At 47.0% G+C, this 70,656-nt stretch overlaps 2 protein-coding genes and 2 non-coding genes across 4 annotated transcripts; 1 reads left to right on the top strand and 3 right to left on the bottom strand.

Annotated features, from left to right (window-relative positions):
• Positions 1-5,583: 5,583 nt before the first annotated feature.
• TRNASTOP-UCA (transfer RNA opal suppressor (anticodon UCA)) lies at positions 5,584-5,670 on the bottom strand. The gene has a single exon. It is a non-coding gene; the product is annotated as a tRNA-Sec (tRNA).
• Positions 5,671-11,931: 6,261 nt separating this feature from the next.
• On the bottom strand, positions 11,932-12,016 carry TRNASTOP-UCA (transfer RNA opal suppressor (anticodon UCA)). Its single transcript has one exon. It is a non-coding gene; the product is annotated as a tRNA-Sec (tRNA).
• Positions 12,017-17,028: 5,012 nt separating this feature from the next.
• LOC149330129 (uncharacterized) lies at positions 17,029-39,898 on the bottom strand. The gene is made up of 5 exons (XM_089560789.1): positions 39,757-39,898; positions 36,665-37,049; positions 31,501-31,717; positions 29,440-29,658; positions 17,029-20,660 (listed from the first exon to the last, which is right to left on the bottom strand). The coding sequence occupies exons 2-5, from the start codon at positions 36,994-36,996 to the stop codon at positions 19,956-19,958; spliced, it is 1,473 nt and encodes a 490-aa protein (XP_089416915.1). The 5' UTR covers positions 36,997-37,049; positions 39,757-39,898; the 3' UTR covers positions 17,029-19,955.
• Positions 39,899-40,191: 293 nt separating this feature from the next.
• On the top strand, positions 40,192-55,151 carry LOC149330128 (uncharacterized). Its single transcript, XM_089560788.1, has 3 exons — positions 40,192-40,335; positions 44,541-45,552; positions 49,550-55,151. Exons 1-3 carry the CDS (start codon positions 40,311-40,313, stop codon positions 53,595-53,597), a joined length of 5,085 nt encoding a protein of 1,694 aa, XP_089416914.1. The 5' UTR covers positions 40,192-40,310; the 3' UTR covers positions 53,598-55,151.
• The last annotated feature ends 15,505 nt before the right edge of the window (positions 55,152-70,656 follow it).

Genomic DNA, 70,656 nt, shown 5'->3' with positions numbered 1-70,656 from the left:
TTACAACCCAAACTGTAAACACTGTGGCCAACGAGCCACCTACGATCACATCCTGTGGGACTGCAAAATAGAGCCACCTCCGGGTGATCTAGTTACCGCTCGTTCTCTCGAGCGGTGGGAGACCGTGCTGGCTAGCTCTAACCCCAGAACGCAAGTTTTGGCGGTGGAGAGGGCTGACAAAGTCGTCGAGGGCTGCGTACTCTCGACCACTTAACGCGACCTCTTACCGAGCTCTTTCCGGCGAATAAAATGTTTTACAATCAACCCACTTCAGTTTTCGTAATAATATGACTGTTTTCGATGGTATTTACGCACTTACAGCTTATGACGCGCCGCAGGCACAGATTAATAAGAGAACACGGATTTTTTTCTTTATTCACCATGTTACGACAGACGCTATTTAGCACAAAACAACAGTGTAAGTTTTCTTCTTTATTTTTCAGTCTGCTGCATTATTCGGCCTGTTTCCACACATCATTCTCCTCCTACCATCACACTACTTTCTTAACGGCAGCGAACTACGTCAAAGAGCCGTGATCTTATTCTTAAAGTCAGCATATGCCGCCCTGTAAAGAACACGTTTGCACGCATTCTGTATTCAACTGATAACTTTGCTTGAGCTAGTTCAAAATAACGCTGCTCGTTTTATCCTGTTTAACCGTACCGCAAGTGTAACAAGCACGAAAGCTAATCTTTCTTTGCCTCTTTTAGCATCCCGCCGGCAGACAATTTGTTTGAGCCTCTTTCATAAACTATATACCATCATCCCATGCTGCATGATGCCCTCATTTCGTCCCCCAGATACGTGTCAAACCGCATTGATCATCGTCACAAAGTTGGCATTGAAACGTGTAACACTGTAACTGCATTTCAGTCTTTCTTGTCTCGTACATCACGCGAATGGAACCGCCTTCCCGCAGATATCGTCGACATAAGTGATAACCAGCATTTTCGTTCTGCACTAGCTAACATTGTATAACAGGAATATGATAATACTTTGTTTTGTATCATGCATTGCATATCTGTTTATGTATCTTCATGTTTTGTAACCGCTCCCCTCTTTAATGCCTTTGGCCTTGAGGGTTCAATAAATGAAATGAAATGAAATGAAAGTAACGACTGAAACAACCTGCGTTAAGCTTGCACGGGCACGAACGACAAAATATATTTCAAAAACACGGCAACTAATTTGTTTACCTTCCAATGCTTTGCGTTTATGAGTTCGATGTTATTGCCTGGCTTCGCTCCTTTGCATAGTGTCACGACTATCGCTCGTCAACCGGCCGCCTGGCGCAAACCGTTGAGGCACAGGAGCTGCTTTACGCTTGCGAGAGCGTTGTATTTGTTGAGGTCGGTCAGCCCGTGCGTGGTGCACGTGTCGGTGCGTCAGTCATCCAAAGGAACTCAAGGGGTTGATGCGTTAAAACAAGTATTTACAGGCAGGGAAACACAAAAATAGGTAAAAACGAAGAGAGGAGTAGCAGAAACTATACATAACACGAAACGCGACAAGGAGGAGACAGACAATACAAAAACACACAAATCCAACTACAGAAAACAACAAGAAGGCATACAGTGCATGAAAGAAAGGAATATACAAAATGTTACAGCTAGGAAAAGGAGAAAGTCCGGCGGACAATTCACATACGGGGGCCGCGGCGATGACTCCGGTTCGGGTGGCTGTCGATGGGGCTATGATGGGGCGATGGCTCGACGGCAGCGGGCCTTGCGCGATGGAACGCGCGTACCTCGGCGCGGTAATTCGGCCCTCCACGCCCACAGGCACACCACCCCCAACCTCTTTAGTTGCCTGTCTCCTCCCGACTGTGTTCCCTAGATTCCCTACAACCCGGACAGGCCGGCAGAGAGCACACTTTCTCCCTTCCCCTCACATCGGGCATCGGAGCGCTTTTTTTTTTTTTTCAACGCGGTGACGACGGGGCAGAGACCCGCGCAGCTCCCTCGGAGCGCCGCGCGGGAGAGCAGGAGGGGACGCAAAAGCTTCCGTGACAGTCGTCGCTGAGTCGGCCAGGCATGCACTCTCCACTTTCAAAAAAAAAAAGAAAAAGAACAGCGTACCCCTACCACCATCCTTGGAACATTCCACGCTTCCTGGAACTCCATTGTCGGCTTCGTCCGCCGATGGCCGAGCCCCGAGAGATACCTTGACGGACCCCCAGCAACAGCCGTGCTACGTGCACCTGCTGCTGCGCTATTCGAACGCCGCCTATGCTCTCTCCTGACGAGACACGTTCCACTGGTCTGTGACATATAGTATGAATGTTTAGTAAGCACCTTGTATAGTATGAATGTTTAGTCTTACTCATTTTCGAAAAAGTCGGCATCATGAGATTGGGTGGAGGAGCAACGGAGACAGCCAGGCCTAATTCAATGCTCGCTGCTGTTTAGATGTATTACTGTAAACTTTGCCCCTCCCGTCTGAAATGTGTATGTGTATGTGTAGGATGAAATATTTAATTCCTGCGTTGCTCTATTACAGGGCGAAATCCACTGTGTCTGCGAAAAAACTTCTAAAATTACTACGTCATGCGCATGCTTTCACAATGCGTGTGTTAATGCGCTCATGCGATAACTTGAAAGTTGGCAAAAGCATGATCGTTCAGTAAAAGCTTTTGCAAAACTGTAGAAATTCGGATATCTAATGTGTACTGGCATACCTGTGACAAGCACGCGGTTTGTGTAAAATTATGTACTTATGCGAAGATGTGACCTATATGTAATCGAGAAAGGAGAACCACAGTTAGTAAAAAAATAATGGTTTATGCCAAAAGGCACTATTTACAAAAAGAAACAAGCGGTTCACAAGAAAGAAACAAGAAAAAAAAAAAAACTTCAGTAAAAAAGACTACACCATCATTTCAGCCTTTTTAACACGACGTGTTCATCTCAAACAGTGAGGCTGTGCTATTCCACCGGTTTCAGGCTGCAGGACACTTCACTGGCAAACTTGGATGCAACTGGAAGGTCGGACACAGTTCTGAAAGAGAATCCGTAGACTTGCACGCGTTGACCCATTTGCGAGGGAATCGACATCATGAGATGGCGTGCCACAGTAACGGAGACAGCCAGGTCTCAGCCAGTTAATGCTCGCTGCAACGTCAATCACAGGATTCTGGGTGGCCACGGATGTTCACATTGCATCATACTTAAGAGACACATTTTCACCAGTTCGGTGTAGGAGGTATCATATAGTTCCACACTGGAAGGCTGGAATGAACTCAACCGCAAGTCGACGGAAGACACGGCAGAAGGTCCAGCGACAGTACTTGCCCTACAGGGAAGGGTCTGTCTTCTGAAGAGAATCGAGGAGTCGATGACGGCACTCAAACGACGTGGCAGAGGCGATCGTGGAACGCTGTTCATCGGACACCTGACTCATCCAGCTCTGGTTCTGCCTCGCAGCCGTTGGAGGAAGTCGTTGGACCGGTCGAAGATCAGAAGCACTGTGACGAGGCTGATAGCCCAGACGAGGATGCCAATCACGACGCCGTAGATGATGAGGCGAGTCTTCATCGTGGCAGAGCTGATCCTGATGATGGTGATGATCTCGGCGAGCTCAAGGCATGTGGCACGAGCCTTCTGCCAGAGAGAGCGGGCTTCGTTTTCTTCTTTTCCAGTTCGCTCTGTCGACGTCGTATTTGCATCTTTTACGCAGTGGAACCAAAATACCTGCAACAGTTCTGGGCGAAGTCGATAAACACAGTACATTGTATACGTGCAACAGCGCTGTTTTTATGTTGGAGTTTTACAAACCTTCCTTTGGTATCTTTGTTTATATATCTGGCATTGGTCAGTTCAGTGCTCGTTTTGTTATGCCGTTTTTTTTAAGCGAAGGTAATCCGGATTTTTTTTTTTTTTAGTAGGCTTTCTGAGATATCTAGAAGGCTTCTGCGGAGCTGTAATACCGGTCTTGGCGGATATCAGGTAAAGTGAAAATAATGTTCACTGGTAGAAGGCGCTTCACTGCAATTAGGGATTCGTAGCCGACCGTTAATAATAGCGATATCACTTTTTAGGATTTCGAAAGCGCGATTTCCCTGGGCGCTGTGGGCGCCCCAACCAATTTCAGCCGCCGAGAGCCCTTTCCGAAAAGCGCGCGTCTTCTGACGTGTGTCCCATCCACGCTGCGGTGCTCACCGCTGGTCACTGCTTCAGCTGCATTCGATTCAGCCGTGGTTCTCTGCACCGCCGGAACCGGTTCACGGTGCGCTCCACAAAAGCGCTCGATTCACAGCGCCCCCTTCACCACCGTCCGCGATTGATTTTGGTGCAGTGGTGGTGCCGCTTCGGTGCAAAGAACCGCGGCACCCTCAGAGACGGAGGTGCAGGATAGGGGTGCACGTGTTTGACGGCGTAAGCAGACGACGCGCGCAGCCGACGAAATGTTTGTTAACATCAGTGGTCAAAGGAAGTTTTCCACGTGGTCGACGGATCCGGCGTCATTTTGCGACGCCTCTTCAATTCGAAGCAGCTGAAATACCTCGCTACTACGCTTTCATAGTGTTGGGGATTCTGTGCGGTCCGTCCGAACTAACTGGTTTGCTGCTAAAGAAAGCACCACGTCGGCTTCCTCATCTTCCGTGTCGGACGACTCCAAAAATTCCATAAAAATAGATTCGGCGATGTCGTCGTCCATGACTTCACGAGGCTCGAAAAACAGGCGCGAGAACCGGATAGCAGACGACAAGGCCCATGCGTGCACGCGCTCGATTGAAAATCTCCTTGAGAAAAAACAGCGCTTGCAGACAAAGGACCAGAACAAGAAGGACACACAACTGCGCTCCGCACCAGAGATTTGTGGCGCTGCTGACGCGCTGCACCTAGCTGCACCTGCACCAAAAAACTGGAATTGCACCGCGCCGGCACCAACGGAACTTTTTTCAGAATTGGTGCAGAGAACCAGTTCTGAATCAAACAGACCTATCAGCTCACAGGAAGGTCACGTGACAAGTACGTCAGGCAATGACGTATTGTGATGACGTACTGTGACTTCACGCGCGGCGAAGACGCGCGCTTTTTAATATCGGGGCGTGATAACAAAAATTTGTTGCGCCAGATATCGCCAAGGATAATCGCATTTTGGAAATTTAAGTATTATGGCCATTACTAACAGCCGGCTACCAATTTCCGATCGCAACCAAGCACCTAACAGCCAAACTGCAGCCGTTAAATATTTTGCTATTAAAAATTAGTTCAGAAGCCTACTGTAGCTAACTTATTTCACAAGTTTTCTGATTATATATATATATATACATATATATCGGACTTATTTTTGTGTCTATACCTGAGCCCCATACAGGTATACCAGCTATGAAAGACGTCTGGCCGTTTCCAGTCGGCATCACTTGAGTCCCTTAAAAAACATCATGACCGAGTTCTCTTAACACTGAGACAAAAATAAACGGGCTTGTTAAAGCAGATGTTCGCGTGAGCTCCATAATTAAAACAGCACGAACGATAGAACACTCCAGCATAACGCATAATGTAATAGTATTGGTGCCGCTGTACCATGTTCTACTTGACATAAAAACAGCTAAAACTCAGAAACTTGCAAAAAAAGTTCGCCCAGAAGGTGGAATCGAACCACTCTGACGTCAATCAGCTACGGGTTTGAAGCCCGCACCCCGGACCACCGAGGCTCGTCTGGGCAACACAACCGCTGCCTTTCGTGTATATATACTCAAATCCTCTGTAGCACCTTTGGGGCCGGTGACTTGCCCAAAATGATATAACTTCTTAATTGCGCTGACAAATTAAACTTCATGCTTCATAACCTCTAAAATCAATTGCCTCAGGGAGCATTTAGCTATATATTCAAAAGCAGAAAATATAGCGTGTTTACTAGTTGAAAAAATAAAAGTTTTGGCTCGCAGAGAGCATTCTTTTTAGTGTTCAGGGCGCCCCCTCGTGTCTGCAGTTGGATTTGGGCGGCGGCTGTAGTGTTGGCACAAGTGCAGAACGCTTTCGCTACCATCTGTTCCGTACTCCCCGCTTGCGCCCGCACACTCCAGCGACGCGCTGGGAGCGGTCTTTGTACAGGTACATGAAAATAATTGTTAAAAAGCCCACCTTGACAACAAAAGAGCGGTAAAAAGAAAAAAAATAACTTCATGGTTTTTAAAAGTAATTGCGGTCTCGAGAGCTCAAGTGGTATAAGATAAGCTTTTTTAGTTTTGATAAGATATATATGGGCAAATAACCCCCACACCGTATCAAGGGAGAGATAAGAACACTTTACTGCGTCTACCTAGAGGTCGTTCGCGTACGTGGCGCATTCGCGCGGGCGTGTTTGAAGTGTTCCGCAAAACGTAGACTGCGCGTGCATAGACGGGCCTGCAGGGGAAGAAAGAGGATTCCTGTAATTGCTGCACCGCACCACCCAAATGCCGAACCGCGTACTGCCGCATTAAAATGAAAATCGATTTTGAGGAAAGGAAACACGCAGTAAATATTTAACTATTCGGTGGACACCTCAACCGTGCTTTTAAGAAAGGGATGGATGAAATGGAAGAGAGCAGAGGTGCCGTATTAATGGAGGACCCCGGAAAAATTTCAATCACCTGACCTTTACGTGCTCGGCTACTGAGCTGGATGGATGGATGGATGGATGGAAACAACTTTATTAAAAAAAATCTTCCAGGGTGGTCCCCTACTGGTCCAGGAGTCCAGGGACTTGTGCTTCACGTAAAGCCCGATCCACCAGCCATTTCTGGCCGGCGGGCTGAGCGGTCCGTAAAGCAGCCACCCAGGAAGAATGACTGGGATTGGGATGGGGGCGGGTATCCGGGTTCGAATCCAGCGGCCGCATTTAGATGGAGGAAATAAACAGTTGGAAGTCTGCGCCTGTGTTGTCTGTGTTCCTCGTTATCCTGTCCTGTCCCATTTGCGCAGTACTCTTTTCCGCGAAAGGCGCCCGTGTGCTGTGCGATTATGTGCTCGTTGAATATACCCTGGTGGTCGAAACTATTCCAAAAGCATCCTACGGCCCCACTTTCTCGTCTTCTTCATTCACTCCCACCTTCCTCTATTCCCTTCCGGCGCGGCTTAAGTGCCCACCGAGAAGTGAGACAGTCGCTGCGCTGTTTCCACTCTTCATTTCTTCAGACAGACAGAAAAACTATTCGTCATGGTTCGCTACAGAACGAAGGAATTTGGTGCACCCCGCTCTCTGGGTCCTCGTATGACCCCACTGCGCTTAAGTGTTTATGTTCATGAGGTCCATAACACTGGCGGCCCGGCCGGGGGCGATGGTCGGCACGGCCGGGTCCTCCGAGCGCAGCAGGGTCTCCCAGTCCTCCAAGGCCTTGAGGTACTCAGGACCCGCGGCTGAGGATCCGCCGGGCAGAGGGAGAGATGTGGAGGAAAGAAGAGTATGGTTCTGGGCATAGGGTGCAGGCAGGAGTGGGGAAGGAGGTATAATAATGGGATAGGGCAATGGCTGAAGGGAGAGTGTGCGTCATTAGTCTGCGCCAGGATGTGGGGTGTTTGTAATCTAGGGAGCGGCGGGGTAGAGGGTCGAGCTGACGCGAGGCTATAGGCCTGCGTCAGTTCGCTGAATGAGCGCATGCGCTCCTTCGTGAATCCTCGATCAGAGATCACCTGAGCCCGGTTTAAAGAACCTCGGGCTAAAAGGTTGGCGGCCTCGTTTCCGGGATTCTCGGAGTGCGCAGGCACCCATATCAGCTCCACTTGGCGGCGTGGGGGTGCACCGGGCGAGTCCAGTATGCCAAAAGCAGGGACATGGACTTCGAGCAAAATTTAGAATTGCAGTTTTAGAGTCACTTAAAATGTGCCGGGCTTCCGTGCGGGTGATAGCAAGTGCAATGGCGGCTTCCTCTGCAGCCTCTGGGGAGGTGTCTGGAGGGAGAGGTAGTGTGAGGAGGGTGGATGAAGAGGAGTCCACCGCTGCTGCTGTCGCTTCATCACCCGTGCAGGCAGCGTCCACCCATACGGCGTCCGGCTCGGAGGCGTACACTCGATGGAGTGCCTTCGCACGGGCCCTGCGGCGCTGCTCGTGGTGGGATGGGTGCATATTTCTCGGGAGCGGCTTGATCAGCAGCTCGCGGTGAAGCGAGTTGCCCCAAGTGATTGATTGTAAAACATTTTATTCGTCGGAAAGAGCTTGGTAAGAGGTCGCGTTAAAGGTCGAGAGTACGCAGCCGTCGACGACTTTGTCAGCCCACTCCACCGCCAAAACTTGCGTTCTGGGGTTAGAGCTAGCCAGCACGGTCTCCCACCGCTCGAGAGAAGGAACAGTAACTAGATCACCCGGAGGTGGCTCTATTTTGCAGTCCCACAGGATGTGATCATAGGTGGCTCGTTGGCCGCAGTGTTTACAATTTGGGTTGTAAAGATCTGGATAAATGTGCGCGAGGAGTGATGGGGTGCGTATCGATCTCGTCTGTAGACGGCGCCACGTAACCTCTTGTTCTTTGCTTTTGCCCGGAGGGGGGAAAATTCTCCTCTCTAGTTTAAAATGATTGGTGAGATCATGATATGTGATCATGGAGTCCTTCGTGAAGTTCAGGGAGCCAGACTCATCCGCTGCCCGGTCGACGAAACCTCTGGCTTTATTGTGGGCTGCCTTGTTCCCCGGATTCCCCGAATGGGCTGAGACCCATATCAATTCGGAATAATTTGTTGAGAATTTGGTTGCGTTAAGGATTCTAAGGGAGGTGTTTGTAATTCGCCCTTTTGCGAAATTCATCATCATCATCATCATCAGCCTGACTACACCCACTGCAGGGCAAAGGCCTCTCGCATGTCTCCCCAATTAACCCTGTCCTTTGCTAGTTGCCGCCACTGTATCCCCGAAATTATTGATACCCATTTTGGAATCGCTGAGGATGATGCTGCCTTGGGTATGCGCTAGGGCGAGGGCTATAGCCGCCTCTTCTGCCGTTTCAGAGGACTTCGTTTTGATTGTTGCCGAGACGATGTGGTCACCATTCTCGTTCACAGCCACAATTGCAAAGGCATTGGCATGTTTGTATTCTGCCGCATCTACATAAAGTGTTCCAGAGCACTGTCTGTATTTATTATGTAAGGCTTTGGCTCGTGCTTGTCTTCTACCCTCATGGTGTAAGGGGTGCATGTTTTTGGGGAGTGGTTTGATTAGTAGGGCCGTCCTATAGTCGCGGGGTAAGTCTGCTTTAGCATCTTTATTCGTAGGTTGAAAGTTAATTCCCAGCCTGTTAAGAATACTCCTGCCAGTTCTGGAATTGGCTAATCTCGCTGTTTGAGCCATTAAATGGGCTTCTTTAAGTTCATTGTAGGTATTGTGTATTCCTAACCTCATAAGCTTTTCAGTTGAGGCATTTAGTGGGAGTCCTAACGCAGCCTTATAGGCCTGCCGTATCATGCTATCCAATTTGTCCATTTCTGCTTTCGCAAATTTGAGATAAGGGGTCATGGCATAGAGTATCCTGCTTAGCGCAAAGGCCTGCACTAGTCGGCATAAATATCTTTCCCTCACCCCTTGTCTGCGATTAGCTATGCGGCGGATTAATCGCGCCGTCGCTTCTACCGTGCGTTTTAGCTTAGTGAGTGTGTCAGTATTCTTTCCATTTGTTTGTGAATACAACCCCAGTATTCTCATAGTTTGTACCTCTTTGACAGATCGCCCATTAACATAGACGTTTATGTGCGGGGGGGGGGGGGGGGGAGTCGTGGTACGCCTACCTCTTTGTTTACGACGGATCACGAAGAGTTCAGATTTCGGCCGCCGAGAGCCCTTTTCGAAAAGCGCGCGTCTATAGGCGGTCGCGAAGAAACACTACGTGGCGCCCTCGTCACGTAGGAACTAGAGTTACCGTATATAGCATATACAGTAATTCTAGTAGGAACGTTTAAACAGGAAATTGCCAAAGAAAATATCTGCGATAATTGTAGGGGAAGCTCTGCTCGAGGCCAGCACGGTCAGGTACTACGAAATAGACACCGTAGAGTTAATATACAGGGTGTTTCACCTAAGACTTTCTGCAATTTTTAAAAATAAGCTATTCGAATTAGATGCGCGCTTTTTCTGGCATAGCATTGTCAGTGGTGTAGTACATCATAATGCAGCTAAGACGTGCTAACTATCAGGCTTGTTAACCAATATTTAATAGTTAACTTTTAAACTATTACCGTTGGGCTCCTTAATTATTGAGAGGCATGTAGCCCACCGCAAGTGATGTCCATATCCGTTTTTAGAATTTCGAGAACGCGATTATCCTCGGCGCTGTGGCCCAACAAATTTTGGCTATTTCGACGAGTTACGTGCACTGGAGAGGTTGCTTTGCCTGCAAGCTTCTCAAACCGCATGTATTTTGGCGCGATGTAGGCGAAATTTGTTGGGCCACAGAGCCGAGGATAATCGCGTTCTCGAAATTCTAAAGACGGATATGGCCATTACTTACGGTGGGCTGCATGCCTCTCAATAATTAAGGAGCCCAACGGTAATAGTTTAAAAGTTAACTATTAAATATTGGTTAACAAGCCTGTAAGTTAGCACGTCTTAGCTGCATTATGATGTACTACACCACTGACAATGCTATGCCAGAAAAAGCGCGCATCTAATACAAATAGCTTATTTTTAAAAATTGCAGAAAGCCTTAGGTGAAACACCCTGTATAGACACGTTGTACAGAGCGCGCGTGCGGAGAGGAGAATGGAACACCTGAATACTCGATACAGAGTTGAAAGCAATTAGGGCTTAAGGACCGTGGAGAAAAAATATATTTTAAAAGAGTATAAATAACCAAGCGAAGGTTATCTGGCTGGTGGCTGAAATAAAGACAAGACTGAAACTTTACAGATCACGACTAGGTGGCGTCAGCCACCGCCTGATTTAAAGGGTTCAACCTTAATCATCCATTCATACAGCCATCACAGGTCACTTTTTTTTTATTCGGGATGTTTGCCATTTGGCATATGTAAAAGAGAAAGAAAGTTATAAGAAGGAGTGTAAACTTAAAAAGTGGCAAGGTGACTTGACAAGTGTACCAGAGTTGGTATAATAGGTCTATGCACCAGAGCATGGCACCAGAGCCATGCAGCATCTACAGCATGGACAGCAAGGAGGTTAATAACCTCGGAGGTCATGGGTTCGGATCTCACCGGCGGTATGTGGTTGTTTTTTCTTCTGCTTTTCTAATCAATTAGCTTTAAGCGATAACATATTCAGTAATATTCTAAAATGTAACAAGAGCACAAAATAAATAAATTAATTTAAAAAAATCCCCGCTGTCCTTTGGTTTCTGTGGCTGTTAGCTTCTCTCCTATGAAGGAAGACAGCTTTCCTTCTGACGTGGCCACGCTCCAAAAACGCGCGCTTTTCAAAATGGGGGAGCGGCGGCAAAACTTTGTTGCTCTATAACGATAAGAGCAATCGCATTTTAAGAATTCTTAAATAGCATGGCCATTATACTAGCGGCTGGCTTCAAATTTCCAATTGCAACCAAGCGCCTACAGCTGCAGCAGTTAAAAAGTTTCCTATTAAATTTACTCTAGAAGCCTACTAGTTAACGCAATTCGCATGTTTTTTTTAATGTCTGCCAACACCTTACAACCTCACGGAAATCCTCTCACAACCTTAAAAAGTCTACTTTTGAAAATTCTGGTTCACTTTAAGTACTTTGGCGTGTATCCGAGCGCGGTACAAAAGTGCAGGCAATGAATGAGATGTCAACCGGCCTCTTCTAGTCGACATCGCATGAATCTCATAAGGGCTGACATGACTGAGCTCTCATAACAATTGGAAACAAAGAACAAACGGACTGGTTAGGGTGGACGTTAGCAAGGGCCCGTGAGCAAAACAGCACCAATGGTAGAACACTTCAGCATAAGCGGCTGCCCCCAAGGCGAAAGGTATTTGTAAACAAGGAGTCAATCAGTAAAACCGGTAAAACTATGAAAACGTAAAAAAAACGCCCAGAAGGTGGAATCAAACCACTCTGACGTCAGTCACCTATGGGTTTGAAGCCCGCACCCTGGACCACCGAGGCTCGTCTGCATGGAGCTCGTCTGGGCAACATGGCCGCTGCCTTTGGAGTATATACTCAAATCCCCGGAAGCATACTTGGTGCCTGTGACTTGCCCAAGCTGATATAACTTCTTAACTGGGCTGATAAATCAAACTTAATGCTTCATAACCGCGAAAATCTATTGCCAAATGGAGCATTTCGCTATATATTCAAAAGCAGAAAAGATAGCATGCTTACTAGTTATAAAAATAAGATTTTTGGGCCACAGAAAGTTTTTTTTTTTTTATCGTCCAGAGCGCCCCCTCATATTAGAAGTTGGAGTTCGGTGGTGCCTTTAGTACTACAACAGGCATAGAGTTTTTTACTATTAGTAATAGTAAGAAACTCTATGACAACAGGCGTAGAACGCTTTCACTACTATCTGCTCCGCGCCGCCCGCACGCGCCCACAATCCAGCAACGCTCTAGGAGTGGCCTTTGTAAAGGTACTACATGCAAAATACTTTCGTTAATTTTCATTACGGGTTTCAAAACCCCACCTCGACTACAAAGGAGTAGGAATAAAAAAAAAACTTTATTAATTTTAGAAACAACTGCGGTCTCGAGTGCTGGAACAATGTTTAGATAAGATATATTTGGGCACTAATTCCCCAAGGCCCTATCAAGGGGTGAGATATGGACAGTTAGTGGTTTTTGAAGGCAGGAAATGGCTCAGTAACCGTCTCAATTCTTGGTGGACACCTCAACCACGCCGTAAGGAAGGTTGGCGAGAAAGAAAAGGGAGAATATGGATGTTTATCTGGCAGTCGTACAGGATACGTGGGCCCATTCGCGCGGGTGCGTTTGAAGCGCTCCACTAAACGTAGTCTGCGCGTGCAAAGCCATGCCTAGCTACGAGGAGGGGGGTGGGGGGGAGAACCTCCCACCCTAGTAATTTCTTGTACCACACAGACAGACACTGCGCCATTCCATTTCATCAAAAACCAACCAACCAACCACACCACCCAGATGCCTTCGACCGGTAGAACCACGTAGTGCAGCATGAAAACGGAAGCCAAATTTGAGGAAAGGCGCATAAATATCTGTAAGATGGACACTTCAACCACTTTTTGCTGCTGTTTAAAGAGGCTGACGTGAAAGATGGAAGAGAAAAAGATTGGCAGTGGCTTAGCTCTGGTTAAGCCTGGGTAAACAAGCGAAAAGCTGCAGTTATGCTTTGTTTGACGTCATGGCTGTCGCAGTTCGCGCACAATGCACTGGGAGCACCACGATAACGGTGTAGGCAAGCGCGTTATATAGCCCTCCTTGCGCATGCGTAGGTAAGCACGCGGCTGCAACGAAAGGTCAAACGGTGGCGAGGAGGCAAGCGCGCAGTAATAGCGGCGCACATGCGCAGTAGCACCGAAAGGTCGGGCGGCGGCCGCTCAGACCATCTGCGCCTCTTCTGTGACGTCACTCGGTTCTGCGCACGCGCAGCTGTGGCTAATTCTGATCACGGAGCATACGCCAGACCCAGTGTTGACTAGCCTAGTGAAGCTTTTCGCTTCAAAACCAGCCGCAGTGGCTCTGGTTAAGGCGCTTGTCTAGCGAGCTGGAGTACCCGGGTTCGAACCCGACCGCGGCAGCCGCGTTTCGATGGAGGCGGAACGCAAACTGCGCCCGTGTGCTGCGCGATGTCAGTGCACGTTAAAGATCCCCAGGTGGTCGAAATTATTGGGAGACCTCCACTACTGCACCTCTTTCTTCTTTCACTCCACCTTCCCTTCCAGCGCGGTTCAAGTGTCCACAGAGATATATGAGATAGATACTGCGCCATTTCCTTTCCTCAAAACCAATTTTATTATTGAAACTGAGCTGCTTGGGTTCAATGTTCAATGGCCAGCACTGCATGAAAGGAGGTCATCATGAAAGGAAAGACATGGTAACTGCCTGTGTGTGGACATCAGTCAGGAAAGCATTCAGCCAACTTAAGCAGTTAAGAAATGAACTAGTACTTCATTATGATTAGTGACTTCCCTCAGGGTTTGGCTAGCATTACTTCAAAGTAATCATTGCTAATATGTCGCAACATGCAAGATGTTTCACTCTATTCAACATCAGTTTTTCATACGAATGCTGCAATACCTATAGTGCACCACTTCAAACCTTATGCAGCCAAATGGATACCAGATTTATGCATATTTGCAAATACGTGGAGGCTCACAAAGAGGGTTCAGCTTAAGTTAAGAACAACACAGCGAGCTATGGAAAAGAAAATGATAGGTGTAACATTAAGAGATCGGAAGCAGGCAGAGTGGGTGAGAGAACAAACGCATGTTAATGATATCCTAGTTGAAATCAAGAAGAAGTGGGCTTGGGCAGGGCATGTAATGCGAAGGCAAGATAACCGATGGTCCTTAAGGGTAACGGAGTGGATTCCAAGAGAAGGCAAGCGTAGCAGGGGGCGGCAGAAAGTTAGGTGGGCGGATGAGATTAAGAAATTTGCGGGGATAGAGTGGCGGCAACTGACAAAGGACAGGGTTAATTGGAGAGACATGGGAGAGGCCTTTGCCCTGCAGCGGGCCCTAAAACAGGTAAGGCCGTGAATACGGACAACCTGAGGCCCATATCACTGACCTCATGTGCGGGCAAGCTTATGGAGACGATGGTACGGGATCGCCTCTCTCCATACCTGGAGAGTAAGGGCTTCTTTGCAGTCACCATGTTCGGGTTTCGCCCTCACATGTCTGCACAGGATGTCCTTCTCCAGCTGCACAGGGATGTAGTACGACCCACAACTATGCAACACAATGACAAAGCCATCCTCGCCCTTGATCTGAAAGGGGCTTTCGACAATGTGAAACACGGAAGCATCCTGGCCAACTTGAGTTCTACCGATTGTGGGGCTAGGACCTACGCGTATGTAAGAGATTTCTTGTCTAATCGCCAGGCCTTTCTTCGGATTGAGGGCGAGGAATACGGCCCTTACATGATGGGAACACGGGGTACCCCTCAGGGAGCAGTGTTATCACCGCTCCTGTTCAACATTGCTATGATGCGCCTCCCAAGCCAATTGGCCCGGGTGGAAGGCATTCAACACGCGTTATATGCAGATGATATTACAATTTGGACCACTCAGGGGAGCCTTGGGGACATGGAAGACCGCCTTCAGCAGGCTGCTTCTATAGTCGATGCGTATGCTAATGACTGTGGGCTCCAATGTGCTCCAGCGAAATCAGAGCTTCTGCATGTCAGAGCGAACCCAAAGGATAGGACAGCAATACACATCTCTCTGTCAGGAGGTCCTATTAGAGAGGTGGAGGAGCTCCGTATTCTGGGCCTTTTCATTCACCAGAGACTCAGACCGGACTCCACTATTGCGAAACTCAAGAGAGTAGGCGAACAGGTAGGGCGCATGATCCGCCGCGTTTCCAACAAGCGGGGTGGTCTGCGGGGCAGGGACGCGCTTCGGCTCGTCTATGCCTTCGTGACTAGCCGGATCCTCTACGCCGTGCCATATCTCCGCACTACTAAGCAAGACGAGGCGCGAATAGACGCCATCATCCGCAAGGCAACTAAGCGAGCCCTGGATCTCCCGGTGGCTACCTCTAATGCCAAACTCAAGGCATTGGGGGTGCTAAACTCCTACCAGGAGCTGCGGGAGGCCCACCTCGTGAACCAATACACGCGGCTCACGCAGACGGCTCCTGGGCGCCGCCTGCTAAACCGCTTACACATACAACACGACTGCACTCCAGAGGAGGCGGAGCGTATCCCAGTACTATGGCGCCATATGCTCTGGGTCTCCCCGCTCCCCCGTAACATGGACACCGACATGCATGAAAACAGACGACAAGCGCGGGCTCGGGCTCTTGAGAGACAACACGGCTCCCGACCCGGTGTATATTATGTAGACGTAGCAGGGCCATCGCCCACGGGATTTTACTCGGCCGCTGTCGTTCACCAGGAAATGCACGTTGATGGACTCTCCTTTCGAGCCCCGAATTCAATGCGGGCCGAGGAAGTAGCGATAGCGCTTGCTGCCGCCCACGCCAATTCGAGAATAATCATCACGGACTCCCGAAAAGCATGTGAACATTACTTGGCAGGGGAGATCTCCCCCTTAGCTGCTTGTATTCTACGACGGACTGCCACTGATCCAACACCCAAACGAATCATTTGGGCTCCTGGCCACCAGGGCTTACGAGGTAATGAGGCCGCTGACGCGGCTGCCCGAGCGCTTACTCACCGGGCTCCTCATCCCAGCTCTTCTGGCTCGGAGACTAACCAGCCGCTGCTGCGATTCAGGGAAATATTAACACATTATAGCGACAACCACCGCCTTTTCCCGGCCCCTGCAAAAGGGCTGAGTAAGACGGAGGAGCGAACTTTAAGGCGCCTGCAGACAGGTACTCTACTCTGTCCTGCAATAATAAAACATTACGATCCTAACACGGATGGGCGATGCCCACACTGTGGGGAGACCTGTGATATCTTCCACATGGTGTGGGCATGTACTCAAAATCCCCACCTCCCCCCCTCCCCTACCCCTTCCAGAGAGGCATGGGAGACTGCCCTCCTCAACTGCTCCTCGCTTGAGTCCCAAAGGGCTCTGGTGAAACGGGCGAGAGACGGGGCCACTCTGTGGCTCCCAAACTCTTTTTTACAATATAAAAGTTTTCACCACCACCACCCTGCAGCGGGCGTAGTCAGGCTGATGATGATGATGAAGTACTATTCGCCAAACTGTAGCTGTAATCTTTACAGTTAACTAGCACAGAACACAAACATACTGTGTAGCCTCCTGAAGAAGAGTACATTCAGACTGCTTACCTTACGGCATCACATCAATGGATGAAAGAAACACAGCTACAATCTGCCGCTTCAAAATTTTTTTTCCCACATCTCAGACAGTTTGATGCTCCTTTCTTTTCATAACTGTATACATATGAATGCACAGCCAATGCATAACACATGGACTAAAGTATGACAACCAACACTAGTAAAAAAAAGCATGCCATGACTTTTACACAAAAAGACCTGGTAACTAGTACTAGACAAAGTACACACAAAAATCGTAAGTTTATTTAAAGACCCTGCATGCTGTTGTTTGAAAAGAAAAGTATGGGAGGAAGAATTCTAAATCATGCAGGCAACAGTCTATGACATTGGCTGCATTGACAAAATAGAAGCCTAACAATGAAAACAGCAAAACCGTACTCAACCATACAGGGTCATCAGAGAAGCCAGGCAAATACATTGGCTGGCTACAATTTATTGAACAATATTAGACACAACACGTCTCTCAATGGATGCTTTGGACACAATAGAGCCCACATAATTCATTGCTGAAGATCACAATATCCAAATCTTCTGCAAGTCTGTGTACAGCCAATGCCGTTTGCATGATTTAAGCAATGACACATGTATTTTACACCTGTTACCTCTTTGGCAAAGAAATATTCGGTGCTCATAAAATATCTGTTGCACCAATTTCGGTCATAGCATGCAGACCTGACTGACTGCATGTGACTAAAGTAAATGCAAAAATACTTCCTCTATTCAGGTCAACCCGACGCGAAAATTAGAAAAAGGTCACCAGTGAACAGCCATGTTCGCATTGCAGCACATGATAAAAATTGTGTGCAGGGTGTCTATAAAGAGACTGCACATTTTCAGTTTCCTGACAATCTAAGTACAACAAGACGACAATCCGGACTGTAGTATAACCTTTCAATTGTTTTACATTAGTATTCTTTCTGCCTGGCTGCATCTCCAGATATGTATGCGCTCTCATTATAATGATCACCATGCTGACATTGTGAAGAACTATGAGCACATTTAAGAAACATCCAAAGCACGGGAAACGGTAGGCATGGCAAGCAGATCTACTAAACTGAACCAAGTGCAAAACTGTGCGCATGATTTACAGACAAGAAGGGTGGCGATTTGAGCTAGCTGGTACATCATTTCGGAAGCACGGACGCAAAGAGACAAAAGTGCTGGTCATTGTCTGTCCCCCTGTGTGTCAGATTTAGCACTTCTGAAATGACGAACCTGCCCACAAGAAACAAGTGCGATGACGGATTGTTGTGAGGACGGTGAACACAGACAGAGAGGACAGCCTAGAATGTTGCCAGGACAACCACAGCCAAGATATTCATTCCTTCGTCGCCCACAGAATGCATGTGCATGTAGGACCCTGGCCCCCATGAAGTAACAACTTCGGAACAAGGTTTGACGGGTGGTATGACTTGAGAGTTGCTTTAGTGAGAGTGCACGTGTTTTGAATCTAGATACATCACAAGAGTCTGTGAGTTCGGGAGGTCTGTACAGGAAAGTTTGATCACCAAAGATATACTACTACAGAAACGTGTAAGCAAGGGGAATGGCAGTGCTCCAAATGTTTTTCCCCACATCACATCTCATTACGAGGAGCTGAAAGTTCAGTGTTGAGCAGCCGCTGTTCCTTAATGCAAAGCAGTTTGCCAATGCAGTCACCTCAGTGCACTGAGAATTAACCTTTCACTCTCACAGCACAGGTTTACCCATCTCAATGAACAGAGTAACTCCAGAGGAGCACCAGACAGTTTCAAACTGTCATTACCAGCCACACGTGGAACTGAGTAATTGACAATCGGACCCTTATTCTAACTTCAATTCGTCGATGGACTCGCAGCGCTCATCAACTCGCAGAAGCAGTGAAAACACATGTCGTACTCAGTAACATGCAAAGCGTTGTTGAACTGGCTGTGAAAATAGGTGTGCATTGCGAGTAAAACATGCTCTCCCTGGTGCACGTAAGACGGCATTATCAGAAGCACTGAAGGCACACCAGTTTTTAAGGGGGGACACTGGTCTTAGACCTATTTTCCTTATTTTTAGTGCAATCCTAATGAAACTGTGCCACCTTCCTCAGTTTTTTATACTTATTTCAACAATGAAATTGCCTTTCTCATAAATCAGTCGGTTCCCAGGGTAACTAATTTTAGTTCGTGATTCACTAGTACCTGAGTGCAAAAAAATCTGCTCAATAAAAAATCATTTTTAATCCATGGCTACATAGTATGGTGAGTAAAGAGTGCAATAATCAAAACCATTTTTTCATTTTACCCTCATTAGTAATTTTACAGCACTTGGAATATCATTGTTCAAGGCGTGACTATAATGCATCGATAAACTTTGCAAAATTATAAATTTTTGAAGCGCGATTGAACAGATCCGCTTCGATTATTGCACACACTGTGCCTTCAGCTTCCCCTAGCAAACAATATGACATCTCTATCTGTCCTAGATATTGAAATATCGACATACTAAGACAGCCAGATGTCCACAATTTTCGTGCCATTAAATTGTCTGCTCCTGCATAAATTTAGTCATACTATGATCTGAATGTAAAGCCATGGTCAAAATGTCGATTTCTCGAAGGAAAAAATTGGTGCAGTTGGAAAATAATAGCTGTAGATTCCACAAATGTCATTTTTGGAAAATCGATTGTTTGGTGATTTTTTGGTCCTAAAGACCAGTGCACCTCCTTAAGCAATCACTTGTAGCACCAGAGCAACCTGCATATCACTGTTGTTGACCAAAGCAGTGACGACCAAGGCTGGCTCTTTTTGCAAACAAGAATTTTATTAGCATGTTCGAATCTGTGCACAGATTCATTTTTTAGTGTGCTGTGACTTTAGTTCCAAAAACGATTTTTGCTGTTGTGGTGGACCTCTAGTTCTCAGTGCCGTGAGTCCAGTTCACTGCTTCTGCCAATCGGCCACAGCGTCTAGTTTTAAGAGAGTTCAAAGTTAGAACATGGGTCCTGGTAACAGACACCAGCGCCAGTCTTCAAGTGCTTTGGCCCTTGTCTTCCATGATGCTGTCCGCTGGACACAGCTTTTACGGCCATCAGTGATTGCCCCTGCATTCACTGCAAAAAAGCAACCTTACAGGTGCCACACCACTCAGCTTTCAAGGGAGAGAGAGAAAATGTAAACAATCAGCTCTCTTCCTTGCAACTTCCGTACACTATGCGCCAGATCTCATCTTGCGTCGCATCAACCTTGGGGAACTCCGCGGCGCACGTCGTGCACGACGTCCATGCTAGCGTCACGTGTGGGAAGTAGGTTTGCGCGCACAATCTGATGTCGTAACTGTCGGTACTGAGCCTCTTAAGTTCGGGCATGGCCGCTATGGCTGACCGCACTTCTTCCGGCACTACGTAGAGCTTCTGCAGCGGCAACTCCGTGGCGAGCGTCAGCCGCTGCATTGCGCGGTGCAGTGGCCGCGGAGAGTTGACCGGACCGCCCAGGTAGGCAGAGACTACCCACTCGCCGTCGAGGTACAACTCAGTCAGACCGGCGACCGCTTCCAGGAAGGTGAAAAAGGTGTCGTCTGAGACCGAGTCGCCCAGACAGAGGGAGGTCAGCTTTGGGAACATGCCGGCGCTGACTTTTTCTTCGAAGACATTGGAGCCGGATAGGGAGAGGCTCTCGAGGTTCGGGCACGTCGCGGTGATGATGGAGAGGCGCACACCCTCGAAGTACTTCAGAGACAGGTGCGTCAGGGAGAGGGCGCGCAGAGCCCGGCTGATGTGCGGGTCGAAGGGGCACAGCTGACCCTGAGCAGCGTACATCAGGGACAGGCGCGTCAGGTGCGAGAAGTTGGGTACGCGCGCCAACACCTTCTTGGACGTCGTCGTCACCTGCAGGAAGAGGGAGTTTTGAAAAGTCAGCGCCGTTTGTCGAGTGTTGCATGCAGCAAAGCCTTCTCACTGCACAGTGGTTAAAGGGCCGATTCAAGTTGGCCTGCATTGACAGATTACCATTTTCTTAATGGCAAAGAGGCTACTTAATATGAAAATGGGGCTCTAGGAGTCGCCACTACTGGCCATTTCGGCAAGCAAACTAAGGGCATCAAGACAGTTTCGACATGAATGCATTACAGTGGAACCTCGATTATACGTCCCCCGGTCATGCGACGACCCGCATTTTACGACGAATTTGTGCAGTCCCGGCAAAACCCCCATAGAGACAGTGCATTAAAAAGCTCGGTTATACGACGCAAATTTTAGAAGGACCCCGCTTCGTATGACGTCTGGCTCGTACCGTCCGTCAAAAAAGGTCGTCAGCAAATGCAGGCCGGGATGTACCGTATTTTCGCGATTCTAAGCACCCCTCCTATTTTCGGAAAAAAATTTCTGAAAAAAAACTTTGCATGCGAATCTAAGCACCCCCTTTTTTGCGCGGAAGAGAGGGTTGCCGAGGCCGCCAAGTGCACTTGCTCTCTTTTTCGTCGAGCCTGTGCAGTTGGAGTCCCAAGGAGGCGCGGCCTGCGCGTTGTTGTTGTTGTGACTGAGAGAAGGATGAAAAGGAAATTGCACGGGCCTGCTACTGGCTCGAGCCAAGCCACCACCGCTGCCAAGTGCAGATAGAGGAGAGTTAAAAGATCAGAGGAAAGATAAAGAGAAAAGATAAGACGCCTGTCGCAGTAACAAATGCGCCTGTCGCAGCAACAAGATAAAATGGCCTCAACGGCCACTTTATCTTGTTTGTTGAAGACTAGCCCTTTGCCGGCAAAATGTGCTGCATTTGTGTTCCGAAAAAAAAAAAAAAGATGACGATGAAGTTCAGACATTAAAAAATATCACGCTTGATTTTCGATTATACGACACCCGGATTATACGACGGTTTCGCGCAGTCCCCTGAACGTCGTATAATCAAGGTTCCACTGTATGTGGCTCATCGGCAATGAAACTCTGCAGCGTTTACGAGAAGCTGCGGTCCGAAAAACCCCCAGTGATGTCACCATTGTCTTGCATGACGTCAGCAGTTGACTGTAAGATAGCGACATCCACAGCAAAGAAAAATAAAATTTCTTTTGCAAGTGTGGGGATTTGAACCTTCAGATTGCGAAACAAACACGCAGCCCATAGGTCACAAAGCCGCATTAACTTCTTTGCGAATAGAAGTGAACCTAGTGTATGCGTTTTCTTACAACTGCATGCTAACGAGTATGTGTGTCAATAGAAAGGGAGGAATTTTTAATGAGCCTCGAAACAGAGCTCGAGATGAGACAATGCTTTCACTTACAAAGTATGTAAGTAGTCTTAAGTGCCTTCAGTAAATTTTTATAGCCTACTTTTCTTTCCCGCGCATTCATGAAGCTCGGTTGCAGAACTTTTCGGTTCCACACGGTGATCACGGAGTCCTTTTAAAGGGACACTGAGGAGAGCTCTATTAATATTTATTTTATAGCAAAATCCGACAGTTCGGCATTTCATGGCTTTGTTGCCACTTGGCCGGCAGCGAAAGATGCATTTATTTCTAAGAAATTTGGATTCGAAGTTGAAATAGTTTTTCCCGCCGCTCTGATTCAAACTTGGGATTCTGCTATGACGACACAGAACTAAGTGACGTGAAACATGACATTCACATGACGTAACGCAGACTCCGTGATTTCTGGCAGCCAGCAGTGCGGCCTAGCAGCAGCCGAAAAGAAAGCTACCGCCGGCCGCACGTTGAAGGCATATATCGGCTATTGCGGCCGTCGCTTCGTTTACATTTGCACCGGCGTTTTGCCAGCGTTACAATGGATCCCGTTCTCGAAGTCGTCAACGAAGTTCTCGCAAATGGACGCCTTTAGCATACCGTGTACCTTGTTACCGTTAGCGGAATACCGGGAGCCCCCATACCGCTGAGAGCAAGCGCTGATTGGTCCCGGCGTTGCAGGAGCGCGCGTAGCTATCGGGTACGTGGCGCCATCTGGCGACGTCAAGGAGATTTGCGCATGCATTTGCTGCGCCTCAGTGATTCGTAGCTTCTCGTGTCCTAGTGTTGCTAGAACTATTGGTTCTAGCAACACTGTTTTGTTCTATGACGCCATGAAGCTTGTACTTGCGAGTTTGGCCTGTGGCGGCGATACCTGTATTTTGGTTCTTGCTCTTTTCTATGTTACAGGAGCTTTGTTGTCAGTATGAATGGCGTTTTTGTAATCAGGAGCTGGTATTCTGTCGATGCAAGTCAACTTCAATTTCTCCTCAGTGTCCCTTTAACCCATTCGCTGCCGCGGCTTCGACAGCCGCTTCCGCGCGCAGTTCCGTGCCGCTTTCGGCACCGCGGACTGCCGTGTAAGGCGTCTTAAAGAAATGTCCATAACTCTGGCTATTGCCTCTCACGTGAACACATTTTTTTTTATTTTGTTTGGGAATGCTTCCCGGAAGCACTGCACTCAGAGTACCTTGCGAGTGTGGAAGGTCTTGAAGCAGACGGGCATATGAAGTGCCACTCCACATTTCTCGCACCCCCACCGGCTCTCGCTCTTCTTCCCCTGTGCTTTACAGACATGAAATTGCCTGGATGGATTTTGCTTGATTGCGTTTGGTGGTATTTGGCGAGGGAAGTGCGCCCATAAATTGGTAAATTGGTTTTTGAGGAAAGGAAATGGCACAGTATCTGTCTCACATATATCGGTGGACACCTGAACACCTGAACCGCACTGCAATGGAAGGGAGGAAGGTAGGAGTGAAAGAAGAAAGAGAGAAAGAGGTGCCGTAGTGGGAACAATTTCGACCACCTGGGGATCTTTAACGTGCACTGACATCGCACTAAAGCCCCTGGAAATTTTTAAAGTAGCGACAACCTTTGCAGAACGCCGCCTCTCCCTCTCCTGTGCCCGTCGCCTCTTCCCATTGGTCGATGGTTTCGCGCGCAAAAGTCCTTTAAACCCGCGCTTTTCGCCGCCGCAGACGCCATATTGTCCGCTCCAACCGCGCACCGTAGGTTCGGCAGGCGTCGTTGCGGACACTGCGCTTTTGCTTGCTGTGAAGAACAGCGGCTTTTGTTTTGCTCGGAACGTGTGTCAGTCACCTAACTTCAAGCCGTCTATCTGTGCGGCATGAGGGCTGCTGCGCCTTCGGGTGCAAGAACCGTCACGACGGCGGAAAGCGGTTCTTCTCGATCCCATCATCGAAAAACGACGCGGGCCGGAGGAAGGTTTGGTTACACAGAATTGTCCGGGCGAATTTTAACGCAATGCCATCGACCAGACTTTGCGAGGTAAGGGACGTGCTATAGCTGCTGAGTTTTCCTTTTTTTTTTTTTTTCAAGCTACGCTGTGCAGTGGTTTGTTCGCGATCGAGCGTATGGCCGCAGTAAGCTCGACATAAGGCCGCAGTAAGCTCGACATTGCGTTGAGCGCATCGTGATTGCACGCACGCAAACGTGTAAGTGACGCGAGACACACGTCTAACTGTAGAGTGACGTTCCTTAAATTTGAGCGCATGCCGCAGTTAGACATACATGCGTACTATAAGCGCAGATCAAACTGCGCTCTGACATGGTGAAGCGCACGCGTTACATTCTGCAGTCGCGCGCGTGCTTGCGTGTATATTATATATATATATATATATATATATATATATATATATATATATATATATATATTAAAGAAAAAGACAAAAAGAAAATTATCGCGACGATTGCATCGTCAAGGCACCGTAGGAACCGCTGGTGGAAACACCAGCTAGCGCGCGCTGGCTTGTGTTTACTCTCGAAATACATATGACCAGTAGCTGTGGGTATGCATGATAGTGCCCATCGTAAGTGGGTCGCGCGTTTCCTGTCACATACTTTGTAACATCACTTCCGCGATCTCGCTTCCCCTTGACGCCTAACTAGTTAGGAGAAGGCTACGAATGCGAGAAAATCTGTGATAACCTCTTTTATTAATGCTAAAACGTTTTTTTTTTTGTTAACGTTGCCCACAGTGAGGCCTTCACTATCTCAGTCTTTAAATGTTTTGTAGCCGCTTTTTTTTTTTAAAATGAGATCCGTATAACAAAATGCTTTCGCTTTACCGATGTGCATTTAGTAGTCGGGCTGTTTCCGAGCCTGAGCCGGGCATGTCTATACTTCGCGGGCCGGGTTCGGGCCTATATCGAAAAAATCGGGCCGGGCTGGGGCGGGTAACGAAAAAGGTTGACGGGCTCGGGACGCGTGAATAATTAAGGCTCGTGCAGTGCTCTAATAGCGACTATACGAATATGGAAGATTATCGGACAGATGTGTTAAAAGCGAGGTAGGTTTTGCTTTTCACTAAATGACTGATACCGATGAAACATTTATGTAGAACTTTATTATCCCATTGCTGGCAGGCGAAGGATATTTGCGAGGTAGGTTTTCTCCTTACTAAGTAACTAGTCCAAAGAAAATTTTAATGCGGGAGTCTATATCGTTACAGTTCATGCAAGCAAAAGAACATTAGGGGAGGCACAGATAAGTACACACGTAGCGTGGCCTTCATACTGTATTTCGAGCACTCCCTCAAGCGTCTTACCTGGTCTGCGATACACTGCAGCAGACCAAAACTAAAAGCCACTAGAAGAGCGGATGAACCACGGGAATTAAGAATGCGCGCCTTCACTTGCAGGTGCCTTTCAGAATGTCAAGCCTATGCATCCGTTGTAGCACGTCCAGCGTTCCGGCGGGGACGGTCGTTCTGTTTGCATACTCTTCACCAAAACAGATCACCGCAAATTCATTCTACGGCCTCGTGATTCACGGTCACGTTCAATGCGCGCCCCACTCTCGATGTCAAACTTGGCACGCCGCATAAAGCCCGGCGCACCCGGACACGGTGCGCGTGCGGCTGTACAAAAACAGTCCATCTATGCGTGCTCATTTTTGCCTTTAGACGATTCAGTGAAGCATGCAAATGTTTCTCCTAGGTCACCGATGTATTTATGCAGCGGAACGCACGGTTAATGCGGAGACATAGAGAAGAACTCGGCAAGTACGGGAATCCAGCGCAACCAATCGAAAGGGGCGTTAGTTCCTTCGGAGCGGGCTAGAGGTCGCCACCGCAGTCACATGAAATCACAAAGAAAACAAAAGTCGTTCGCCCAGCGCGCGGGGGAGGAGGAGGAAAGAGGGAGAGCGTCTTGTCGCTACTTTAGTTTTTTCAGGGGCTTTACATCGCACAGCACACGGGCGCCTCTAGCGTATCGCCTCCATCGAAACACGGCCGCCGCGGTAGGGTTCGAACCCGGGTACTCCGGCTCGGTAGACGAGCGCCTTACCACTGAGCCACCGCGGCGGGTAAGTGCGCCCACTCACAGGCTTCTAGCCGCATCGGTGAAGCACCAAGAGGCAATTTGCCTCATCGCCAGTATCCCGGTAGCACCGTCTCTTCGATCAGCTGTTCCGCCAGGTCAACTTTCCAGTCCGTATAGCTCGCTCGCTTTCCTGTAATGTTGGCCGATAGGATGTAGCTATTATAAACAGCGATATCCGTGGTGTAAAAAATATCTTCTTGTATCCCTTTGCGTACCTGCGCATTATGGGAAAGGAAGCGAGCTGTTGATCTTCTTGATCCACACCTCCCATTCCACGGTTGCAGTCCTGCACAACCTGGGGCTTCAAAACAGGCAGGCCACTCTGGCGATATTTCTTTGCCGGTGTCAGTCACACTGGCTGTGTTGTGACACGTAGAGAGCACATTGACAGGCTTCTTGTCCTGCCATGTCAAGGCCATGATGCCTTGCGAGAAGAAGACCTTGCACTCGCCTTTTTTTAGCTTCATCTTTTTTAGCTCCTTGGGCATGTTCTTACGGTGCACCCTAACAGTACCCACAGCGTTTGATCCTGCTTGGCTTATGTGTAGGAAAAGGAGTGGTGAAGAATACCAACTGTCTACGCAGATTGTGTGACCATCCGCGAGACGATCGCCAACAAGGTTGATGACAACGGCCTCGCTACACAACATTCCAATGGTAGCGGTAGTTTGCTCACTTCTTCCTGTATAGACAGAGAAGTTCAAGCAGTAGCCACTAGCAAATTCACACAGCTTGTAGAACTTGACACCAAAACGGGCTTGTTTTGAAGGGTCGAACTGAACGTATGCGAGTCGACCACGAAATTTCATCAAACTCCCGTCCACAGCGAGACCTTCTTCTGGAGAGTAGGCACCACCTATGATGATATAGTCCAGTGCAGGCCGTAACTTCCCCAGCTTGCCATCAGTTGCTGCAAGGTTGCTGTCACAGAGATGTAGATATCGGGAGTGCGCCCAGAAACGTTGCCTGGGCATCACCGTCGCAAAAAATGGTGTGCAGATCACACTTCTTTGTGACCAATATGCCTGGATGTTGCTCTTTCGTACCTGGCTCATTAGTACACATAGCACGAAATAAACTTTCATCTCTCCTGGTGTCGTTTCATGCCATGTGGGGTCCGGCTTAGAAGCCTGTTTCTGCCTTGCATAGGCGTTGCTGTGCCTTGCATTCATGTCCCAAAAAATCGTCTCCAAGGAGAGCGTTGAACAAACTTAAAGCACTAGGGCTCTCACCTACTTTTAGCTGGATCGCTCGTTTGACTTCAGGACTTCCGGTGAAAGACAGTTTGGAGACATTATCTGAACGGTCTTTTTCCTCCCACTGCCAATCTTCATTTCTTGGCTTCTTGGAAGGTGGTGGTGAGGAGAGCGGCGTGCCTTCAGATAAACACACATCGCTTTCATAACCAGTGCTGTTCTCACCGTCACTTTCATTGTCGTCACTTTCTTGGTCCGAGGTAGCTTCTGGATCGTCACCAAAGTCACTTTCATCACCACTCTGGAACACCAGCTTGAGAATTTCCTCACATGTGAGAGTTCTTTTACTTCGCGACGCCATGCTCGAGACGCAGCAAACAACACAACAGAAAAAGCCGAGGCGCCAACTTCTTTTTCTCAAGAATAGTGGACAACTATGTCCATCTGGTGTCAAAAAGACAAAACAACCCAACAACAGTGTAGTAGGAAGCGTCATCTATCGGGGCCTTTTCAAAACGGTTTTTTTCCAGAGGCTGGCGAACCGCCGGCTTATAGCAGTTTGGCCTTGGCCGAAGCGGCCGGCGGATCGTTGGCTTCGGAAGCGAATGGGTTAAGTCTCGACATCATGAGCTAGCAATAAGCCGGAGGAAAAAAATTTTAACTCCATATTTCTCAGCGATCAATGCGTCTTCTGCAGCCAAACAAACTATAACATAGAGAAAAACAGTCATTCGATAATTTTTTACCACACACAAACAAAACCTGGATAACTTCCTAATCTCATCTGTCCACCTGAATTTCTGCCGCCTCCTGCTATGCTTGTCTTCCTCTTGGAATCCAGTCTGTTACCATTGGTTATCTTCCCTTCGGATTACATGTCTTGCCAATGGCCATTTCTTCTTCTTGATTTCGACTCTGACAGCATTAACTTGCATTTGCCCCTTGACCAGACTCACTTTGCTCTAGAGATGTCCCTTAAAGAAGTATGGACACCTGTGTCTTGGGTGTGTGTTTTCTTTAATGATGCATAAGGTGTTATTACACATGGCTTACCAAGTGGTATTTTCCTATGACCGCTAAATAATTTATATTGAAATTACTTTCTTGTGCTGCTTCGGTTTCAACAGCCGAACATTCACTGTGACGCCAAAGAATGGTTGGAGGTCATGCGAGACACAAAAAAACTGGTATAATAGCTACTTCATCAATTTAACTCACTGCAATGCTAAAGACAGCCTGCCTCTAGAGCCGGTATGACAATGAACATAGAAGTAGCAATTATATTGCAGTTTTTTCATGCCTCACGCGATCTATAACCACACTTTGACGTCACAGTCATCATTTGGCTGTTGAAACCAAAACCGAAACAACATGACAGAAAAACTCAATTATAAATTCTTTAGCGGTTGTAGGCGAATACCACGTGGTGATTCATACATAGCAGTGTCTTCCGAATCACTGTGGACAAGAAAACGTGCCATGAAAATGTTTTTTTTCTTTTTTCGTTTATGTGGCTTAACATCCCAAAGCGACTCAGGCTACGAGGGCCGTCAGAGTGGAGGGTTCCGGATATCTTCGACCACCTGGGGTTCTTTAACGTGCACTGACATCGCACAGTACACGGGCCTCTTGAATTTCGTCTCCATCGAAATGCGACCGCCACAGCTGGGATCGAACCCGCGTCTTTCGGGTCAGCAGCCGAGCACTATATACACCGATGCACTGGTGCGGCTTTTGGAACCAAAACGAGGTGTCTATACTCCTTTAATGTTACATCTGTCATTTTCCTTTCCCTAGCCTGCTGCGCACTGTATACTTCTCGAATCCAACAACGTCATGTGACTGGGTATCTGGACCTTTGAACCGCATTCTGTCCACTTCTAATTCCACTTGCCAAACTGTCGTTTAGCCCTGCCGCTCTGGCCCAGTGGTTATGGTGCTCGGCTGCTGACCCGAAATATGCGGGTTTGATCCCGGCCGTGGCGGTCGAATTTCGATGGAGGCGAAATTCTGGAGGCCCGTGTACTGTGCGATGTCAGTGCACGCTAAAGAACCCCAGGTGGTTGAAATTTCAAGAGCCCTCCACTACGGCGTTCCTGATAGCCTGAGTCCCTTTGGGATATTAAACATTAATAAACGAACAAACAAACTGTCGTTTAGGCCGACTGACTGACCTGTAGTTGCTCGAGGTCTGGATACTGCTCGAGGGCCTTCCCCATGCAGGCGAGATCGACGTTACCAATCATGGTGGCATTGCCATTTCGCCGCCGCACATTACAGCCGAGCGTCAGCTCCCGGCAGTTGCCGAGCAGCGGAGGGGGAACAGGGGACTGCTGCCGGAATTGCTCCGCCAACGTCACTATCTCATCCATCGGAGCCTGGACTGCCGACAGCTGTGGGGAGAAAAAGGCAGCGAAAAGGAGGGGGCTCACGCGAGGAACACGGTGGAATGGCATCAATACAACGGCACCAAACCTGAACTGATGATGATGATTGACAAGTTTACTGGCACAAAGGCAACTAGGACCAAATAGCTCCAGAAAATGACATGAAAAAGAGTTCAAGATGACGCAGAAATGAGAGGGTAAGTGATGAGGATTATATGATCATAAGTGAGAGCGATAGAAATTGAAAGCGAATGTTTGATTGCTATAAAACGAATGACATAAAAGAACTGCTTATGGGAAAATAGCATAAAAATACCGGACTTGTTTCAAATATTAACTTAAACAGGAGAGATTGTAACGAACCAAGATTTCTTTAAAAAATTTTTTGAGTGTTTTTGCCAGTGACTCAATTTAAACCTATGTCTACTGACATAGAGTCTGCAAGTGCCCCTGGCCAGGTTTGGAGAATTCATATAAACAAGTGCAGCACAATGCAGTAGAGTGTGGGCAGGCATGATTATTGACGCGGAATACCATCAGATTCTCCCACACTATGAAAGACCGTAAAAATCACATCGAAGCAAACTCATGCACTTTCCTATTGGACATTGAAACTGCACTGGACTTCCGCGGGACGTTCCAAACATCCCCAGGACGTCCCAAGGAGTGTTGGTGCCTATTGAGTTCTAGACATGGCCAATTCTTTTGTCCACACCACCTTTCCCAGGCAATGAAGCACAAGCACGTGCCACATAAGAGACTAAGGATTTCCACTGCTAATCACCTTGAGCGGCTGGTGATGTGCTTGCCCAGCACCTGTGCGCTGTGCTGTTCAATGCCCAACACATAAAGGCAATTGCTGCTCTAAATCTGGTGAGAGCTCTTTTGGGAATGCAGCACAGGCTAGGTAGGAAAAGGAAGGAGACGGAGGGGCCTTTGTCACCGTGTTGTGGGGAGCGGGGTCAGTCCTAGCAACCCTGCACAATCTAACATCCCTCTTTCACCTCTCCACACACCGGGTCCAAACAACAAAAAACTGCCCTCCCACAGCAGAGGGGACAAAAGCCTGTCTCTCGCCCTTTCCTGCTAAGCCTCTGCTGCACCGCCTAACCAGTCTTTAACTTCAATCGTTCCTTTGTTTTTGGGGTGACAGCTTTAATGCGCACTTGATGGTGCGCTCTCAATGCAGCGAGTTCAATGCGACGCCATTTTTTAAAAATGTGCAGCGCATACATTACTGCCCTCCACAGCTCGGCACACGTCTTCTCTCTCTTTTTTTTAAATGGCATTTTTAACTGGCCACGATACACCCACCCTTTAAAAAAAAACCTTCGATTTTCCAAATGACACTGGTGTCCATTCTCCCGGGCCACTTTTCAAAAAATGTCGATAACTGTTTCTGTGCTCCTACAAAGCTTCACGTTCACTTGTTATACCTTGCTGCATTTCATACTCATCTTTCTGATCTCGATTATTAATAGCTTCAAAAAACTGCATCTACCACCTTGCTTTTGGCGCAATACGACCAGAGCTGTCACTATACCATTAAACAACAGCAATGGCACCAACTCCTGTGGCCACAGTAAGGAACTCATGATACGTTTGACAGAGACTTCTGAAAAACCGTTTCCCTGCTCCTAGTCAAGTTGAGAAAGGGAAATGATGTTTGCCAAGGTAAGGCAACATTCAACATCCAAACGAAACTGAGTAAAACAAGCAAGTGAAACGCTACAGTGGCGCTTTGTTCCCCACACAAACCAATCTTAGATCAGGCCCACTTCCAACAAGGAGAAGAATTGACAGTTTTTGCGCCCCTGATAAGAACCGAGTGAAGCAAGATTCTCTAACCCCGGGGCAGTTGGCCAGAAGTGTCGTGAGCGTCAACGGGCACAGGAACAGCTCGTCGGCGCCCACGCCCGGCGTGGTGCCGCAGAGCTTCCGGAGGTGCGAGACCTGCACCATCTCCCGTAACCGTGCCGCGTCCTCCGTCTGCAGCTTCAGGTCGTGGAACAGCACCAGCGTGGTCACGTAGGGGAACCAGGCCGCCAGGTCCGCTACCCGGTCCCTGTGAGGTGGTTTGGAGATTCATGTGAAACAGCTGCGTGGGTCCTCCTTTGTGTGTTTCTCTCGTCCCGTTTCTTGCACTAGCTGTTTTCATGGAAAATGAACAGGTCCACATTGCAGCCTTAGGTGGTCTGGACCGTGTCATGCACTTGTGCGGCGGCAGTTGCAGTAACTGCCTGATCTAGTTAAGTTTAAGTTTAGTTTTAGTTTAGTTTATGGGGCTTAACGTCCTAAAGCGACTCAGGCTACGAAGGACGCCATAGTGAAGGGCTCCGGAAATTTCGACCACCTGGGGTTCTTTAACGGGCACTGACATCGCACAGTATGCGGGCCTCTAGAATTTCGCCTCCATCAAAATTCAACCGCTGAGGCCGGGATTGAATCCGCATCTTTCGGGTCAGCAGCCGAGTGCCAGAACCACTCAGCCACCGCGGCGGCACACTACCTGATCCAAACGTGCCTCTAATGAAGAGGTTATGTTATGTGAAGGCAAGATGAAATCATTCGCGCGTTTACTTATATATGATTGCATAGTGGTGCTCCTTGTTGTCGAAACAGTAACTAACTCTGGGACCTCCTTCTGTGTATTAAATTTTGTAACCACCGGTACTAAGTTTATCAAAGTTGTCGTCAAAGATCATCTATATCCGAAATAATACCATTTTGTCAGCCCACCCCTCATGTAATGTCCCTTGTGGACCTTTGAGGAATAATAAATAAATAAATAAATCATGGTCCCAAAGGATTGTCCAACAAAAGGTGACAAAGGCTGACAAAGCGGATTCCAAAAAAGGGTAAACGCTGCAAGGGGTGGCAGAGTCGGAGAGAAACATGTGTGATTTAGAAGTTTGTGGGGATAAAATGACGATGGCTGGTGCTGAACAGAATGGACTGGAGCTTAACGGGAGAGGCGTTTGTCCTACAATGAATGTACCAGTTGGTAGCGAGGTGCTGGAAGTAGTAAGAGAATGTCTACTTAGGGCAGGTAGTGACCGCAGATCCGGTTCATGAGAGGGAAATAACTAGAAGAATAAGAATGGGGTGGAATGCATATGGCAGGTTCTCTCGGATCATGAATGGTAGTTCAGCAATATCCCTCAAGAGAAAAGTGTACAACAGCTGTATCCTACCGGTACTCACCTATGGGGCAGAAACGTGGAGGCTAACACAGAGGGTTCGGCTTAAGTTAAGGACAACGCAGCGAGCTATGGAAAGGAAAATGATAGGTGTAACGTTAAGAGATCGGAAGCGGGCGGAGTGGGTGAGGAAACAAACGTGGGTTAATGATATCCTAGTTGAAATCAAGAGGAAGAAATGGGCTTGGGCAGGGCATGTAATGCGAAGGCAAGATAACCGGTGGTCCTTGAGGGTAATGGAGTGGATTCCAAGAGAAGGCAAACGTAGCAGGGGACGGCAGAAAGTTAGGTGGCCGGATGAGATAAAGAAGTTTGCGGGGATACAGTGGCTGCAACTGGCAAAGGACAGGGTTAATTGGAGAGACATGGGAGAGGCCTTTGCCCGGCAGTGGGTGTAGTCAGGCTGATGATGATGATGAATGTACCGGGGCTGATGACAACGATGATTAATATGCCATGGATTTTTAACAAGAACCTGGTTTTTATGTTCACAAGAACAATAATGCAAGGTTTGTGCGGAACCTTGAAGTAACATTCCTTTCTGTTTTCATGCAAGTCATTCTCACTCATGTAGAATTTTTTCTTAACAGTCTATACATGGCAGCACCTTGTATGTTGGAGATACAGTAAGGCTCACAAAGTCCAACAAGGTTTCTCACCCTCTAGCTTTTGCCATCATGCGGATATCTTCAATACGATGGACTTTTATACTAACAGTGTTGAAAAATTTAACCAAAAGAAGGATGTGTTTTTTTGTTCAACAACACAAAACAGTGAAGCCGTGTGTAAATGTGCTCATGACATCAGTTTCACTATGAAAAGGTGGCTTTTATACAGTAATAGCTAATACAGTAAAAGCTCGTTAATTCGAACTTCACGGGACCGGGAAAAACGTTCGAATTATCCGATGTTCGAATTATCGAATGGCCCCGAAAAAACCGACAAGAACCATTTGCATTATGGTGTATGTAGGGTATTTACTCGGGTAACGAACCCACTTACATAATGAACCCACCCACCCCCGATTTTTGCCTAAGAATCTGAAAAAAAAAAAAAAAAAGCGTCAGTCGTTAACGCTTCCCTCCGTTCGGCACCGTCACGGCCCACAACGCATTTCTTGGCGGCGCGCCAAGATGCTAGGCAGCGATAACATCACTTTTGACGTTAGCTCCAGCAAGGGGGAAGCGAACTTTGGCAGAGTGCCAGCGCTTGTTCGGTTGTGCAAGCCTCGTTTTCAGCACCGTCACGGACCCCCCCCCCCCCCAATGCATTTCTTGGCGGCGCGCCAAGATGCTACGCAGCGATAACTTCCCTTATGACGTTAGCTCCACCAAGGGGGAAGCGAACTTTGGCAGAGTGCCAGCGCTTGTGCCGGGAAGGGGGGGGGGGGGGGGGGGTGCCTCGTTCGCGGCTGAGCGCGATTCCGTTGGCGATCGACCGATGGGTGGAAGCATGGACGACACTTGCAAAGAAAAAAAAAGTTTTTCGCTCGTAATTTGTAGCGCCCGTCCGAAGTCATAGCCTTCATGGGCGTTGGCTGGGACCGCGCTGACAGTGCTTATCCGTATTTTCGAATTAACAGGGCTCGAATTTACGAGCATTTAGTTGCGGGTTCCGGAGGTTGCGCGGAAAAGAGGGTAGGCAGCCGCCAGCGCGGTCGCCAACCCCCTTCCCTCCGGTGCCGCCGGCCACCGCGCCAGTGATGGCGCCATTTAAGCTTTACCCACTCTTCCAAGGTTTTATCTAGTTCCATCTTCTGTCCCCGTTTAGGACGTACGCAGCCTCTAACTATGCGGAGGAGGTGCTTTTTTTTTTTTGGACCACATGCTGTGTGCCAAGCCGCCCAGACGCGGTGGCGCGTAGTTCGAATTATCCGTAACGGAACCGACTCGCTTTCGAATTAACGGGCTTTTTTATACACAGATCTCTATGGAGCTTGGCCGGACCAAGTAGTGTAGTTCGAATTATCCGAAAATTCGAATTATCGAGTTTTGAATTAACGAGCTTTCACTGTATGAACTTTTTATAAAATAAAGGCTCCATCCCCTTTAAATGCTGTGGGGTGCGAAACGGGTAGTAACTGCATTCTTTTTTGCTAATTTAATTTACAAATTAGACTCTCAGTCTATTTAATCATTGCACACACAATGATAACGGTCTTGTGGACAAACTTCCATGCCACCTTAAAATGCTCGCTGCACACTTTGGAGACAGCCAATAGGAGAAACGCAATCCAGTTTGCCTTTCACAGCATGACATCAATTAAGGAACATTCCAAATCACCCTATACACTGAAACCTTGTAAATTTGACTCCCATAATCTGGAACTGCGGATAATATGGACAGCTGAAGTGGCACAGGCCAACTACCCATTTAATTCTACGGTGTCGGACCCTCTTTAATTTGGACGATGATGGGCCCACACCGGTTCACTGGGATGTGCTGCCGACCGGAGGCCCTGTTGTACGAATGACAGAGAGAGCAATCGTACTAATATCCCCTCCATGTCAAATACTGCACCACAGAAGTGCCCACACATCTCTTACACCAGGTAACAGCAGGTGTGAGAATGTTCGGAAGGTCCAGGCGCTGAACTGTGCGGCCGCATAGTTTCAGCTTCCCTTTTCAGAGTTTCAGTCCCGATCATGGCGATGGTGGCCAGGCCACACATCGCCCAGCCAGCTGAGTACAGTTTTGCGCAGTTTCAAACGCTGACTGGTGAGTCACTGGTGCCTTCCTTTTCTCACCAGAAGGTGTTCATTCTTTTAGCATTTGTTATGCGCTGTTTGAAGTTTGTGTGGTAGTACCTCTTCACATGCCACGCCATCGCTTGTATGGCAGCTCTCCTGCTAACGCATCGAACTGTGAAGGGAGGCCTCGGAGGCCTTTAGCAATCTGGAGCAGTCCTGCTTTAAAATCCTGAGTGTGTGCATGCAGTACGCATCTGACGTAACTCGGAAAAATTGTTGCTGCCATGCAGTTTTCATCTCAGAAGTAGACTATTGCCACCCTGGTTTTTGCCAAATAAACTCACAGCGAGATACAAATGGCTTCTGACAATTCGGGGGGAAGGAAGGGGGGGGGGGAGGCACTTGTTAATTCTGATCTGTGGATCATTTAGACAACTTTTTCCCAGTCCCTTGAAGTCTGAATTAATGAGGTTTTACTGCACTCGCCGACACCTTTTTTCTTTTTGGTAGTATAGAGAAAGTTACGGTGACAGACTGTCCGAAACTGTGTCACTCCGCCAATATTTTGGCCGCAATATTTCGCTCCATCGCTGGTGCTATCTATGGAAGCTTCTTCTCATCGGATGTGCCTAAATAATTGATTGTAATCAAAGAAACAGTACCTGCTATGATGCTCTAACATTTAAAATTTACAGTTAAGCTAGAAATACTCCTTAAATAACAAGTGTTACCAATATATCATGTTTTAAGATGGAACTACCAACTGCAATCAGGTACTATACTTCACTGCACGGAAAGACAGGAGGCGATTTGGACCCGCAGCTACGGCTGCATTGCCAAACAAAGTTGTCACGGAGTATACCATGGTCTTACAAATGTACCAAGCACTGAATCCAAGGCACGGAAGTACAGATCAGCACTAAGAACACAATGCAAAGTCATTTCTAACAAATACCCGAGAAACAAGATTGTTATGTCTTCGCGATCTGAGAGGGCGACATGACATTACATTCAACTGCCTTATGTCATCTCATCGTGTTATCCTTGACTCATGTGCACAAAATCTCAGAGGGTACCACTGACATTAAAAAAAAAAAAGAACAGCTCAACAAAAAGGCTTGCCTGTTGTGGACAATGATCAGGGTCTGAGTCTTGTACAAGACGTCCCTGGCGACGCTGAGGAATGATTTGGTCGACCGCATTTCGGTCATGCCGGCAAAAAGCACTGCAGAGAAGGTGTGCTTGATGAGGAAGCTGCGACACATCGTGAACCCCTCACGATCTGTCGTAAGCCTCGAGTTGTTAGAGTCAACCATCAGTTGCCGAGGGATGGCGCGACCCGCTGGTGAGAGTGGCTTGTCCAGCTTCAGGATGATCAAGTCTTCACTGTTGGCGAGTTCGTCGGGGTCCCCCATCTCGCCAAGGGCCTCTGCCATCACCTCTGCGCAGTTCATGGCTGGTGGGGCAGTTTACACACTACCACACAGCTCGGTCCCCTCTTGATTTCCTGAGAAAAAGGAAATCATAACTTACAGTCAATCCTGTAATCTGAAAAGGTCAGACTGCGCAGTAAATGGATACAAGTGCACAAACAATTACACACTAATTCACCACTATACACTGACTGAATTATGTTGTCTTTTGTCAGTGTGGAACTCTGCAATTTTTTCCCTCAAATTTTCATCGCACACTAGTCTTAGCATTGGCTGTCAGGTACACGCCGGTGCTCTTGACACTGGGAGCGCCAGCAGACTCTAAAAGAAAAATAAATGACGCCGGAACATGCAACACTTGCTTCCAGCCACTATAAAAGAATTCCGAGTGCCGCATGTTTTATTAATAAGAGAGCTGCTCACTTTATGGTAAAACAGCTAGTGAGTTTGATAAGTGGATGTACTACGTTCGATAAGCTGCCTGCTTTGAGAGTGCTGTGCACTGGCACGTAAAGCAAATGTGGTGCAAAGTCTACCTGTTGAACAGTCGCACCTCCATTAAACGTGTACCTGCCATTGTCTTCCTACATTTTCATGCCCGCACTTTCAGCCAATTGAGCAATTTACGGAAGGTGGAATCACAGTGCTGTAGACTCACTGCGTACGGAACATGTGGTCGAGCAAGCTGACCAAGGTTTAATCATATAACTAAAAAAGAGATAGAGTTTGCAGCTCTTGTGGAACAATGACAGTTGAGGAATCAGGAGGTCCGTCAAGTGGTTATGATCTCCCTCGCGGTACATAGAATAAAAAAAAAAGGAGCGGTGGGGGGGGGGGGGGGAATAATTACCATTAAAGGGGCCCAGAAACACAATCTTAGTTAACTGTTTTGCCTGTTGATTGCATACAGTGAGTTATAATGGTGCTATTAGCGTCGGTAATACCGCGTACATTCCGTTTTTTAATATTTTAATGTCCTCCCAGAAACAACTTCATGGCTCTGATGGTGTCGCCACACAGTGGCGGGTTTTTAGCAGCGGATATGACATCACCTGACGCGAGCTTGATGATCGGACAAACAGTAAATATACTGCAAATTGTGTGAATAAATAGACACATTTTGTCACCTGTCTGCGTTTTATATTAGATCAACAAAAACAACTTGCTTGTCTTAGATAAAAGCCCTGCAAAGCAAGTAAAATAGAAATACACCACCAGGGGCGCTCTGGCATGGAAATAACGCTGCCAGTCTCAGCAAGAACGAGTTACAGAGAGCAGGCAACCATGGAGTACAAACTTCCGCGACGTGCTCTGGCTGGCTGTTTTGATTGGTTGCGCCAGGTGCCGTCATTGGGAGAGCGAAATAGGAGTGGGAAGCCCCGCCAAAATCGAGTTGAGGGCAGCGTTTTGTTTGCTTGTATTTTGGAATTTCTCCACTGAATAACTCCCGTTCCTGTGCATCGATTCCTGTCATTCTTTTTAAGTCAGCATCTGTGTGACATAAAGAACCCACCTGAAGTATAGCCGGTATTCCCCCAGGCAGTGTTTCGCAGCCCCTTTAATAGCCATTCCAGTGCAGCCGTTTAACTACAAAGAAAACCTCTAAAGCGTTCTCAAATGTTAGCACTTTAAAAAAAAACTCAGACTCCCAAGTTATACACAGGATTCTCAACACTGAGAGCTGTGGAAAGTCCTTTAGATTTGCCTTGGTTACTGTGGAACCTCCACTGACAGAGAATGAAAAGTATGGCAACTGTAGTGCGAAACATAGCCCCCTTCTTGCAGCACCTACCTGCCATCCCAAGGCCCGGCAGCATATCGAGAGACTCCCTATGTGTGCATATGGCTAGCCTCTTACAATACCACCACAACTTTTTTTTTTTTTTTTTTTCAGTACTAAAGTTCTCTCCATGCTGCGCATTTTGGATGGGATATGGCTGCTTCCAGCTGAAACTTTATGGACGCGAGACTTAATAAAGTTTTGCTCTTCTTCATACTTTTACGTTTGTAAGGAGAACAAAATGTAACTTCACGAAAGGGAAACATTGTGGCGACCATTTTGCATTTAATTCGCGTTTGCTACCCATTTTCTACTCCAAAAGGTAAGAAACCGGCAACGGGGGCCGCATTTCTAGGCGAAGTGCAAAAGGCGCCCGTGTGCGTGTAATGTCAGTGCACGCTAAAGAGAAATCAGGTGGTTGAAATTCTTCTGAAGCCCACCCCTACGGTTTTTACCCGCCGCGGTGGTTTAGTGGTTAGAGCGCTCGGCTACTGAGCCGAAGTTCCCGGGTTCGCACCCAATCGCGGCGGCCGCGTTTCATGGAGAAATGCAAAAGGCGTCCGTGTGCTGTGCGATGTCAGCGCCTGCTAAAGATCCCCTTCCTGATATCCTTCCTTCAGTCCCGACAACAACGATTTAGAAACATGCTCGCCTCTCGATTTAAAAAGGTGCTCTTGTCGAGCTTTTGGCATGTGGTTATGCTGCCAGAAGCTGCAGTGAAGGAATAGCGTTGCTGAAAGCTGACAACAAAGAAATTCTCACTACGACAAACTTCGCGCGCGCGCGCACAGGCTCAAGACCAGTGGGACGCGCGCGCGAATACTTGTCACCGCATTCGTGAGCGGTTGTTCAGGTTACGTGAAAAAGATGCCGCCCGCAGACAAAGCGAGTTTCGTGGCACAGAGTATACGTTCAGCAAGCAAGAAAAGGTTCGGTGGACAATTAAAGGTCCATTTGTTGCTATCGACAGTGACTAATTTCCCTCAACCAGCATTACTCACCTCAAGTAACACGACTTGTGCCACTTCTACGACCAACGGAATATTGCTGTAATGCGGTTCTTACAAGAACGCACAATTGGTCGTGCATAGTAGCACATTTACTAACATTACCCACGCGCCGATTACCGCCATGCTCGTTGGATTGATCTGACTGCTAGTACGGCCTGGATTGACCGCTACAGTCTCTGCAGGTAGTCGTCGCAATAAATCGGCTACAAAGTCTCATTAAAGCTTGAAAATACGTACTAATAATTTAAGAAAGTTTAGTTTTGTTATTTTATTATAATTTTACTTAAATTTTTGAACAATAACAAAACTGAAAAAGACGGAGATAAGTTCCGCGCTGTGTGGAGGCGCTTAACATTTTACCTCTGCAGGAAAAACGTTAGCACTCGCATTGGTACGTCCAGTACGACAGTCAAACGCCTTCGTGTCGTGAGCGCGCGTAGTTTCCGCGGCGGTGCATTGTGTTGGGTTGGTGTTGGTGTATGACAGTTTTCTGTGATATGAACCACGGTGTCGACACTTGTTGAGCTCAGTTCGAAAAACGTACCATGGCGCCTTCGCGTCGCAGAGGAGGTGAGCCATGTACTGTGCTTAATTTCGTGCGAACGCAGATGGTTATGGAAGGGGGCTTTGCATTTGAAACATGTATTGTTTATTTTCATCGCTAGAGGCGGCTTACGGCATGTCTCATAATCCGTGGTATAATAGGAACAGCTTTGTGATGGAACAGCGCAGAACGACGGGATTGGACAGGAGACAGGCGCTGACTTACAACTCAGTTAATTTCTAAGAAACACTGCTTCTTATCGAATCTACAACCACATGCGTGGCACCGATATCGCTCATGCACTCTGTTATGACAAGTTTTGTAATCATGGAGGTGAATCAATGTTTAACCTGTGGAGTTCCTTCTTTGTTAACTCGACGGAAGGCGTGGTGATGCCTATTGAAGCTGCCTCGGTGATTTCCCGTACCAGCTGCTCCCCTTTGTGTCTTGCAAGTACTTTGCATTTGCTGAGTTTAGGCGCACATGTTTTTGTGGGTTGGTTTCTGCAATGAATCCCTCAATTTCTGCATGCTAACTTGAAGTTCGATTTATGTTCTAATAGTCTCTCGTTCATGCGTCTACCAGTCTGCCCTATGTATTCTTTTCCTTAAGTCACTGGCAACGATTACGCCAGGCCTTTAGTGCATTCCACAAAGGGGCTCTGGTACTTTATTGTGCGCCCCGTTTTCGCCGGATTATCATTCACACGGTCGCAAAGGCTTTTCACTTTGTTAGGGGCAGTAAACACCTCTTTGTAATAAGGGAGTAATTTTTCTCATTGACATCCGCCCGAGCGCAGCCATACAGCTGCAAAGGAAAGCTATACAGCTTTCTCAGAAACTTCGTAGTTAAATAAAAATTCGTCCTGGTCCGGGGTTCGAACCCGAGACCACCGCTTCACAGGAGCAGTCGCTCTACCAATTGAGTTAACCGGGACGGCAAGCTTATGGTAGGGCGACAGCGAATTGATCAGTAACTTGAAATGGGAACTGTGTTGGTCAAATGTTTTAGGGGAATCCCCCAAGGTGGAGTAGATTTGTAATAAGGGAGTAATTACTCATAAACACCACATTCAGGCCTGCTTTTTAGCCAATTCTTTTTAGGCGATCAGAAACGTTATGACTGTGTGGGATTGCCCCTACCTCCCTCTTTTCTTTTCTTTCCTTTGGCCCGTCTTATTGCTGAGGCCTCTCCCGCCTCAGGTGCTTTTTTATCTGCTTGGCTACAGGCACGCCAGCAAGTGTGAGGGGTACCCCACGCTGTAAAAACAGTTTGTCTGGCACAGAAATCTGACTTCCATTCTGTGAACGCACGAGCCCCTTAAGGTATTTGTCAGGCACGTGTTCACAATAGCCCTTTTTGTCAGCCTTGAATGAGCCAATTCAAACGGGAGTGATGCCTTCCTCCCCTCTAGGTCCCTATGCCCAACAAGTATGCCCTCTCGCAAACTCAAGTCTGAGGTCCAAAAATTTCGGAGACCCTAAAACAGGAAGCTCATGAGTGACAATAAGTAACTGCAAAGCTTGAGCAAAAAGTCCCACACCCTTCGTCACTGCTTCTTGGGAATTTGGACCTTGGCAGTCATAAAGAACGAGGTAGTCGTGTACAAACCCTAACAATTTTTGAAACTCGTACGAGCGAGGCTTACGTTAAGGGACTTGCCTTTTCGGGCCAAGTACAAATCGCTGAGAAAAGGTGCGATACAGGAACCAATCTGTACACAGCGTTTTTGCAAATACACTTTTACCTCCCAGAGGATGTAAGTTGACCTCAGGTACACCGATAGGAGTCCTAAGAACCCCTGAATAAACATTTCACGTGCATTTTGAAAAGCGACCGCGACGCATGTGTCTGTGCATTCTTCAACAAGCACCATTAATTTGTCCGGCGGAATGGAATGGTGTAAATATTTCACATCAACTGAGCATGCTACAAAGTGACGCACGTGGTTGTAAAGATGGAATAAGAAGCCGTGTTTCTCCGAAATAAACTGAGTTGTAAGTCAGCGCCTATCCTGTCCCGTTGTTCTGCGCTGTTCCATCACAAATGAATCTCAGCTGTTCTGACAGTAGGAACAGCGACGTTTTGATGGTGTTTAAAGTGAATGCCTAGTGCCTGATCACGACCTTTCGCTGTTGAGAAAGCTCAGAAAGCAGGGAAACGCTATACTAGCTAGAAAAACTTGCAGGTGAAGATCTCGCACGTCGATCTGAAATTCCGCATTGCTTCCTGTGAGCCATTATGCTTAGGTTAGGAAAAGAGCACAGAGAGAAATAGAAAATTGCCTTTACATTCAAAGGGAAGACAGTGCATCTGAAGTGGAAGAGCTGGGGAGTTGTGCATGAACGTTCTGTGTCTCCGTCTCTCCCCCCTTCATTAAGGACTGGTCACTTACTAAGTGGAGGTGTTGCTTTAGAGGTGTTGTGGTAACTTGTGCCAAACGAATGCTTTGTTACCATGGGTGAAAAACTTGTCCAAGCTGTGCCCGGCTTTGCGGCAGTTGGGTGCCTGAAGAAACTGACTAGATAACAGCAGCAGCTGTAGCTGCAAGCTGAAGGCAGTCAGGTGTAACAGCTCATTTATGCTGTACCAGCACTGCAAGCTGTCGGCCTTGTTTTCAGTTCGCAGAAACTTGGTCGAATAGCTACTCCTCTTTGTACAGAAGAACAAGAACTGCTGCTGGTTGTTTCTAGTTGGATGAGAAAGCTGTCCTGACTTGAAAATTTATGTGTAACGTGCCCTTGTTAGTCATCTATTGTTCTACTCCTGCTGCGTGGCAAACATGGATACCTGCACGGAGATAGTGCGGGGCAGTCAGCCAAAGCCCTCTCCTGGCTAACATCCTCTCCTGTGCTTTCCTTCTCTCTTTCCCCTCTCTCTCTACAGCAGTGTCAGCATATAGGGGACAATCTGTGAGGTAAGCGGTGTCGGTGTTGTACTGTGTCGTAATTGGAAAAAACTGTTGCGTTGCCTGCTGGTACTTTCAAATTTTATGCAAGTCAACTTGGGCTATATGGACCCTGTGGGTCATACAGTTTTTAAAACTGCGCGAAAACATAGGGGACAAAGGTCCAATGGTCGTTCATCCCCTGAGGGAGGCTAAGCGCAAGAATGTCTGGAAATGGATACTTCATATTAAGGCGAAAGCCTTTAATGCTTCATTGTTGTCGACAGAAGGTTGTCAGCAGAGGTGTCGCTTTTCGGTTGGTCGAAATGGTTATGACGTCAGAGTGTGCACGGATTCAAAGTAATGAGGTCACCCACAGATGCCTGGCGCCCCCTTTTGGAGCAGACGACAACTAATAAAAAGTAGTTGTCCGCTCCAACAGGGGGCGTAAGGCGTCTGTGGGTGACCACATTACATACCTCATTACTACGAACAGAGGCACGGATACAGCTGAACTCATCGCAGCAGAGAGTCGTGCTAAAGAAGCAGTCAAAGTCGGCAGTCAGAGTGTGTAGTTGTAATGTGTAGTCAGAGTGTGTAGTCAAATAAACCACTAGTACAGCACAAACAGTCTCGCAATCAATCAATTTTTTTTTATTTTAAGGAAGGTAACAGCAGCGCAAAAAGACGGGAACACAAGAGACACACAACCAACAGGACTGGCGCTGTTTGGCTATCAGTGCCAAACAGTGCGCCAGGAAAGGCTTTCGCCTTGCAGCTCGTTAGAGAGCCAAAGTGCCCCCGAATTTTTGTCTTGGCTTTTGTTTGGGCTGGAAACATGGATTCAGTTAATGTAGCAACACAGCTTTTTCTTGAAGCAAACCTCTTTAAGAAATGCCTTGCTAATTCCCATGTGAGCCTAATAGTAAAGGTTCAGTTTCATTAAGTTGATTGAAATAAATAAAAAAAGCTATTAAAAGAGCCTAATCTCTGCGGGGCGTAGAGCCGTCAGGGTACGACTATGGTCCTGCCCCCAGAATCTACGTTTTAAGCCTAGCACTAGTGAAGCCAAGTGCAAAGTGTCCGCTTCCCAGCGTTGCCATGGTGGATAAGGTGCTCTTTAAGAAAATCGCATGGACAGTGGAGAGGAGTTTATGTGGGGCTTAGGTACTTCCGTTAGGGAGTGTAGTTCAAGTATTTCCCTCAGTTCCTTGCCCCAAGAGATGTTGAAATATGTGGAAAAATTTTTTTTCTTTGGTGCACACAGTAACTTTCGTGCCCCTCCCCCCCACCCCCTCCTCCAATTAATTTTTTTTTAAATTTCTTTTCTCTCTCCCCATCTAGGGAGGCCTTCAAAGCGAGCCGAGAGCCAGCGCGCCAGTTCTGAAACACGGAAGACCGTTCTGAAGGCCAAGTCCTCATCACTCGGACGTGGGAGACAGCCCGAAACTGTGACCTTGTCTGAGCGGGAAAGAGTTTCTCACTCCACGATAAGCAAGCAGCGTTCCTCGCGAAAGGAATCAAGGCTCGCCGGCGAAGCTAGTCCAGCCACTTCCTCCAAGGCTGCCAGCACCTCTTCAGACAGGTCGAACAGAGTTGAGAAAGCGTCCTGCGGCAAAGACGAGGCACGATCCAAAAAAAGCAAACATGACCGAGACTGCACGACCAAGCAGGTGGGTGCAGTGTCTCGGTCTACGAAAACTCTGCGACGCCCATCTCCGGAGCAAGTGACAAGGTCAAAGGCGAGCTTACCGAAGCGCCTTAAGGAGGAGTGCCTTGAATCGGATGACTCGACTGACGTCGATAACCCCGACTGCACTAAGGCGGTGAATGACATGGAATCTGGACCGTCGCCTAGTGTTGCGGCACGGGGGAGGGGAACAGTCAGGAAGGATGTTCCTAGACGGCGGGACAGAAGTCGCAGCGAGAGGGATGCCCCTCGGTCTTCCGGGAGGAAGGATGTTCCTAGACGGCGGGACAGAAGTCGCAGCGAGAGGGATGCCCCTCGGTCTTCTGGGAGGAAGGATGTTTCTAGACGGCTGGACAGGAGTCGCAGTGAGAGGGATGCCCCTCGGTCTTCCGAGAGGACCGGTGTCAAAAGGCCTGGAAGCGATGTGATACAGCGGACGAAAGACAGGAAGAAATCAAAGCTGCAGGACACACGTAGAGGGCACCGAAAAGAGGACGCGCGGAAGAAGGCCCCCACCGACATGGGTCTGCAGAAAGTGAATGGGCCGTCCACCAGCGGTTTGGTCGCAGGCACGGCAACGCAGAGAGGACGACAGACTGCTGCGTCCTCCGTCCACAATTTCAGCCACATAGTAGAGGATCCCATTAAGAGCTTTAGAGAACCTGTGTAAGTCACTCTAAGAGCTTTCTAATTTTTGTCAATGCTTTATTTCCTTTTTGCAGCACCCACTGTGCAGAGAGAGCTGGAAGGGTAGTCAGTTCTCCAGTATAGGGGACATTCAAAATTCCGCAAGTGCGCTTTCCCACATAACAATGTTGCCCCCAACAAGATGGCGGACCATGCATTTCCAGCTGAAACAAAGCAAGAAAGACTGGTTTTTTGTTTGATTCTTCCAAAATACGTTTCTTACATTCTATCCACACCTTTAGCACTTGTCCTGGAGCCCATGTAGTTCCTTTATAGCGAAGTCGGCCATCTTGTTAGGGGCAACATTGTTATGCGGGAAAGCGCACTTGCGGAACCCAACAAGATGGCGGACCATGCGTTTCCAGCTGAAACAAAGCAAGGAAGACTGGTTTTTTGTTTGATTCTTCCAAAATACGTTTCTTACATTCTATCCACACCTTTAGCGCTTGTCCTGAAGCCCATGTAGTTCCTTTATAGCGAAGTCGGCCATCTTGTTAGGGGCAACATTGTTATGCGGGAAAGCGCACTTGCGGAACCCAACAAGATGGCGGACCATGCGTTTCCAGCTGAAACAAAGCAAGAAAGACTGGTTTTTTGTTTGATTCTTCCAAAATACGTTTCTTACATTCTGTCCACACCTTTGGCGCTTGTCCTGAAGCCCATGTAGTTCCTTTATAGCGAAGTCGGCCATCTTGTTAGGGGCAACATTGTTATGCGGGAAAGCGCACTTGCGGAATTTTGAATATCCCCTATTCAGCTGCTTCTCTCGTTGACGGCGCTGGGAACGAGTCACTTGCAGTTCATTCAAGTAGTCAAGCCAGCACCTCCAAATCCCTGTTCTGCACCCACCTGTGCAAATGATCTCTACTTGTAGCAAGGCGTTGGCAGGACTATCAAACTGCTCGTCGTATAGAGTTGTTCGTACTGGCTCAGTGGCCATGGTGCTCAGCTGCTGACCTGAAAGGCATGGGTTCAGTTCCGTCCGCGGCGCTTGCATTTGGATGTGAAGGCGAAGTGCTAGAGGCCCGTGTTCCGTGCAAATGGCAGTGGACATTAAAGAACCCCGGATGGACGAAGGTCGAGGTCGTTGAGAGGGGAAGAAACTGTAGAGCTCTCGACCTGGGCAGTGAGAGGAAGTGTTGTTTAGATAAGTGCACGCCTCTCACTCCTTTGGCTCAGCCTGGTTGTCCACATTGCTTTTTTTTTTTTTTTGGTTTCCCTCTTGGGGACCATGTCCTGTTTTCTAGTGTCTCCCAGTAACAGTTCCATATTTTCTCCCTGTTGCCAACACCACTCCTTTAAAGGAAAGGCCTTCACATGTAGTCTAATGTGATTTGCAGGTCATCGACGTTTTTTGTTGGCCCGAATGAAATCAGTAAACTTTTTCTGGTGCCATGATCAGTTACTGTCCAATAATAATGTGGGGAAGGATAGAATAACTAACTGGCTAGCTATGCTCCGGTATTTCATCCGGCTTTTATGAAAAAGCGTGTTGCTTCAAGTTAAGCCCAGAGAGATTGTCTTCAGATCATGTCAGACCATACATCACCCCCTCTTGCTCTAGCTTATTTATTTATTTATACACAGTACCTACAGCGCCCCACTGGGGCATTATTGTAGGGAGGAAACATCATAAATAAGAACAAACATCTAGTACACGAAAAATTAGGCAAATGATGCGGTCTACAGAGAAAATACAGAAAACCATTGTAGAAAGGCAAACATACCCTAAACACACACACACACACACACACACACACACACACACACACACACACACACACACACACACACACACGCACACACACACACAGATACATTTTAAAATACAGCACTGCTTAAAGAATAAAGCTTTAGGAATAATCAACTTTGTAAAAATTGTAAAAGTAACTCTCATTAATGGGCCAGATGAAGCTTGGAAACGCACAAATTTGCATTCTTTGTGTCTTGGCTTTTGTACACAACAAGTTCGGTGTGGAGACTGACCTTTTTCCGGGCAGGAGCGGCTGGTGTGTACAGCAATGCCTTGAAGAAGGTCGGTCCACAGCCCAAAGTGGTTGGTTATGAGATCAAAGGTAACTGCGAAGGTGGAGGCTCTTTTTGTTGATGTGTATGCAAATGTTCAGAATGAGACTTTCAGTTGTGGTGGGGTACGGGCAAACTGTTTGGGCATGGCAAGGACATTAAATTGCGATCAAAATGACGGTAAAGACAGCTAGACAGACACGCACAGAGTTTCAGGATTTTTTAAAAACAGATCATGAGGAGCACATGAAAGCGGTTTTCACAGGTTGGTTATGCGGCAAGGCGGACATGAAGTGAGAGGGCAGTTTCCATCATCAGTTGTCTATACGCTGTTTCATACATAGCAGGCAACGCTGACAAAGCTAGCGCGCCTGTTTGCGCAGGCTAAGTCCGCACGCAAGAAGTAGTTCGCCATACAACCAAAGCGAACACAAGCATATTTCATAGCGACAAATCTTAAGTGCCGTTTTACCTCTTGCCACATTTTCGTTCTGCGGCTTGTCGAGATTTCGAGAAGCAAAAGGTACGCGTGGCGGCATGATCGCGGTTTGTAGGGCAAATCGCTTCTACCAAATCCGCGCCCAAAAAGTAGTTCACACTCCATGAAAATTACAGCCGGAGCGCCCGAACACTGAGCGCCTCACAGCTTCGACCGTGGTTTTCAATGCTGCTACATCGTTTTTTACCACTCTTCGTATTCGTCCAAACAATGACCAGAGTTTCGAGAAGAATGATTGATACGTGGCAGAGTAATATGGTTTCGCGAACACACTACTTCAGCAACCTCCGCAGTGTTGCCTCCTGTGTATGAAACTGAGTATAATTGCCTCCAGTCATAAACTTTCAAGTCATGGCAGTCAGTGTGCATGTTTGTATGGAAAACTCAGCCGCGGTTCTGTTTCTAGACAACTCCCTTTGGGAGGATTGTCATTGCATGTTTGGGTTCCAAGATATTCGTGTCGAAATTTACTACTTGATCCTCATAATTACGCATGCAACATGGTGACGATTGACACGGAACCCCTCCTTCATGTGATGTGGCTGTTGTGATGTGTGTTGCTTTTTTTTTTTCGTTTCACTTACCAAAAGTGAAAACGAAACAGTTGTTAGCTGTCTTGCTGCTGTATGCTGTTGGCGGATCGCAAGAACTGTGTCACATTAGGATGTGTTTTTTGCTGATTGGCACCACCTTGCATGCATAATTAAGCAAATCGAGTTGGAGATTTGAAAGCGAATGCCTTGAACAACAGACAGCTACGACAGTTTTACCAAATGTAATAGTCTAGAAATATGACCATCTCTAGTTTCAAATAATGTCATGCGGGCTAACGATACTCACTAAAAAATTTCAGTATTTAATAAATAATTTGGGAACAAGATGACAACTATCCTTTTACTTTGTGTATGCTTGATTACAAAACCTACATACAGAAACGGCTTTCGTGTACTCTTAGTTTGTTTCTGAAAAGTCCTAAAAGCCCTATTAAGGCGAAAACCTTTAATGCCTCATCGTTGTCGACAGAAGGTTGTCAGCAGAAGTGTCACGCTTTTCGGTTGGTTGAAATGGTTATGACGTCAGAGTGCGTGGATTTGAAGTAATGAGGTCACCCACGGATGCCTGACGCCCCCTTTTGGAGCACACAACCAGTAAAATAGTTGTCATCCGCTCTGACAGGGGGCGTAAGGTGTCCGTGGGTGACCACATTACTTACCTTATTACTGCGAACAGAGCCATGGATACAACCGAACTCGCCGAAGCAGAGAGAGAGTCGTGCTAAGGAAACAGTCAAAGTCTGCAGTCAAAATGTGTAGTCAAATAAAGCACTGAAACAGTGCGCCAGGAAAGGCTTTCGCCTTGCAACACTTTGGAGAGCCAAAGTGCCCCCTGAATTTTTTTTTGAACAGCATGCATACATTATGCAAATGAATTTATTTCTCGGTTTCTGTGCAGTGCCAAAGAAGAAGGGAACTCCTACAAATGCTGCGTTGTGGGGTGCCCTCTGGCAGCCGGAACTGGCCAGGAAGAGGTTGGCATGTGGCTTTTTGCACTTCCCTCCAAGAAGGAGGAGTCGTCTCTGCGCTCCGCCTGGCTGAAAGGTGTCCACATCAACCTCAAGGCCAACAGGCCACGGAGTCCGCGCGTGTGCTTCCGACACTTCGACTCGGCCAAGGACTTTGTTTCTATCCGGCATCGCTGCCGGGGACTTGAGGTCGATGCCGTGCCGTCCATACAAATTCCAGTGCCTAAATACCCAGAGAAGCTCGCCCAGAACCCCTTTGGCCGCAGGAGCTTGCAAACACAGAATGCGGCCAGGAAGTCGAAAACTAGCTCCGGGCTATCTGCCGATTCCGCGCCTGGAAAAAACTCTCCAAGACAGGAAGCACGTGGCAGCCTACTGGCACCAGCTAAGTTCACCAGAAGCATGACTAATACTGTGACGGATGTGACGGGGGAGAGTGTGTGTGTTGCACCGCAATCTGCAGGTGCTGCTGGCCCCAGTTCAACCTTGATCACTGAAACCTCACACAAACTGACAGCTGAGCATTACGAAGTTGGTGCTCACACTGCAGCAGGAACAACTACGGAGGGCCTGCATGCTGCATTAGAGCCCAAAGATGCTGGTAGCCCTAGCTCGTCTTTGATGTCTGAGACTTCAAAGCAAGAAACAATCGAGTCTGCTGAGGACAGTGCTCAGACTGTGACGGAAACGATAGCGGAAAGTCTGTGTACTGCTCCAGGGCCCAAAGATGCTGGTAGAACTAGTGTAGCTCTAGTTTCAGAGACTCCAAAGCAAGAAACAGTCAAGTCTGCTGAGGACAGTGCTCAGACTGTGATGGAAACGATGGTGGAAAGTCTGTGTGCTGCACCAGAGCCTAAAGATGCTGGTAGGACTAGTGTAGTTTTAGTGTCAGAGACCCCAAAGCACGAAACAGTCGAGTCTGCTGAGGACAGTGCTCAGACTGTGACGGAAGAAGGAGAGAGTCCGCATGCTGCACTAGATCCCGAAGATGCTGGTAGCCCCAGCGTGGCTTTGATGTCAGAGACCCCAAAGAAAGCAGAAATCGAGTCTGCTGGTAACAGTGCACAGACTGTGACGAAAATGACAGGGGAGAGTCTGCATGCTGCACCAGAGCCCAAAAATGCTGGTAGCCTCAGTGTGGCTTTGATGTCAGAGGCCCCAAAGCAAACAACAGTCGAGTCTGCTGAGGTCAGTGCACAGACTGTGATGAAAACGACAGGGGAGAGTCTGCATGCTGCACCAGAGCCTAAAAATGCTGGTAGCCTCAGTGTGGCTTTGATGTCAGAGACCCCAAAGCAAACAACAGTCGAGTCTGCTGAGGTCAGTGCACAGACTGTGACGAAAATGACAGGGGAGAGTCTGCATGCTGCACCAGAGCCTAAAAATGCTGGTAGCCTCAGTGTGGCTTTGATGTCAGAGACCCCAAAGCAAACAACAGTCGAGTCTGCTGAGGTCAGTGCACAGACTGTGATGAAAATGACAGGGCAGAGTCTGTATGCTGCACCAGAGCCCAAAAATGCTGGTAGCCTCAGTGTGGCTTTGATGTCAGAGACCCCAAAGCAAACAACAGTTGAGTCTGCTGAGGTCAGTGCACAGACTGTGACGAAAATGACAGGGGAGAGTCTGCATGCTGCACCAGAGCCTAAAAATGCTGGTAGCCTCAGTGTGGCTTTGATGTCAGAGACCCCAAAGCAAACAGTCGAGTCTGCTGAGGTCAGTGCACAGACTGTGATGAAAATGACAGGGCAGAGTCTGTATGCTGCACCAGAGCCCAAAAATGCTGGTAGCCTCAGTGTGGCTTTGATGTCAGAGACCCCAAAGCAAACAACAGTTGAGTCTGCTGGTAACAGTGCACAGACTGTGATGAAAACGACAGGGGAGAGTCTGCATGCTGCACCAGAGCCCAAAAATGCTGGTAGCCTCAGTGTGGCTTTGATGTCAGAGACCCCAAAGCAAGCAACAGTCGTGTCTGCTGAGGTCAGTGCACAGACTGTGATGAAAACGACAGGGGAGAGTCTGCATGCTGCACCAGAGCCTAAAAGTGCTGGTAGCCCCACTGTGGCTTTGATGTCAGAGACCCCAAAGCAAGCAACAGTCGAGTCTGCTGAGGTCAGTGCACAGACTGTGACGAAAATGACAGGGGAGAGTCTGTATGCTGCACCAGATCCCAAAAATGCTGGTAGCCCCACTGTGGCTTTGATGTCAGAGACCCCAAAGCAAGCAACTCTAGAGTCTGCTGAGGTCAGTGCACAGTCTGTGACGGACACAACAGGGGAGTGCTTGCATGCTGCATCAGAGCCGGTAGGTGCAATTGACCCCAGTTTGGAGTTGACAGCGGAAACTCCAAAGGAAGCAACAGTCCAGTCCATTACAGACAGTGTGTGCAGTGCACCACAGCCTAAAGCCATCAGCACTAGTTCGAGCTCAATGACAGAAACTCGGAATGAAGCAACTAGTGAACCCACTGAAGTCAGTGCTTGCACTGCAACGAAAGAGAGTGGGGGGACCTCGAGCGTTGCACAAGGGTCTGAAGATGCCGTTAACCTCAGTGAGAGAGTGAGTTTGATGGCACATACACCAAAGGAAGCACCGGCCAAACCCATCAAGGTCAGTGCTCACACGCTGCCACTTGTAACTGTGGGGAGCTCAGACATTGCAGTGCAGCCCAAGGAGGTCAATGCCTGCTCTTGGAGCTCGGCAACAAAAACCCATGAAGCCTCGGATGCACCCAAGCTGGATGTTGATGCCCATTCTATTGTTCAGCCACCAGAAAAGGAGTTGGTTGAGGAGCCACTGACGCAAGACACCAGTGTGGGGTCCGAGGTGGAAGACAGCCCAAGCTCACCAGTCGAGTGCATTACTTCCTTTGGATCTGGTTCAGCGGAGAGCAAGAACCTGGAGCCATCAGGCAGTGGGGCCGAGCAGCCTTCTTCCGACAGCAAATCTGACATACCTGACTGCATGATTGTGGGACTGTCACCTGCCTCCACAATTACATTGTCCAGTGAGGAAGACGATTGCAGTCTAGACGGCGAGCCCAACCTGAATGACGGCACTGTTGGAAAAAAAGTTTCTAATGTGATGCCATCGCGTGACTCCACTTCTTCACGTGCGCCTGCCCACTCGTCCATTTGCAAGCTTGAAAGTGCTTCAAGTGATGTGTCCGGCAACATGCAGTCTGCCACGTCGTCCCAGAACTCTGCTTCCGGTTCTGTTTTGTGCATTGATCTCGACGCCTGTGCATCACCTGAACGCAGCGATACGAGTTCGCCTGTCACAATAAGCCTGGACAGCTGTGACGAAAGGTCCAGTCCATCACTCTGCTCTGATCTAGTTGTGAAAACAACTGGGGACAGAGGGTCTGGTGGCCATGACCTGCTTCTTTCAAAGAGGCAGTCTGAAAAAATTGCTGCTGTTTGTGTTGCTGAGCCGCCTGTCACTATCTTACCTAGAGTAAAGGATCGGAAACAGAGGGCTACCGTCACCTTGAAACCACAAAGGCAAGTCAGTGGTATGAGCAGTAACACTTCTGGTTGTTCAGCGAGTACAAGAGAAGGCTGTGATTCTGCTGCTGTCGTGGTCATAAAGGAGGAAACCCAGTGTCCACCTTCCGGTGGGCATGATGCTTTAAGCCACGCTGTGGCCCAGAAGACTAGAACCTTACCTAGTGGACTGACATCCTTTGACGGACAAAGACTGCAGGCAGCTCGAGGAACAGTAGCCACTCACTGTAAAAGTGTTCAGAGGCATTCTTCTGTTAGCGCAGACATTCATGGAACAGACAGCATTTGGCCAGAGGAAGGTGGTGATGTCACGTTGTTTGATCCATCCCTGGGAAGGTACGTTATTGAGAGGGAGGTTTTGGGAGATGAAGAGGAATTCGGCATGCATGCCACCTCCTTCAGGGTTGACTGGATTTTTACAGGTAGCCGCCCCAACATGCCACGCACCTCCAGCTCTCTACACTTGCCTTCCTAGCAGAGGATGCTTTAGAAGTAGCCCCTTGGCGTTCATGAAACATGCTTTGTTTGTCAATGGGTGTGTGTGAGCTCAAGCCATTTATTTAGAGGTGCACATCATTTTGCACTCCCTGCTCATTCTGCTGTTCCATCTGCCCCCTCCAGTTGGAGAAGCTGTAAGCCCGATTTGACCTTTAGCCTTGTTTGCGGGGTTTGTGGGGGTACTTCTTATTCGGGTATTAGCTGCCAGCCATGGAGTATGTACGCGAATGTGTCAGTTCACACTTGTCCAGAACAAATAACATACAGGGGTGCACGCACGCTTAATGTGCAAAGAAAAGGAAAAAAACGGATCTGTAGTTAATGTCTGGCTTCTCCTGCAGTGCCTTGCAGAAGTATGTGGGCCATGATACCCGCATCTGTGATTGTTGCCATGTGTTCACGCTTCCCTTTCTACCTCTGTCTTGTAGAATTGCTGGTCAGTGAGCAGGGACTTGTTGTTGTAGTAACCTGAAGAGTGTTGTCAGAGTCACAAGAGCCTCAATCTCTGTGCGTGGCCGAGCAGACCATGGCAGAGCAAAAGGGCTTATGTCTAAGTTGGCCGGATAATAGCTTTGCAGCAAGAGCGACATGCTAGACAGGGCAAGATAGCATGTATATTCCGTCCAGTTTCTTTCATAGGCTGTACAATCTTAGGATACCGAAATCAAGCACTTTCAGTGACGTTAAAGAAACAAGGCAGCAGTCTGTAGATCATAGGTCATAACATTTGATGTCTGTTTTAAAACTTGCTCTAGTCATTTTAATCGTGGTCACTTCCTAATGTTCATTCATCCTTGCAGTACGTGTGCTTTCAGGGTTTGTCTAACGTATTCTGCTACCATTGCCTTCATAGAAATGACCCAATACTTAGCTGTACACTGAACAGCTTCTAAACAAGCAGGAATGGATTGCTTACCATATGTGGAGTATACTATTGTAAACTGTATTCATATGCTGATAATTTCATAATTCGTAACACCATTACTTGTCCTTCAATGAGAATAACTAACTATGACAGCATGTATTCACTGTGGACTTTCAATATTCACTATACCCGACATCGGTGCAATCTACAGGTCATTCTGTTTCTCTTTATAGCTCCACACTTATGGAAGCAGTTGCCAAGCAGCTATGTACAGCCTTTGTCAAAAGTTTAGAGCCCAGGGGTTTGCTTCTAAGCACTATTGTGGCGCTCCTGCAGCACTTGTGGAAGTCCTACGCATCCGAGGGAGTAGGACCAAAAATCTTCTTACCTTCAGGAGATTTGGGACGCTGAGGTCGCATTACGAGCAAAGCAATGCAGCCCAGAAGCAAACCCCCTGGGCTCTAAACTTTTGACAAAGGCTGTACCAGCACTAGCTGCCCATTCATTACTTGACGAGCGTAATTATGCATATTTTAATACTTTCAGTATTACCTGCTGTATTTGTTGTCTAGTCTATGGACCACCTTACAACTCGCATCAGAGTTCTACTACTTTTATATAAGTCCTTGTGTGCATGCTACCTGCTAATAAAGGCTGTTTCTTTTATGCTGGTGCATCACCCATGCAAATTGCATGGAGTTGTGTCCATTTTGCGTTCACCCAACGTTATGTGCTTTTCTTCATTTTTTTTTACCTGAGGCAGTCATCTGTCATCCTCTAGATGGTCGGTGAAGCAAGTGAAATGCAATGCCTTGCAGGCAAATGATGGGGTCTCACAATCGGTCTGATTAGTGATTGATGTGGAGAAATGACCTCAGCACTCGCAGTTTTTGTGTCGCATTTCTTTGAAGCATTAGTAGTATTTTTAGGGCGACAGCCTTTCTTTACTCATGAATGGCGTGGACAGGGCAAAATAGCATGTATATTCCGTCCAGTTTCTTTCATAGAAGTTGTCTGAGAAAGTGTCTGCAGTAGCTGTCAATCATAAGTTGTATGGTAATGAAAATGAAATGCAAAATTTGATTAGGCTACTGTTTATCAGTGACGGTAGTGACAATGATAGCTGTGGCGAGTGGTAGTGCTAGAGGTAGTGATGATGATAGTGAGAGCGATGGAAAAAATAATCAAATAAAAATAAAACTACAAATATCAAAATTAATACCCTGCCCAAGCCCACTTTTTCCTCTTGATGATAGTTCTAATTTTAATTCACCACTAGGCTTTCTCTTCGCATCCACTCGATCCGTTACCATTAAAGACCAGCGGTTATCTCACCTTCGCATTACATGCCCTGTCAAACCCAGTTTTAGTTGTAATTCTCCACAGTGCTCAAGCCAGCCTGCTTCAAGAGCCGAATGATGACAATCAAGTCAGTGATTATATTGCATACTGCAGCTTTTTTATGCCTCACGTGGCCTATGGTTACTTTTGTCCTTACAGCTGTTCAGTTGATGAAACCGGGACATTGATGAGATGAGAAATTCATTCTTAATTATTTAGTGGCCATAAACAAATACCACTTGGTGATCCATCTATTCTAATGTCTTATACAACATTACAGAGAAGGAAATATGCAACTAAAATTAGGTGTCTATACGCCTTTAAGTTCAGTCATTGTATGATAGTAGTGCATACAGATTAGATGTCCGGGCATGAAGAAAAAGCTCAGGTTCTGAAGATTACTGAACCCTGAGGCATGAAGCAAGCCTCATGGTGTAGCCTGTTGGTGATCTATACTATATCTATACTCCGTTTCATACATAGCAGGCAACGCTGCCAAAGCTAGCGCGCCTGTTCGCGCAGGCTAAGTCCGCACGCAAAAAATAGTTCGTTATATAACCAAAGCGAACAAACATTTTGTAGCGACAAATCTTAAGTGCCGTGACTGGTACCTTCTGGACTTCGTTTTACCTCTTGCCACATTTCCGTCCTGCGACTCGTAGAGATTTCGAGAAGCAAAAAGTACACGTGGCGGTATGATACGCGGTTGGTAGGGCGAATCGCTTCTACTAAATCCGCGCCCAAAAAGTAGTTCACTCCCCGTGAAAGTTATGGCCAGAGAGCCCGAACACTGAGCGCCTCACAGCTTAGACCGTCATTTTCAATGCTACTACATCGTTTTATGCCGCTCTTTGTATTCGTCCAAAAAATGACCGGAGTTTCGAGAAGAACGAATATGTGGCGGAGCAATATAATTTCGTGGACGCACTACTTCAGCAACCTCCGCAGCGCTGCCCGCTATGTATGAAACGGAGTGTAGATATACAACACGTCAATGACCACGTGACTAGAACATGACCTCTAGCCATGCAACCAGACTAATAAGTCCAAAGCACTATTCTTGTAAATGACTACACTTTTGTTGCGGTAAGTGCAGTAACGAGTCGAGTGCCTTGGTCATGAAAATAATGACCACAGTACTGAAAATTAAACAGCGAGCTTTAGTGGCAGCTGGGAGTACTGCAGCACTAAAAATTCATGGCTTTTGCATTAGGGCAATAATATATACCACCAAAAGTAAAGTATTTTAAGGTGATGAATTTCAACATTTTGGTTCAAAATTTGAACCTCACTTCAATTCCATAAAGCATGAGCCTTGTCCTGTGTGCTCAGCTGCTACTTGTTGAGGTTAAATAAGTTTTTTGCCAAAGAGGACGAGGGAGCCATAGATGCTTATGAGAATAATCCGATATACTTGCATGAGACTGAATACTGTTGCTGCTTATTGTCAGTGATCTAGCATAAGCAGCACTCGAGGTCACATTAACGTTGGTCGCATTCCAAGCATCAGGAATAGGTGGAAAGATAAGCTCACTTCTTTTTAAAGGGGCTCCGAATAAAGTTGCGGTATTAGGATATTAAAGGACGCCGCTTTACCAATATCCTCAAGCAAGAATTCTTTTTATGCCTTTAGTGGAAGCCGAGTTATCTGTAGTCAAAACTTGAATTTTGGCGCCTTCGCGCCTTTTTCTCTCTTCTCGTCGGTTTTTACCGGCGCTCCTCCAACGGCCCACCCACTCGGTTCCTCCGCCGGCTGCCGACGCGCGTGCGAGAACGGGGGGAGGCGGGGCTTCCGGCCGCGGCCATGGTAGCTTCATCGTGGGAGGGAACAGCGCGAACAAGACGACAGAAGAAGCAAGAGGACACAAAGATGAGCGCTGACTCGAAAGTGAATTTTTTATTGAAAAAAGAAAACATATATACATCATAATCACGTGAACAAACAGAGCAACGAGCATTGGTCTAGCAGAATCAAGATCACCAATCGCACCATATGCCACGTGGTGAACTCCGAACAAAGGCACCCCTGAGAACCCAAATGAAACAAGTCAAGAATTATCTAAAAACGATACTTCTTTGTCAACTAATGCCAATGGAAGGCTGGCTGATGCACTGCGATTCCTTCTTCCTTATGAAATAAGCTTCCATAATCTCCCTGGTCATTTTATCCCGGTGTCTAAACAAAATTTTAGTTTTTGTGACCAAAGGGCGGCACTTTTTCTATTTCTTTTTTATCGTTTTCTTTCCCACAATCGCGGCAGTGATCTTTAAGATGAGAATATCTGGTGTCTGAGGAATTAAATAAGGCTACTTTGGAGTAGAGGAAAATTGCAGCGTTCTTTTTTTTTATCTGGGAAAAATTTTTATCCGAAATTACTGGAAAGAATGAAAAAAAAAAATCCTGCTTGACGGCTTTGAAAAAGAGACCTACGCTCTAGTGGAGGGTTCCGAACTTTTTGTGACCATTGGGCGTTTTTTAACGATATCTGCCATGGCGCACTATACGATTGAGGTTTGCATTTCGCCACCGTCGAAATGCAGCCGCCGTGATTAGATCTATAGCGACCGTGGGCCCAGCACCAGAACGCCGATGGTAGTATGTTACTGCGGTGGGTTAAGGTAGTTTTTAAACGTATACTAGAATAGGATGAAATTACTAATGAGCAACAGCACAATAATAGTAATAGACTTCCATACCCCTCGCACTTGAATGGGCCAGGAAATTGAATCACCCTTAAATTCCCGCGTGTAGCAGTTGCATGGAACCTGAGAGAGATGGCGCCACGAGTAACGTGGCGGAGATTTCAAGAGTGCACTGCTGGAACATGTAGAACAAACTGTCAGGGCATGAATGTAAGTAGAAGCAGGAATATCCTCCCTCCTCCCCCTCACCATACACGCGCACGCACGCACGCGCACACACACACCACGAACGCACGCACACACCACGAACGCACACATACGCACAAATATAGCAGGCAAGAGCCAAGGCGAACTATTTGCGTGCCCGTCAGGCTCAAGAAGAATATGGAGTAGGCAAACAAAGAGTAGCAGATACTTCCTCTAATATACTAAGAACGCGCCGAGTATAGAGCCAGGTAGATTGTGAATGTCGAGGTAATAAATTATCATCTTTTTTTTCCTTAAAGGACGCTGTGGACAAATTAAAGCTCATCTGTATCGATAGATGACTGTGGACAAATTAAAGCTCATCTGGTACTTTACCTGGAAACAGAGTTTTTGTCACCTAGAAAAAGTCAGAAAATTAAGTACTAGTGCCTGCGTCCCTGGCTATTTGCGCGAGCAAATTGCGGTGCGTCAAGGCTGTTCTTTTCATTTTTCGAGGATTCCGGGGACATCTGTAACACCGAAATCCATTTGTAAACAGTGATCATGAGGTGGTTTTCACTGTTGAAGTTACTAGTTTCAATCGATTGCGAGGAGAAATATTAAATTCAATTTTCTCGCGAAAAAATGTGTCTTTTGCTGCCCAACAAACAATGATATTGCCACAAAGAGGTAAAGAATAAATTTTTACACAGAAAAAAAAAATGAACGAAGTTCACGTCCTCAGTGTCCTCTGTGTTCACGTCCTCAGTGTCATGGGGTCTGTGCAAGACATACCCCATCCTTCAAGAGTGCCTCCCTCCCTTCTCAGTGCATGCACCCTCAGGCCTACCTGGTCAACAGAATCATTGTACAAATCCGCATCCACAACCCCATGAGTGCATCCGGTTGAAGGCCTACTTCCACTACAGGGCGATAGTGTCATACATGGACCTATGACCAGTGGTGCCACGGCTGCTGATTTATCAGTAGATCTACTGATTTTTAAAATTTTCTGCTGATTCAGTGATAAAGCGCTTGAATCTACTGATTTTCTTGCTTTTCTACTGAAACGAAAGCAAAAGCTGCTACTTTTTCAGTACAGTTTCGGGTGTTCCAAGAAAATTTAGTCGGCTTTGCTGCAGACGGTGCAAGTGTCATGATGGGAAGTAAACATTCTGTGATGGTACTGCTGAAGAAGGAGATTCCCGGCTTGTTCATTCTTAAGTGCACGTGTCATTATTTTCACTTGTGCGCATCGTATGCTTGTTCGAAACTTCCACGCGTTGTTGAAGATCTCGTGCGGGACGTCTACAGTTACTTGAACTTAAGTCCGAAAAGAGAGGGCACGTTGAAGAAATCTGGGGCTTTTCTTGATTTGAAGCCACACAAGCTTCTTCATCCAATGTCAAAAAAGTCATTGAGAGTGTCGACCAAATTCTGAAGCGTATCCCTTTTCAAGAGCCGGTTTTAAAACATCTCGAACTCCTAGATCCTACTGTGTCCATGACGGGGAAGGCAGCGCATCTTGCACCACTGGCGCAAGCCTTTCCGAATTTAGTATCCGGCAAAGCATTGCAATCTTTGGATACCGAATGGCGATATTTAAGAAATGCTGATATCCCTACAAGCGAAGATACCTTGTTGCACGAGTTCTGGGCAGTCGTGTTTTCTCAAAAACATTGTGATGGAAGCGCCGCTTTTCCTGCATTGACCGAGTTTGTGACGGCTATACTGTGCTTATCGCATTCTAGTGCAGCAGTTGAGCGGGTATTTTCTGCTGTAAACAACCTGAAGACAACACTGCCGAACAAGCTTAGCACGGAGACTATCTGTGGCCTTCTGCACACGGAACGCCTGATGACGTCTTCATCAAGTCACAGCTTCAACATTGACAGGCCACTGATAAGGAGAATGGACGACTGGCACAAGGATAAGCATGAGTGTATTTAATGCGGCTTTGCTGGCACAGCCACTTGTGGAATTTCACAGCATATCTAGTCATATACATGACCATTTTGAAGTTGCCTGTTCACGCGCAATAAAGTTTATTTGCGTAAGCTATAAGGGACTCATATTTTCTTATTTCTGGATCGTCATCATCGTGATCAACCTATATTTATGTCCACTGCAGCACGGAGGCCTCTCCCAGCGATCTCCCAATCACCCCTGTCTGGAAGATACTATACTCTAAAGATTTCAGGTACTAACTACCATCTGACGCCTTTGAATATGCCATCAGAGGGCTTCACTGTTTTTCACTTCGTGCTTGACAATGGCTCTCTGGATCCCCGGGTTTTTCAAAAGTATTGCCAAGAATCTCGAGGCCAATTTTTGTACTATTTCTTAGAAGCTACAATACAACAGCAGAGTACTAATATAAGCGCTGAATTCGTGGGCTCATAAACTGAGTACAAAAATTGAAATTAAAAATCTACTGATTTCTACTGATTTTTCGCGAAAAAATCTACTACTATTTTTTTGTGTGCCGTGGCAACACTGCCTATGACCCATGAGTTAAGCATGGCCATGTAAGACCTTATGACTCTTGGGTCAGAAATGTCCACTTATGGACCTACATAAAGATTGAGTCAGATGTAGCTTTTGATGCAGCCACACAGCTGCAGTTAACCACGGACACTAATTGGTCCAAAAAAGTGGCAAAATCGGAGCTCATCAATAAATATTACGGACAAAAATGATTAAATGCACGCAGTTAGTAAAGTGATACACCATATTTTAGTTCAGTGCTCTGTTTTTACTAATGCGCAAATTTAGTAAAGATAAGTTGCCTCATGAAATTCATCTGCACTGGGCAAATGATTAGTAATTGAATTGTTTCTCTACGGTTAACTCAGTTTAGGTTGCAACAGCGGAAGAGTGGCTGTGAAATATTAGTAAGCTTGAGTTCACATGAGGCATAAAAATAAACCGTTTTATTACAGCTGCTTGTTCGTTCGTCTTCGTTTCGGCTCTTGGGGCTTTTTAGTCGAAGAGTTGGAGGAAATTAAAACGAAAAAGTAACGATATATCTCAGTATTTCTCACGCCTTCTATGACGCGAAGTCAACTTACATCTCATAGCCACCGTTCAGCTGTGGGAAGCGAAACCGAACGAAATGGGAGATGTTATTCAATTTATATTATTCGCCAGGAATAGATCAATTCTACATGGTGATCCATGTACTGGTGCACCATTTCAACGAAGAAAACAAGGAACAGAAAATTTGGTTTCTGTAGTTTTTAAACCCATGGCTTAAAATACGTATCTTCCGGTACACGTGAAGCTACTTGCGCGGCGAAATGTTGGGCTTCTGCGCTATCGCCGTTCTTGCTCGACGTGCTGGTCTGGTCGTGCCGGAAGGTTTCACCGTTTAAACTGACCAGGAGTAATTGAAGTGTTTGCAACTTTTCTTGTGATTTATTCGCAGCCTTTGCTGAAGTTCACACCGAAGACCCAATACATGGACCGAGAAGAGCAGCGCCATTTTATCTCGCATCTTTTAGAGAACGCTGGCTTGACTGCCAGCGTACTGCAGACCGTGACGTCAGCCACCTACGAAGGCTGTAGAGAGGAGGAAATATTTGGTGAGAAATATATAAATCCCGAAGGTTTGTTTTATATTATTATTGAGACTTTCTAAAAGATGAGGATATAATTATGCTGTAGGTACCTACCGCCACTCTGATTATGGCGAACATGGAGGAAGATGGCCAATTATGATATATAACGGTTAGCTATTCGCGATATGTGAACTCTAAATGCTTAGTGTGGAAAAATGCTCTGCTGGCAGTATTTTCCAGTGACGGAAGCCTTTTTAGAGTACAAACACCGTTAGTTTGCATTAACCGAAGATATTAGTGTTCGTTCACATTATGACCACTGCAGAATAGATGGTCACATAAAAATGGGAGAATATGTGCTTCAAAGGTAATGTTGTTACTTAATCGCTTTGGCCAGTGCACGAGAGCACTAAGTTATCTTTTTTTTTTTCTTTCATGGTATTTATTCTACATGGTTGTGTACAGAAAGGATATATATACATATATGTGTGTGTTTGTGTATACACAAAAAAACTATTTACAGAGCACCTAGGTAGGCGCTACGTGGCACAAACATGATAGAAAACAAAACAGAATTCATTTTAGCCGAATGTTGCTGCAGGTCTTATAACACTATTAGCGGATAAAATGAGTCAGCTTAATAAGTTAAACAACCTGATAAATTTAACAAAACTTTATAAATTAAGCAAGAATTGATCGCACACACATTGGAAGATATTGGTATATGATTTTGTGGGTGTTCCACAAACATGCATAACAAACAACACATACATACAGAAACCTTTTGCAGAAATTGCTCAAGAAAAAAATAGTTCAATGAAAATGTGTATGTTGAGCGCAAGAGTTTATAAGTTCTATAAAATCTGTTAGGGAGAGATTATAGATGTTTATGCCTTGTGCGAGGTACGAATTCAGTAGCCTCGGAAGTGTATTACACAGCATGTGGTGTCCATAGTTAGTTCGAGAAAGAGGGCCATTACAGATTTCTGGAGAGCGAGTGATGTACGCTGGAACGTTTTCAGGCAGATTTGCAATTTCTCTTACAGTTGTGCTGTTTTGCCTAGAGGCAAAATAGAATTTTCTCAACAGCATGCACTTGTATACGAGGTATGCTTGTGTTATGTATATTGTTTAAACAAGTGATTTGAGTGCTCCTTATAGGAGACGTTAGCTACAATTCGCAGAATTTTTTTTCTGCATTAGGAAGAATTTATTTATGTTTGCATCAGTAGGGGTTGCCCAGACTAGGTGACTGTAACGAACTTGTGATAGAAACAAATAATGATATACTAATAACTACGTCCCGGTTGCGCATCCCTCACACTCGCATACACTCTTCCCTCTACGGCAACGCTCCTCCTCCTTCCACTATAATCACCCTCGTGATGGTTCCTGTGGTATCTGCAAGAACAAGAGCAATTAATTCATATAAAGTGACTGGGTCTGGAGGAAATGCGTACAACAAATCACTTCAGGTTCAAGCCCCCGTTTGCAGGTCATACAGCAGTCATAAAGCTGCTGACGCATACAGTGCATAGGTAACCAGACAACACTTATTCACGAAAATAAATGCGCACTGTCATTGTGCAAACTTAATGCTTACTCATATAACACCATTAGAAAAGTTAGAGGATTAAAGATTATTCATACTGAACAATGGGTCACAACACTACAAAGATTCGCGGCAATATCCAGCGAGTATGCCAGCCGCTCTTGTGCTGCAAAAAAGTTTTCAGGGTCGACATAACAGCACTTTCGGTATTATAGCACTTCTGATATTGCTATTGTGATTATGGAGATAACTTAGCTAATTCTAACATTCGACGTCTTAAAGTTGCACGCAGAAAAGGAACTTGCCAAATCTCTGGTGCCGAGATATCATCTTGATGTAGAAGGGTTTACAGCGAAACAAAGACACAGACAAGAGAGGCTAAACACACACACAAGCGCTTGTGTGTGTGCGTTTTGTCTCTCTTTTCCGCGTCTTTGTTTGCGCTCTAAACCCTTATACATCAAGATTAACTACCAACTCGCCCAACAGGAAGTTTTAATGAAGTCGAAATATCAGTCTAGCTTGTCTGAAAGTTTTTGCTATCGATCGAATAAGGGCCTCATTATTATGAAGATCTCGCTTATATCTGTTGCCACGCATAGAACGCAATATTTCATACCTAAGGTCCATGAAACTCGGGAATTTATGTAATTAGCATCGTTAATCCAGAACCCAGAACTACCCGGTCTTTCTCTATAAAAAGCGCCATATCTTGTGTAATAAAACCAGACGAAAGTACGCTCCTTGTTAGCCTGTGGTTCTTTGTGTAAGTCTTGTTTTCTTGGTATACGACAGGTGTGGAAAAGAATTCACCCATTAGGGCTTTTGTGACGGCTTTATGGCTGTGGTGACCAATCGGCTCTAGCGTCCCTTTTGTGAAGCCTCTCATTCTTCACACATCACAATGCTTAGTCAAGGACCCATTAGAGGATGCTGTATAGATTGCCAAAAGATTCCGGCTCACTGTACTCGCTGTTGAGTCTTGACAAAAGAACGGCTCTTACAGCATCCTTCACTCCTCAAGTCCCTTCGGAGTTCGAACACCTCTCGTCCTTCCCTCTTCGGGGCTCAGGTACCACCTTCGACAAAAGCTTAGAGCCCAGAGTTTTGACTCTAAGCCATACAGTGGTGCTCCTGTAGCATTCGTGGAAGTCCTACCCATTGTAGGGGGCAGCACCAGAAATTCTCTTACTTTCAGGAGGTTTAGAACACTGGGGCTGCGTTACGAGCCCCATTGTGTGGCACGGAATCAAAACTCCCGGGCTCTAAACTTTTGAGGAAGGTTGTACTCAGATCAGTGGTGCCGTAAGTGTCGTCTACATGGTGCGAAAACGGCGCACCGGGTATTTTAACAAAGGCTGTACATTTTCAATTAGTCATGGAACCCCGACTAATCGGCACAGATGGAGGAGAAGCCTTAAAAGGTTCCTGAAAATAGTTTTTGAGGTTAGCTATCAAATCCTTGCATTATGTGAAATACAGGCCACCGAGCCTTTATGCCACGTACAAGACCCCAAAAGCGAGCCGATAATTTACAATACAACTTTACAAACTACCGCTCCCGCGCCTCACGGCAGCCAGCGGTGCCGGGTTTTCACCCGAATCCGCGCGCAACGCGTCATGTAGCGCTCGTTACGTCAGCAGCGGACTGTTATCATTGGTTCGCCATGCAAGCTCCACCCACGCGCGTCGACAGCCGGCGGAGAGGCTGACTACGTGGGGCCGCGGAGGTGCGCTGATATTTCAGCGTGCAAAAAGTGACGAGAGTAGAGGGAAAGGTTGGAAGACGCGGAAATTCGAATTTTGACTACAGATAACTCAGCTTCCACAAAACGCGCCAAAAAGTTTTTGCTGGAGGGTATTTGTGAAGCGGCGTCCTTTAGCATCCTAGTCATATCACATCTTTGTTGAGATCTCCTTTCACAGCCTTTTTAAGAAACACTTCAAAGTACCATGCATTCAGTGTGCCCAGGTTCTACCGGTGAATAATATGCGACATTTAAAGCAGGTTGAAGTGGTTCTTGAAATAATATACCTCACCAGTGGACATTAAACTCCCACGGACATCCTGCGGACGTTCTGGACGTCCACTGGACGTCTAAGGGAGTGCCTTTTGGGAGATCTTGCTTTTAGTAACCGTCAACATACAATCGGATATTTTTTGTTTGTTTTGGTGATTGACTGAATAAAAGGTGAGAATTACGCGAATAAAATTTACCTGTTGCTCCTCCCCTCCTCACCGATGTAGCGACTACGGAAAAAAGAAGGCTGGCGGAGTACGCCACTGTCGGTATTTCGTCAAGTGTGCTCCTCTTGTCACGTCTGCTACCTCGTAGTACTCTAGTCAATTCCTTCGCCAATTCGGCCGCCTGTATTCTCAATCTGCTCAGTTCAGAACGGATTGCAAGGAAGATGGCGACACTGAAGCTAGGGAACACTATGGATCTTAGGCAATGGTCCTAGCAGTGAAGCGATAGGAAGTACGGTGCGGCTGTGTTGTTGGTATGAGCATAATTTTGATTACGCACATTAAAAACTCTCCAGTTTTATGCAGCGAAGAAAGCAGTAAGGAACGGGCGAAATTAAAATATTGTTTGGGAGTAGTGGAAGGAGACAAAAAAAAGTAATTTAGTGGTTTCGTAACAGTGGATCGTGGACTATGCTTTTCTGCTCTTTGGATTGAGAAAAGTACATATTCGTAGCTGGATATTTCATTAAATCATACATATACGTCTTTTTGCACCTCCTTATACCTTAAGTACCTCCCTTTAACCCTTGCTTACTTAGCAGAAAGAAAAAAAATTCGCTGTGGCTTAGCTTGGTTAGTCCCGGTAATTGCGAAAGCAATATCCGTACCTACGCCACGGTACAGCCGGTAGTGTAGCTGGTGGTGGTGCTTGTGGTTAGACTTGTGGTGATGCATCGGTTATACAATCCAATCCAATCCCACCCAATCCAATACCATCCAATCCAATTCATTCCAATCCAATCCAATCCACTCCTATCCAATCCAATCCAATGTAATGTAATCTAAACTAATCCAATCCAGTCCAATCTAATCTAAACTAATCCAATCCAATCTAGTCCAGTCCAATCTAATCTAATCTAATCTAATCTAATCTAATCTAATCCATTCTAATGCAATCAAGGTCAAATGAAGGTCAATGGTGGTCACCGCCGCGGCACGGCAAAGGCGTGAAAGTGCAAGTAGCATTGCTTTCGCAAAAAAAGAGAAAACAAAACATACGAATGGATTCCTAATTGTGAGCCACCGCGGAGGCTCAGTGGTTGCTGCTGACCAGAAAGACGCGGGTTCGATCCTCGCCGCGGCGGCAGAATTTCGATGGAGGCGAAATTCTAGAGGCCCGTGTACTTGCGATGTCAGTGCACGTTAGAGAACCCCAGGTGGTCGAAATTTCCGGAGCCCTTTACTGCGGCGTCCGTCATAGCCTGAGTCGCTTTGGGACGTTAAACCCCATAAACCAAACCAACCAGTTTCCTAATTGTAACATATGTGAATTGAGCCTTCGATCACCGGATGCGACCAAATGTAAGGCCAAACGCATTCTACACCGGCATTTATTGATTTTTTTTCGTGTAACGTGGATTGCAGACATACCCGAGGACATGATAAACGCGCAGTTTTTTCTGTGTTTCTGGAGTAGATTCGAGTGGTGAACAGGCAAGTAAAGACAACAGGGTCTATAGTCAGGAAGCAGGATAAACTCAGACTTCGATAACACTTCTCTTAACCATGCCGCTAATTCCAGACACGAGGATACCTTGTAAAACAATGCTTGTTACTCTTGCTTTCGCCTCAGTTCTCGAGATGTCCAGCCCATTTTTTTTTCTGCCTCGATAAAAAGCTAATAAAGCAGCTGGGTCGAACAATGCGCTCAGGATAATGTGTCCTATGGCTGGAGTTGCTTGTGAGTTGAGTAGACACGTGTATGAAACTGGGGAAACTTGAGAGCACGTGTCAGCAGCTAGGAAAAAGAAACAACAAATGTATCGTAGCATTGAGCTCATCACTGGTGGCAGTTTTTTGTACTGGACAGGGTCATCTTTGCTGACGACTGGGAAATACCTTCTGACGTGACTGGACGAACTGAGTAACTACGCTGACAGTGTTTTCGTCGTAGTCGTAGTTCAGGGCGGAATGCGCAGTTCACATAGGTCACTGATCAGCACGAGTACAAATGCATTTATTCAGGGTTCGATCCCGGCCGCGGCGGCTGAATTTCGATGAAGGAGAAATTCTAGAGGCCCGTGTACTGTGCGATGTCAGTGCACGTTAAAGAACCCCAGGTGGTCGAAATTTCCGGAGCCCTCCACTACGGCGTCTCTCATAGCCTTAGTCGCTTTGGGACGTTAAACCCCATAAACCAAACCAAACCATTTATTCAGGAGAACAAGCTGCCGGGCTAGTTGGTGAAGCCTGTTAAATAGAATTCAGCGCAAAAAAACGGAGAACGGACGAGGTAAGGGACACAGAGACGTTCACGAGCGCTAACTACCAACTGTTTATTCATGCTGAAGTACAGGGAATATATAGGAAGGGAACGGAGAGCATGCGCGTAGAGAGGTACAGATAATGCACATCCGTCAAGCAAACAAGTTAATCAAAAAACGAATATAAAAAAACACATTCAGCTGAGTATATGTGTACAGACGTGTCACTGATACAACGTTCGGACAGCTTTCTGATATAATAGATTCTAAAACAAGCCTTGTCTTATCATTACCGCCCTTGACAAGAATCGTGGTCTTCTCTAATCCTGCCCTACATTTACGCGAAGCAATGTGCCGCACAAGATTCAAATTTGTGTCGTTATTTTCTATGTTTTTGGCATGCTCTCGTAGCCGGTAATTATTACAGCGGCCAGTTTGGCCAACGTATGAAGCCCCACATGAGAGGAGGATGCAGTACACCACACATATTGCACATTTAGCGTAGGCGATCCCATGTTTTCTATTGCAGCCCCTGCCGGCACAACCAGGGATGCGAGGGCATAGCTTGGAAAGCTTGTTGGGCGCTGAGAACACCAAGGGCACGTGGTGCCTGCCAGCCACTTTTTTGAGGTTGTGAGAGAGTTGGTGTACATAAGGGACCACCACCGGCTTAGAAGAAGGGGTATCATATCTTTTCTGGACGCCTTTATGCTTCTGCAGGAGGGTTTCTGCAACAGCTGAAATGACCGGGCCAGGGAAGCCTGCTGCTGAAAGTCGCGAAACCTGATCATTCAAACTCTGTAGCATTTTATGTGGGCAGGATTTTTGAAGCGCAGATTCCAGGCAAAGCGACGCAATAGTTCGCTTTGCCACCTTGGAATGAGCGGAATCATAGCTGAGCAACTCTTTGTTGGCTCGGGGGGAGTACAGCTGCAACGGAAAAAGATTAGCACAAGTGACTCACGACCGGAGCGGAAAAATTGCGAGACGCGGCGCTATTGTAGCCGTACGCGCAGATAGCGAGAGTGCCTAGCACATTCCACTTTCCAAATTGGGGGTGGCCGGTAGAAAGCAGCTCATCCGAAAGCAGGCACTGCCACACGTTACTTTTGACAGTGCATCCCCAGCACATTTTTAAAGGAAAACGGTGATAAAGATAACAATGATCGCCACGCCACGCCAGCGCAAAAAAAATAAATAAAACGAGATTATGTGCTGAGCCACCTTACACATGCTTTGGCTGATAAGAGATCTGCAGGCGTTCGTTTAAGATGTTACTTTTCAGATGGGCGAATGTCTAGGTCGGCTGCTTTCTGCCGGCCACCCCCGCTTTAGGAAATGGAATATTCCTTACACTCTCGCTAATGGTGTACTTGGCAACAATAGCGCCGCGTGTCGCGATTTTTTCGCTCCGGTCATGATTCACTTGTGCCATTCGTTTTCCGTTGCAGCTGTACATGCAGCAAGTATGGTCTCGGCAGAACATGAGCTTAAGGTCTAAAAACCGCGAAGTCTGACTTTCAGGTAGTTCAAGGGTAAAAACTAAACCTTTCCCCAGTTTATTAAAAGTAGATAAAACCAGTGAAACAATATGGTCTAGGGATGTAAAGTTCCCTGACCTTAAAATAATTAATAAGTCATCAACATATCTAAAAACTTTAAAAATTGGCCCCCTTGAAAAGTCCGTGCAAGAAGGCGGTCAATTGAAGATAAAAATATTTCACATAAAATGGGAGCTACACATGAGCCGATACAAATGCCCTTACGCTGCAGAAAAAAACTGGTTGTCATGAGATAAAAGTTACCTGCAGGTAGTATTCTAGCAATTTTTAAAAATTATCTACCGAGATACCAGCTGAGTTCTGGAAAGCCACAGCCCCCGAGCCTTCAGTGCTTTCTCTGACCGAAGCTAACAGCTCAGCATGTGGAACAGAATAGAACAAATCTTGGATGTCAATGGAAAAGGCTAAATCTATCCGATCGTTATTCTGCCCAAAATCGGCAACTTCTTGTGACTTCTTTATCAGAAAGGGGTCGTCAACAGGAATGTACAGCCTTTGTCAAAAGTTTAGAGCCCAGGGGGTTTGCTTCTAAGCACTATTGTGGCGCTCCGTAGCACTAATGGAAGTCATACGCACCGGAGGGAGCAGGACCAAAAATCTTCTTACCTTCAGGAGATTTGGGACGCTGAGGACGCATTACGAGCAAAGCAATGTGGCCCAGAAGCAGACCCCCTGGGCTCTAAACTTTTGACACAGGCTGTGCTTAAGCTTGCTGAGCAAAAAACGACTGACGTTGTGTTGCCACGAACCCTTCTCGCTAGCAGGACCAAAAATCTTCTTACCTTCAGGAGATTTGGGACGCTGAGGACGCATTACGAGCAAAGCAATGTGGCCCAGAAGCAGACCCCCTGGGCTCTAAACTTTTGACAAAGGCT

This window comes from Amblyomma mixtum, chromosome 9, assembly GCF_055824585.1.
Source record: "Amblyomma mixtum isolate Tamu chromosome 9, ASM5582458v1, whole genome shotgun sequence".
In the NCBI taxonomy this organism is placed as follows: domain Eukaryota; kingdom Metazoa; phylum Arthropoda; class Arachnida; order Ixodida; family Ixodidae; genus Amblyomma; species Amblyomma mixtum.
Note: the sequence above shows the minus strand (reverse complement) of the source record. Positions and strands in the feature narration are given on the sequence as shown.

Coding starts and splice junctions, on each gene's coding strand:
- LOC149330129 (XM_089560789.1), bottom strand. CDS start 36,996: ATGAACTGCGCAGAGGTGATGGCAGAGGCCCTTGGCGAGATGGGGGAC. Junction 31,718..36,664: donor CTGATCATTGTCCACAACAG/GCAAGCCTTTTT, acceptor ACCACCTCACAG/GGACCGGGTAGCGGACCTGG. Junction 29,659..31,500: donor TTCTGGCCAACTGCCCCGGG/GTTAGAGAATCT, acceptor TTCTCCCCACAG/CTGTCGGCAGTCCAGGCTCC.
- LOC149330128 (XM_089560788.1), top strand. CDS start 40,311: ATGGCGCCTTCGCGTCGCAGAGGAG. Junction 40,336..44,540: donor GCCTTCGCGTCGCAGAGGAG/GTGAGCCATGTA, acceptor CTCCCCATCTAG/GGAGGCCTTCAAAGCGAGCC. Junction 45,553..49,549: donor AAGAGCTTTAGAGAACCTGT/GTAAGTCACTCT, acceptor GTTTCTGTGCAG/TGCCAAAGAAGAAGGGAACT.